Here is a 53,618-nt window from a genome sequence, read left to right as displayed (position 1 = left end):
ATCTTGCCCAAATGATGAACATAATGTCACTACATATAAGTCTAATTATAAAACTATAAATGAAGGTCATGAATTGGTTTTAATTTGTAATATAAAAATCGATTTCCTAATATGTTAATTTCTATTTTATATGCAAATATTTATTCCTTCCAACAAAACGGGGGCATTTTACAAGCATGCATAAATCCTATGATCACTTATCCTTTCATGTATGCATAAATACTATGCAGAAATTTGTAGCGCCTAATTGATATTAATATTACAACCAAGGGTGGATCTAGAAAAAAATATTAGTGAGTTAGTAAATATAGCGTGCGTAATGTGCAAGGTTTTTTTTAACATATTAGCATGCAAAATTTTTCAGTCAAGCATTTTATTGAGCACTTGGTAGGCCTGAGTCATTTATTCACCCATATTGCACGACTGTCGACAAATGCCAACAACTTCCAGGTGAGCATGTCGACATTAATCGGGTGAGTCTAGCGACAGATGCCACTTGCAACACATGCAACGGCATGAAGCTACCAACTGCACTGCCCAGTGCCCATGAAGACAATTTGTTGAGCTGTTGTAGGGCATCTTTCATTTTAGGGCAACGCTCAACTCTTTTATGGAGGATTCTGAGCTTATTTTTTGGTAGGTTACATCTCCTATACCGTGCCTCCAAGTTACATCTATTATGTTATGTAAATTGCACAAATGCTGTTTTCTTTTTGCATGACATAGTAGATGTACCTGAAGGCATGATTCAGTATTGTATATCTTCATTGCTATTGAAATAGAGAATTTTGTATTGGCGTTCAATATATGAAGAGGCTTGTTATATATAAGAGGAGATGAAGCCTGAACATTGAGTTGTACACTTAATTTTTGTTTTTAGATCTATTACGAAATGATCATTTTACCAGCCTTATGTAAACCAGACACTTGGAAGACATGCAATATTGTAGCCACGTTACCAATGTGATTTTTTTTTTTTTTTTTTTTTTTTTTTTTGAACAAACGATATTATCTATACTAAGGGAAAAAAGGTCGACTTAACCTTATAATGGACTAGCAATAATGTGGTAATTGAAAGGGTAATGCAAAGGAAATTAAATTTGAAAGTTAAAATAAAATAAAAAATGCTAGCCACGTTACCAATGTGATTTTTTTTGTTTTTTTTTTTTGTGAACAAACGATATTATCTATACTAAGGGAAAGAAGGTCGACTTAACCTCATAATGGACTATCAATAATGTGGTAATTGAAAGGGTAATGCAAAGAAAATTAAATTTGAAAGTTAAAATAAAATAAAAAATGCTAGGGGACTGGTGGTGCTCTAATAGTGCATGGGGTCGAGTATCCTAGTACGAATTCGGCTCTGGCCCTGTTTCTTGCTCTAATTTGCATTTTAGTTAAAGTAGATAGGCTAATTAATGGGTTCAAAGTTAACTGGAGAAGAGATAATTGCTGGTATTTAGTTGGGTTTTGTGATTTAGCTAATGGCTTTAGCGTAAATGCATTGTTCAATGATAAGTGTGGGTGGGCTGAATGTATTCATGCATGCAATTTACAATCTAAATTGCAGCTTCTTGTCTAATTGGGTTGTCTTTACTATTTCTCCTCTAGATAATTATCAATGGTGGGTCTTGGGGAGTGGAGCTCAGTGGCAAATAATCAGAGCTCCCATGTGTTTCTTACTTCCAATTTAAAACTGGGTTTGTGGGCATGCAACGATTTGGGTGCCGAGGAAGGTAGGATGATTCTTGACCCCCATGTGGCTCTGTTGGTTGAAATTAAGAGGGTGCTATGGTCAATTGGTGATGTATTTGCGGGAATTGGATATTATGATGGGTCTGGAGGTAGGGATAACAGGAGAAAATTAAATATGGGGTAGGTTTTTTTGGTTATTGTGGGACGTCTGCAATTGAAATGAGGCATTTGCATCTGTTCAAATCCAATTCGGGTTGGCTGTGATTCAATTGAATGGTGCCCCACAAAGCCATGGTTTCAGGTTTCTAGAGCTTAATTGCTCAATCCCTCGCAAATATATGTGGTTTATAGCTTATTTGATGTTCAATAAATTTGGGGAACATGAGATAGAAGCCCTATGTGAGAGTTCATGTGCTATGCGGGCTATCTGGTGAACAAGTAAAGATACAGGGCGCTCAAGGAGTGAAGATCTTTGGGAGTGGTGACGAAGTTGGTTTTCATGAAATCCTCCTCACCTCAGCCTGTCAGGTGCAGGACTAGAGAAAGACTGACAAGGTTGTTGACTGTATGCAAGAGATGAGTACTAGGTTTTATAGTTTCTGGTTTGATAAAAAAGTATAGTTGCTTGTTTGCTTTTATTGGGATAATATGCTGATAAATAATCAACTATGGATTGATTTTACGCGTAAGGTGTTAACGGTTTCCTCTTGTGAGAATTATGTGAGCTGGAACTTGGCTTGTCTAAATATGATTGCTGGTAATTGTATGCTTAATCGCCAGGATATAGGGATTCAGGTAGGAAGTAGGAATGTGGGGAAGGGAAATACGCTTGTGGGGGATGGTGTGGCATCCATCAAGGCAGCTGGAGCTGTGATGTCTTCCCTTAGGCTAAGTAACGAAGTGTTAAGTCCAAGTAATAGAGTCCGTGAGGAGATTGCAGAAGCAAGACCGAGCTACAACAGTCTGATTAAAGAAACAGATTAATGAAGTGCATGACGTGGAATTGCATGGGTCTTGGAAGACCTGATTTTAAGAGAGTAATTTTAATTTCTTGTGTGCTAGTTTTAAGGTGGATCTTTTTTGTATTGTTTAGCGAACGATCCTTATTCTAATCAAGATCACTTTTTCACTTTGTGTATGCATTTCCTAAAAAACGGTTATAGTTGGAATTGTGGGAGGATATCCTTAAACTAGATCCAAAAGATAAATCGTGGTGCTTAATGGGTGATTTCAATAATATAGTGGACATAACTGAGAAGTAAGGTGGCTGCCAATCTACGATGTCGTATTTGACCAGGTTCATTAGTTTCTTAAACAGAGGAAACCTTTAATCTCTAAATGCTTCTGGTGTCCCTTTTACTTGGTGCAACAACCAAGCTGATAACAAAAGAATATATGAGAGACTTGATAGGGTTATAGCTAATTCGTATTGGTTAAATGAGAAACCGGATTATAACCTGCATAACTACCTAATTTATGGGTTGGACCATGGACCTATTCTCTTAACTTACAACTTAAAAAATTGTTATAAGAATAATTATCCCTTTAGATTTGAGCTATGTGGCTTCTTCATCCTGATTTTAAGGATTTTGTTAAGAATACCTTGCGATGCAAAGGAGTGTTTGGTCCTATTGACACTTTTAGGGCTTGTGCTGGGACTTTCAAGTACTTGGTTAAAGGTTGGAATAAAACAACTTTTGGTAATTTAAGAGAGTGTAAGGAAAAAATTCTTGGGACCTACAAAAAACCATCATGAAGAATCAAATGTTGATTCAGAGATAGATTTAGAAATAAAGCTTAGTGAGGAACTTAATTCAATTTCTCGACAAGAAAAAATCATGTGGGCAGAAAGCTAAAGTAAATTGGTTGCAATTAGGTGTTAAGAACGCAAGGTATTTCCAAATGGTGGCAACTATTCAAAAAAAGAGAAATGAAATTAAAAAGATTAAGGATAGTTGTGGGTTTGGTGGAATAAGGGTGAGGGCATGGAACAAGTTTTTGTGCAGGATTTTAAACTGCAGCTTTCTTGTGATAGTACCCCAGCTCTTGCGGACATATCTTCTATTGTAGATAATATTAATCTTTATATTTACAATCATCATAATGAACTTTTACTCTCAAGTCTGGTGAGGATATTGAAATATGGGATGTAGTTAAAAACATTGATGAACTGAAAGCACCATGTCCGGATGAAATTGGTGCAAGTTTTTATCATGAATGTTGGGATATAATCAAAGATTTGGTGAGTGCAATGGTTAAGGACTTTTTTTTATTTTTTTTATTTATTTTTTAAATAGTACTAGCTTGAGGCTTATTAATCATACCAACATTGCCCTCATCCCAAAAGTGGAAAATCCTGAGGTAGTTAGTAATTATAGACCAATTAGTCTTTGCAATGTGCACTATAAAATAATCACGAAAATCATCATTAAAAGGTTAAAGCCCCTTCTCGACCACTGCATATCTGGAAATCAAGGTGCCTTTGCTCCAGGACGTTCTATTCATGATAATATTTTGATTGCTTATGAAATGTTTTCCAGTTTCAAAGGTAAGAAAGGTTGAACTGGGGCAATGGGAATCAAGCTGGATTTAGAAACAACATATGATTATCTTAATTCGAAGTATATTAGGTATGCGCTTCTTAGATTTGGTTTTGCAGAAAGATGGGTGAACTTAATAATGGACTGCATTACTTCAACTTCCTTCTCAATTTTGATAAATGACTCTACTCATGGTTACTTTTACCTAAGAAGAGAATTAGGCAAGAGGATCCTTTATCGCCTTATATTTTCATTCTTTGCATGGAATTGTTGGTTAGACACTTTAATGAAATGGCCACTAGCCCTAAATCACATGTTGGTATTCTGTAATCTCGTGGTGGATTTAGAATATCAAATCTAGTGTTTGCAGATGATTGTTTGTTATTTACTAGGGCAGCTACAAAAGGTACTAGGAATGTTCTACAAGTTCTTAATATGCTTGCCAAAGCTTCGGGTTAACAGGTAAATTTCCACAAATCCTATCTTTATTTTTCAAAAAATACTAATGCTCAAACTAGAAATGTTATTGTGAATGTTTTACATATTCAACATAAAACAACCATCGGTAAATATCTGGGTATTCATAATATTGTGTTTTGGAAAGATCTAGTGAATGAATGTGAATGAATCAAAAGATAAAGTAAAAGCCTGCGGGGTGGAAGGCTAATACTCTTTCTAAGGCAGGAAGACTAACCCTCATTAAGTCTAACTTAACAGGTATACCGAACCATATCATGTCTTGCTTTAAATGCCCAACTCGAGTAACAAACAACTTAATTAATGAGTGTAGGGACTTCTTTTGGGGAAGAGATAAGAAGTTAAGACCTATGGCATGGAAAAAAGTGTGTACTTCTAAGAATCAGGGGGGGGGGGCTATGTGTGAGAAGAGTGAATCATTTCAATAATGCCCATCTGGCTAAATTAGGATGGAAAGTTTTAAAGGAGGAAAACAAATGGTGGGTGAAGATTGTTAAAAGAAGGTACTTAAATAATGATGATTTTTTGAGCTGCAAAGTCAAGTAAAATCACTCTTTGGCCTAGAAAAGGATTTTGAATAGTAGACATGTTATTCATAGGGGAATAAGAGATAATGGTGAGGATATCTTTTTTTGGACCCATCATTGGGTTTTTCCTTAATCACTGTTTGAGATAGCTAATTCCTGAAAATCAACGGCAAAGCAACAATTAGGAGGCTAAAGTGAGTGATTTTATTGATAATAAGAGTTGGGATAGCGTTTGTCTCTCCAAAGTGTTGGATGTGGATGTGGTGAAAATTCCCTTCAAAATAAAAGTGATAATTTCGTGTGGGAACAACACTCTTCTACTGGTGAGTTCTCAATAAAGTCAGCAACTTGGATTCAGAGTAATAATAAACAAGAAGTTAAAAGGTAGAAGCTCCTTAAGAAGATATGAAAGTTAATGATACCTCTCAAGATAAAAAATTTCGCTTAGCTTCTTGTTCATGAAAGACTTCATACTAGGATGAGCTTGAGTAAATTCATTCAAAATATTGACAAATTATGTCCTATGTGTGGCAATGAGGATGAGACTCAAAATAACCTTTTTCTTAATTGCGAGCATGTTAAAGAAATATGGAACCTTTCCTTAGTAAGTCCCTAGAAGAATAATTTGACTCAGTTTAATAATGTGTTAGATTGGATGGAATTAATTGACAATGCTGAGTGCAGTGATTTGAGTGATCTTAGTAAAGCTCTTCTGAATTGTTTGCAAATGTGGAATGATAGAAATAATAAAGTTTGTAGAAGTATGAATCCTAGTCCGGCTAGGAGTATCTCCATTGCCGCAACTGTAGGCTTATCTTTTTTAAAGGTTAATTGAAAGAAGATCTATAAGGGTGATGATGCTTGCCACCAAAACCCCATTTGCTGGTGTCCTCCTCCTCATGGTTATGTGAAATTAAAATTAGATGGGTTTGTTAGTTCAGATCGTTCTGCAGCTATTTTTGTTCTTAGAAATGAAGAGGGGCAACCTATTAATGCTGGGGAGTTGAACCTTGATGGGCCCACCATTTCGGTTGCAGAGGTTGTTGCTTTAAACGAAGGGCTATTGTTTGCCAAGTGCAAAGGTTTAAAGAAGCTGATGGTGGAAGGGGAGTTTAAGCTTGTCATCTAGGTGGTGCAAGATATTGGGATGCCCCCTTGACATCTTAAACCTATCATAGAGGATATCAAATGGTCGGCTTATAGGTTTCAGCATATCAGTTGGAAGTATATTTATATGGAGGCAAATTTTGTGGTGGATGCATTAGCTCATATGGGCCTCATTGTTGCCAACCCTCATTTTTAGGATTATTATCGATTTCGGCTATGGAGGCCTTTAATTTTGAAAACGATTGTATTAGAGGTTTTAAACTTTAATAAATCTGTTCCTCATCAAAAAAAAAAAAAAAAGGAAATTAAATTTGTGGATTGAATTTTATAAATTAAATGACATAAAAGTTAATGATTATATTATTACTTAAGTGTAATTAATGTGCTTATTTTTTTATTGGTGAAACATCATTTAGTTTGCAAATTTAGTCTACCTTTGTAATAAAAATATTTGTTTTTTCTTTTTATGAAAACCATGCAAATATGATTGAAACAAGAGACTTTATGCAAATATGTCCACCATAATACAGCTCAGTAGTGTTTTTAGTTTTGAATACAATAATATATTTATACTAAATGGCTAGGAATTTAAGCTAATTTATACAATAGACTAGTTAGAATAATTAGATGTTAAACTCACTTTTCAAGTGATTCGAGTCTAAAAACTTCTTAATGGGGAGATGAATACCACTAATTCTTACTAATAAGTGTGACAACTAGCTCAGTCTTGTGGAGATGAAAACCAAATAATCAGCTTTGCCTACAGGTCTTTGTGTGGACCAGACGATTGGAAGTCATGCAATATGATAGACTTTTTATTATCCAAATAAAACTCATGTTGTATATTTACATATCAACAATGTAACTCAAGTTGTATATTTACTGTAAGTTAACTATAATATGCACATTAAAAGTACTAATCTTGAGAAGCCATCGAATTCAAGCTCAATGATGAACCACGAACACAGCAACAAGCAAAGATCTTCCGCTCCTAGTACACGCTTTATGCACTCCTATATGGGGTAGGGTTTTGTGCGAGAATATGTGTGTACAAAGGTGGTGACCTAAGCCTTATAATTATAGGTGAGTATATTAGGTTTCTTGCCCATAAAGAAATCCCTAATACATATCTTGAGCACCTCTAGAATCCATGACCTAATAGGAAAGATATTCCCAATCATTATAAGTTTACTTGACCACCAAGTAATCCGGGATAACCAAATATTTCTTCCTATCTTATATTCTTAATCAATTAGGACTCCTAAATAGATGTAAGCCCAATAAAAGTCTTACATTTATATATTAACCAAGTATGTTCTTTGGGTGTTTGTCAAAGGGTCTTTGATGTCTATGTCAAAAATGGGTTTAAGAGAAACTAAACTTAAATATTTCTGAGTAATAAGTTGCATTACTGATTTTTCTCGTTAACTTGGCTATTTATAGGAGAGATTTCTCATAAGTTGTATGTCAGTATGAATGGATTGTGCTAGGAAGACTAATGGAATAAACCTCTTGGTGGAATACTTGTCGTTTGGAAGGTGGCATGTGGTAAGAGGGGAAACACTCAAAGGACTCCAAAGTGCGGTTCCCTACCTGCTTAAGTCCAATAGGCATAGAGTTATGAAAGAGACTTCACGAGCCGGAAAAACATCATGATGTCTAGAAAAGCCTGTTGGTGATGGGTAGTTCTGCTAGAACCATCGAGGTGAAGAAGATGATCTGCTCAACATGTCAAGGGTAGATTCTGTTGGAGAAAAATTCAGAAATAAATAAAAATAACAGAAAAACAGAACTTGAAATTCTAACACTTTATTAACCAAAAATACTTGCTTATACAGAAGAAATTGCTTATGCAGAATGAAATATAGAAACAAATATATAAATTAAAATGGTACTAACTTGATTAACTACAGGTAGAGGCTAGCGTAAAAGCTATGTCATTCGAACAGTATTTTCGTCCCACTCTTGTGCTTGTAGTTCTACAACGTCTGCTCGACTAGGATACAACCACCTAATTCTATAACCCGCACTGGATTATGGAATTCTAGCGAATTGTTTTGTGTGTTTATTCTCTGGAAAGTTTCTACGGAAGAGAAGGAGGAAGAAAAGATAATTTCACTTGGAAACTGTGATTGCAAATATATAGGTTGTTTCACACCCTTTCAAATACATGTTCAACGTATTTGAAAGTACACAACTCTTTCTAACAACTGTGTATTTTAATCAAAACGTTTTTAATTAATAAATTAATTAAAAACTTAATCCGAAATTAAAATTAATGAATCTAATTAATTTTAACTTCCAAGGGCCAAAGGCCCTTGTCTTGATTAATTAATATTAATTGTATTTAGACTATATTATACAACCCTAATCCACACAACCATAAGATTCGAGCCTTCGATCCATTTCCAAATGGTTCAAGTTCTAATTACTAGAACAAAGGACTAGACCTATATAAATGGCAATGGGAACTAAAGGTTCCCCGATGTGGGACACCAAAAGTCTCAAAACTCTTACAGATTCGACATCTTGGTCACCTAGTCCACGTGGCATATTCTTATTAGATTTGGTTAATTCATGTCTCCACAACGTGCACATTGTGGGTGGCTTGTCCAACCCCCCTTTTTTTTTTGTTCATGTGGTTCGTAGGTCCTTCTTCTTGGCAGTGGCGGCTGATTTGGTAGAGGTGGTTGTTTCCCTTTTTCATATCTAGTTACTTATTCATTTGTTTTAAGGAGCCCTAGGGTCCTCTTTTTGAGGATCCGTGAGGACAAATATATATTAACTATAAGATTATATTAGTTTAGATCCAAATGTTTAAAGTATTTGACAAACACCTCCTTTCGGCCTTGTTTCATTGAAATTTCTCTTATGTTGGATTGATTTTTATGTGTTTGTTTTGGATTATCTTTCCAATTGCTTTGTCATTACCTTGTATTTGCTTTTCCTTTTAACGAAATCTATTAGAATTGGAAAAAAAAAACACTTGTCTGTTCACGAAAAGTAACTAACAAAGGACGCCTCGATCATTATGAGAGTCCATACAATAAAGAGAATTTTGTGGTGCTTAAGAGTATCAGATACTTCAGACTTTTTTTAGTTGGCTCTTGGTTAAAAAATCATAAACCAAGATCCAATGGTTAAAAATCCTACAATAATCTATACAGCTGAGCACCATAGAAAATTTTGTACAATAAAAGTTGTGTTTCCTTTTATGAAAAACCATGAAATTATGAGGTAAGTATGAGCAAATTATAAAGGTTCTCAAGAAAATAATCAAATAATGTATTATTTTCATCATGTAACAACATAGCTTAACTATTTTAACCAAAAAACAACAAAATCTTGCTCCAATTCCACCCATTTGCCTGGACTCTTGGTCTAAGGCAGTTACTTCCACCAATTTTCTTGAAAAATTCTCAAGCAAATACTATTCATTAATTTTGGAGATTAATTTGTATGGTGGTTTAGTGTGGGGAGTGAAGAAGGTGTTTGAGTATTTATAGCAAAAAATTCTAATTTTTTATTTTAGAATTTTTTTTCTTTTTAATTTTGTTATGTTTTCTCAAACACATTCTAACTGAGTTTTTTTTTTCTTTTTTTTTTACTTGTGAATATCCAATCATAAAATAAAACTTGACTTTCAATGTGCCGATCCTAATAAACTGGTAACACCTCACTTTGCCGAGAAGGCTGATGAGATGACCTCTAGCAACAAGGACTCAGAAATCCTTGTCGATCGAGACTTGGATAATAACCAGTCGGTCTTGAAGTAGTGCTGTTTATCCAAACTGAAGGTGCTCCTTGGTCGGTTGATTCTACGGCTCCAATGCTATTTATTCAAACTGAAGATGTCGCAGGTTGCCTTCACAGTACTGTTTATCCAAACTGAAGATGTGTTGGCAGGAAGACAAGGGGAGAGGAAAAAATTTCAAGGTTGTTGAGAAGCTTTGTGCAGGGCAATTTATGTGTTGATTTGAAGGGACTCTTCGAGTTGCTGATGTTTCTGTATTTATAGAACATATTTACCTCGGCATAGCCTAATAATTTTATAAAGTTCATCTGCAACTCAAACTAGCGAAGCTGATCCGTGCCATAGGCTAAGGCCTATCCCCCTATCTGAAACTTATCACGTCACCATAAATAAACAAGTTTATCTCCATCAAATCACTTCACCAATTGAATCCATCATGTATATTTCCCTTGATGAAGACCACGTGCATGCATGATGATTCTTTCACCAAATTAAACTCTGAAAAGTAATTCTAATTGATGAAATATAATCACCATATCTCAAGATAAAGCCATGTGCTACGACCCCATGCACTCCAACAAGTCCATGAATCCACCCACTTCCATAACAGAGATAGGACTTAGGTTTTCATAATAATTAGCCACGTAGGAGATTGCATGCACCTGGGGCTTGATGAGCCTATTTGAATGTCTTCGTGCAATCCTTTGAGGACGGATCAGATCATCTCTTTTCAAAACAACCAGCTGGATATACCTAATATTAGGTTTAGATATCCTAATATATATTAAGAGATAATATCATGATTAAAATCACAATATTATTTCTTAATAATAATTGAAAATCATTTCAACCACTTTGTCATTCAAAGGTATAAAATTCTGCTCATTCAACGATCATGATTACTTGGGCTAATAATGTAAAATTGGGTCCAAACATTACCCCCCAGTTTTCTTGAGCATCGACCCATAAGCCGAATGGTTAAGGAAATTAAGTTTTTCCGGTCAATCATAAGTAAAGCGGCGCCAAGAAATATATCGAACCAGAATCTCTACCGAATGGGTCAATACCGCCAAGCTCGGCTCATAATGCAACCAAATTCAGAAATGAATTGATACACCGAGCAACAGATGCTGGCTCATCAGCGGAGAATATCGCTCAGTTGACCTCTCAGCTCGACGCTATGCGTTCTCAGTATAGCGAGCACATCTCTTTTTCTTTTGATGCGGATCAGAATAATTCTGGAAGCTTCATCTATGATTAGAGCTTCGAACTGCTGACTGTCATAATGAAACCTTCCTCACTGCCGAGCTTGACTCATAAAAGTCATATGCAGACATTTTCCTCTTCTTGAAAGCTCGGCATATACTTCTTAACTAAAACCTTATAATCCCTTCGACCGTCCACTCCGTGTGGTCGACACTCAAGAAGAAATGAAACCAAGTCAAGAAGCCGAGAAAAAGAGCTGCTTCTCCGTTCTCACTTGATTGATAACTTTTTACTTTTGTCTTTTCTAGGCCAAAGAAAAAAAAAGCTGACAACCCCAAAAATTAATAAGGGAAGACGACTACCACCGAACAAAGAGTAATGTAATTATTTGGTCATGGGAACAAATAGTTGCAGAAAATATCCATATGCATGTTGGCAACCGAAATGGAACTAAAGAACTTGGATTATCACCACTAAAGCAACCTTAATGGGCAAAAAGACTTCGCTGAATATTTGGATGCCAAGATTTTGGCCCAAATAGCATCATGGTTCTCTCGGCCAATACAAATACCAAATGAATTCCATCACTAAATCTGTGCATGCCATGATTTCAGCCGAGATTCCAATCCGGTAGGATTTGTCAAAAAGACTTCGCTGAATCATTGCATGCCAAGATTTTGGCCCAAATAGCACCATGGTTCTCTCGGCCAATACAAGTACCAGATGAATTCCATCACTAAATCTTTGCATGCCATGATTTTGGTCGAGATTCCAATTCGGTGGGATTGGTCCTATTGCAAACGATGCTCTAATTGCATTTCTTTTGCCTACCATCGAATTAACCAGAAACCTCTTGAAAGCCGAGCCTAGGCGATGTGAATAAGATACTTTAAAAGTGAGTGGCCTAAAACTTCATGCCATCCCTTTCTTTTGTCTACCACATTCTGTCCCAAAACACGTGTGATGACAATTGGAGCTCCAATTGGGACTCCAATCCGGAGCAAGCATACTCAAAGAGCATGACGGTTTAAAGCAACCAAATGACGTACGCCACGCATCTCAGTGAAGAGAAAATCTCATCGACTCGGCATGATTCGCTTAATTTTTCACCTGAGCTGAACTTTCAAAATGACTCATTCGACTGCTGCTTCCTTCAGCTTGTTGGTGGAAAAATACAAGACCGAGAAACAAACTATCATCGAGCTCGACCAACAACCCTCGTTTTTTGAGATCATGTCCCTGATATCTATCGAACCATCACGACTTCCTGCTGTCTAAATAAATTTTCTTGAGACTTGGAGACCGAAGCAAAAGAAACACTTGGCAGAATGTTCTATAGCCAACTGAACATCACAAAATGTCCTCCTAACTTGGTGTAATGCAAAATTCCTCAAACCAAGTGTTAGTATGTAGTTACCAGTCTGAAACAAGTCTTCATGTTCACAATTCCACTAAAATGAATGAAATGTGACCTGAACGAAACCAAGAAATAAAATAAAATCTACCGAATGGCAACCCTTGCTGATTGCCAAGATTAGGCACGTGATGGCCTACCACAAATGGGTGGCCTATCACCTAATACCTCATGTTTTTCTTTTCTCCCTCTTTTGGCGTAGCTTAGCATATGGGGGACCACCATCACAAGAATTGACCATAACCTACCAAATGCCATGGCCTAGCTCCTACCGAGTGTTCTCCCTTCTCCTTGCTGCTGTCCTTCACTGAGCAACAGGAGAAAGACTTCTTTTCCTTCAGTACTGCACCGAGCATCAGGCCTCCACTGCTTAAATTTCAGGAGCTTATTGAGAGCAAGCCTATAATGTCTGCCCCCCATTTTCTTTACATTGGCTTGCATAGCTGGATGTTTAAGAAAATAATTTATTCATTATATATATATATTAGCAAACGAAAAGAAAAGTGGCCAAACCATAATCAGGAGGAGGCCAACGATGCTTTATTCCGAGCCAAGATCTTTTTATATCAAAATTCTCAATTTGATTTCGCTTTAGGACGAATAAAGAATCATTTCCAAATATTTTTGACTTGGCGAAATTTTTTTGATTCTCAGCCGCCGAATGTATTGAACAATTATTAAGCCCCCCCCCCCCCAGGCATAATAATTTCGCCAATTTCGGCTTTTAACTCGAACAACTTAGCCGAACAAGATTTCTCCATATCGGCTTTATCGCCAAGAATCATATCGATTGGCGTAGTTTTGACGTCTAAGACCATGTCCCCAATTACCATATCAATTAATGTGGTTTTATGGCCTGCGTATCGGTCTTGTTCGTCATTGGAACACTCGTTTGACGAATCATTTTCTAAGTTGATTTTTGACTTTAAAACTTGAACTTTTTCTTCTAGACCTACCACACTTTCAATCTCTATCAAAAAAAACAGGTGGCCTAGGTTTTTCTTCAGTCGTCTTGACAATTTTCTTAGACTAAATTTTGATTGTGACCGGTGCAGAAAATTGCCCCTTGGCCTTTTGAACCAACCATTCTTCAAAAGGAATTGATTTGAACATAAGACCAAAAGGTGTTTTCTTATCGAGCCACTCATAAAATCGAGCTCTATCTTCATTTAACCATTGATCTTGTAGGATGTGATGAACTTTCACCTTTATCATTTGACAGAAAGATTTTTGCCTTTCTTCACATGCTTTAAGGATTTGTTCCGCATTAAGTTGAACTTGGAATGCATCCAATCGGCTGAACGGAGCTAGATTGACATCTTGATATATCATGTGAACTTCGTAGTTTTAGCACTGGGTCCCACTGGGTGTGCCAAAATGTTGACCCTAAAAACTACCAAGCCTACGTGGAGCGTAGGCCGAGTAACTAATAAACTAACTACGTCATTCGGTTGTGTGCGAGACATACCAACTCGTCAGCCAAGCAATAAAATATGTTGATGTAGCGTCGGGCACGCTGCTGACTTCTTGATCTTGTGACTACGGCTGAGGAAGGAACACGTCTCAGCCTTTGGGTTCTAGAGCCTGAAGACAAGGCTGCTAATCTCTTCGAAGTTCACAAATCGTCGGCGCCAGGTTCAATCTTGGTAATTATATTTGTGAGAGTATAAGTATGCCGAATTGGCACCAAATTGTACGAATACAAATACTTGAAAGAGATAAATGTCTTGATTGTAAAAGTGGTTTGGCCGTCAGAATGCTGAACTCTAAAATCTAATTGTGAATATCCAATCATAAAATAAAACTCGGTTTTCAATGTGCTGAGCCTAATAACCTGGTAACACCTCACTTCGCCAAGAAGGCTGATGAGATGATCTCTACCAACAAGGACACGAAAATCCTTGTCGACTCAGACTTGGATAATAACCAGTCGGTCTCGAAGCATGTGCTGTTTATTCAAACTGAAGGTGCTTCTCAGTCGACTGATTCTACATACGGCTCCAGTGCTGTTTAACCAAACTGAAGATGTCGCCGGTTACCTTCACAGTTCTGTTTATCCAAGCTGAAGATGTGTTGGCGGGAAGAAAAGGGGAGAGGAAAAAATCTCAAAGTTGTTGAGAAGCTTTGCACAGGGCAATTTGTGTGTTGATTTGAAGGGGCTCTTCACGCTGCTGATGTTTCTGTATTTATAGAACATATTTACCTTGGCACGGCCTGATAATTTTATAGAGTTCATCTGCAACTCAAACTAGCAAAGTTGATCCGTGCCATAGGCTAAGGCCTATCCCCCTATTCGAAACTTATCACGATACCATAAATAAACAAGTTTATCTCCATGAAATCACTTCACCAATCAAATCCATCATGTATATTTCCGCTGACGAAGACCACGTGCATGCATGATGATTCCTTCACCAAATTAGACTCTGGAAAGTAATTCTAATTGATGAGATATAATCACCATATCTCAAGATAAAGCCATGTGCTACAACCCCATTCACTCCAACACGTCCATGAATTGCAAGCCAATTTGAATTGCACCACCCACGTCCATATCAGAGATAGGACTTAGGTTTTGATAATAATTAGTCACGTAGGAGATTGCATGCACCTGGGGCCAGGTGCTTGATATGATGAGCCTATTCGAATGTCTTCGTGCAATCCTTTGAAGACGGACCAGATCATCTCTTTTCAAAACAACTAGCTGGATATACCTAATATTAGGTTAAGATGTCCTAGTATATATTAAGAGATAATATCATAATTAAAATCACAATATTATTTCTCAATAATAATTGAAAATCATTTCAACCACTTTGTCATTCAACGGTCTAAAATTCTGCTCATTCAACGGCCTCGATTACTCGGACCAATAGTGTAAAATCGGGTCCAAACAAAAACGTAAACACAGATTTATTCATGATAACATATTCTTATTTTTCTCGAGAGAGATATATGACCTTACTACCAGTCTTATAAAAAGGCATATACACGAAATTGTAAATACAAGGGGCGCAGCCGCGCATGGCTTTCCCATGTTTCCAACAACTTACAAAAGAATGGCTTGAAAAAGTGGTAACGGGAAAAGCTTCGCTTGTACTGACCGAACAAGGATAGATTTTTCCCCCCCACAAAATTCTCATCCTTACAACACTTCTTGTATGTTCAGAAAAAAGTATTGCAGGAACAAATTCTTGTATTAGCCGATTGTCGAAAATGATTTGCCCTGTAATTCACTCCCCCTCGAGTTTATGCACATCTCCAAGCCTTCTCCGGTGTATGGAAGCCTTCCACTACCAATATGTCTGTTCATGTAATGCTGCAATGTTTCCTTCGTACATATAAAGAGAATGGCCTTCCAGAAGAAAATATTGAAACGAAAAAGAAATTAAAAAAGAAATACTAGCATAACCAGTGGCGGAGCCAAGAATTATCAGGGGAGGGGTGAAACCAACTACAGATTAAGAAATTCGGGAATTAAGTATACCATGAAATAGCATTTTACACATGCTCTGTGTTCGAGCCCATCATTTGACAAGAGGATCACTTGAAACTAGAGTTATAATAACATCATTATTCTGTATAAGCTATGGAACAAAAGCCAAACTCTTGTTTCTCACAAATAATTATTCCATGTGTTGCATTATTATGCAGCTTCAAGTGCGAGATTGCCCATCAGTTTAACCAAGGGCACAGGACACTTTGTAACAATATCAAACCTAGATGGGGCGGAGGCTCGGCCAAACAGAGATAAGCTCAACAAAGCGAGCTCTCTTAGAGACAACCTTGACGATAAAAAGCCTTGCCAGTAATAAGGATCCAAGTCAAAGAAAGCGTCAAAGAAGCTTCTACTCCCATTCAGATCAAGCTTCAACAAAGTCTCCATACCAAATGAGTAAAAGTCCCTCGTGCATCTCCTCTCAATTGGCCACAAGCCATTCCACGCTTTATGATAAAGCGGTTGCCCTCGGATCATTCTGGTTGAGCCAAGGCACTCTGCAATGGCTTCAGCCAATACTGGGGCTAAAGCCATGGTCCGAGCCACCATGTACCCAGTCGAAGGGTGAACCACCCCAGAAGTCCCTCCAATTGCCATCACACGTTGGGGGATCCGAGGAAGCGGACCCCCCATTGGGATCAAACACTTCTCCTCTTCAATTACCCTCTTCACTCTAATCCCCAAATGCCTTAGCCTCGCAACCATTCGTTTCTTAATCTCTATATAAGACAAGACCGGCCTACTGACAAGCGAAGTTTCTTCCAAAAACACCAAGTTCGAATCAAACGGCATTGCATACAAAAAAGTTGGAAATCTAGAATTACTAGTGCGCAAATAAGGCTCATTTCCGAGATGGGAATCTCTCCAATCCATTAGAAGCATCTTATCCAAATCAAAGGGGTGTTCTTCCACTTCAGCCAAAATACCATGAGCAATCTGATATCCATGGTTCCTAGGCTTCTCATACTCTATGAAACTGCTTGCAAACCCACTAGCATCAACAATCAAGCTTGCCTTGAGCTCATTCCCATCATCACACAGAATCGAAGACTCGAACTCTTCGTGTTCGATTTTCCAAACCTTGGCCCTATGAAATTGAACCCCATTGGAGAGACACCTCTCCAGCAACAAAGTCTTGAGTTTCTTCCTACTGACTCTGCCATAAGGGCGGTCCAAAAACTTAGTCTTACTATCATTCACATGAACAGAAGCCATAGGCCATATTTTGTCCAAGCAACTTTCAAGATTCAAGCTTTCAAATTCATCAACCCAAACTCCATAGTTATTTGGCCACATAGAGAGAGGAGAAGGATCAACGCAGCATACCTTAATGCCGTAGCGAGAAAGTTGCTCCGCAAGGCGAAGCCCGGCCGGGCCGGTCCCGATGATGATCACATCTAAGCGAGACCGGGTTGACGGGTCGAATTGATGGAGATCGAAGTGCAAAGACTCGGGTTTTGCCTCTGGTTTTAAGTCGAGAAAGTTGCCGAACTTGCTGCTGTGGATTTTGGAGAGAGATTTATTTGGAGATGAGTAATGGGTTTTGGAGAAATGAAGAGGAGGGCTGGAGGAGTGGAAGAATTGGGAAGTTTTGGCGGCGGAAGGTGGCGGTGGAAATGGCCGGAGGAGGGTGGCCATTAGAGCGAGGAATGAAGGTCAAAGGAAAGTGGAAAGTAGTGTTATTAATAGAAGCAGAGCAAGAGAGAGAGAGACAGAAGGAATCTAATGTTTTACAATCAAAACGATACCCTTTTTATTTTTAGGGTAAAGTACAAAAAACTACTTCAATTATGGGTAGAACGATACTTTCATATCTCATCTTTTAAAATTGACAATGTCATACCTCATCTTACGAATTTATAACAATGTCATACTTTTCGTTAGTTTGTCTGTCATCTATTCCGTTAAGTAGTGACGTGGCTTAAAAAAAAAATTATTAAAAACTAGAGTAAAGTACAAAAAACTAGCTCAACTATGGGTCGAACGACACTTTCATACCTCATCTTTTAAAATTGACAATGTCATACCTCATCTTACGAATTTGTGACAATGTCATACCTTCCGTCTGTTTGTTTGTCATCTATTCCGTTAAGTAGTGACGTGGCTTAAAAAAATTAATAAAATATTAAAAAATTAATTAAATATTAAAAACTAAAATTATAAAATCATTTAACAATTTTTTTTACATGGGGACCCACCCATTATCTCCCTCACCTTTCTTCCCTTCTCCCGTCTTCCCTCACCCCAAACCCAGATCCCATCCCCACCCGTTCCCGTCTTCCCCTAACCCACCCCCCAAACTTATCACCCTCACCCTTCTTCCCCATTTCAGTCCCTAATTTTTAATTCACTCAAACAAATCAAATCCCAATTGGAATTTCACAAATTGGGTGTGCTCTGTTGCTACCCCTTTGGCACCTTTGCCTTGTGCATCCATCCTTTTCTTTCTCCCCTGTTCAAATCCCAATTGGAATTTCGCAAACTGGGTGTGCGCCGTGATGGTGTGCTCATGTGTCCATGGATTGCTGCATCGCAATAGAGGAATTAAAGCAGGAAAGGCGCCGGACTCGCAAATCAAGGCGCGATTATCAACCCGATTCTTCGCTAAAAGCCTGAGCTTGGCCGCTGCAGATTGCTTCACGACAAGTGACGGCGATTGGAGGCCGTCGACACAGATCTTGATCGTCGGTTGAAGATCCTCCGACAAAATGCTCTCGATGATCTTGGTTGAGAAGTTCTCCCTCAGCAAAAACCCCTGGCATGGTTCCAGTTCTAGCGCAGCCTCAAATAATTTAGAGGTTAACGCGTTTTCCGGCGACGGCAAGCTTGCAAGCCGTTTTAATTATCCCGATATGTCGTTGCTGCAGGCGGAGAAATCACTGAAGGCTTGGGATAGCTAGAGGTACTCCTCGTCGGAAGACGCAGACTTATTGGCGGAGCTGTGGGTGCGGAGGGCGAGCTTGCCGAGGCGCATGTCGATGACCAAATCGGTCAGGTTCTCGGAGACGAAAAGCTCTCGGCGTGGATGCAGAGGACGAGGTTTGTGAAGTTTAGGGCTTGGAGCTTACAGACAATGGTAGAGTCGACGAGGCTGCTGTTGCAACGTGAAAAGGAGAAAGTGGAGAGAGAGAGAGGGGAGGGATGGTGGTTCTAGGCACGGCGAGGGAGAGCGAAGTGGGGATGGGATCTGGGTTTGGGGTAGGGGAAAACGGGAGGAGGGAAGAAAGGTGAGGGGGATAAGGGGTGGGTCTCCATGTAAAAAAAAATTGTTAAATGATTTTATAATTTTAGTTTTAAATATTTAATTAATTTTTTACTATTTTATTAAATTTTTTAGGCCACGTCACTACTTAACGGAATAGATGATAGACAAATTGACGGAAGGTATGACATTGTCAATTTTAAAAGATGAGGTATGAAAGTGTCGTTCGACCCATAGTTTAGGTAGTTTTTTGTACTTTACCCAAAAAAATTGTTAAATGATTTTATAATTTTAGTTTTTAATATTTAATTAATTTTTTATTAATTTTTTAAAGCCACGTCACTACTTAACGGAATAGATGACAGACAAACTGACGGAAGGTATGACATTGTCACAAAGTCGTAAGATGAGGTATGACATTGTCAATATTAAAAGATGAGGTATGAAAGTGTCGTTCGACCCATAGTTGAGGTAGTTTTTTGTAATTTATCCTTATTTTTATTTTGATTTTTGGTGGAATACCTAACTTCTTATTTGGAAAGAAAAATTGTAGCAACGGTTTCTTAATTTCAATTAAATTAGAGCAATAGTCCGTCAGTTAAAAATTTATTATTATTGATCTCTTAACTCATCAAAACTTGCAGCTATAATCCTTTTCATCAACTCTATTAGAATTCGGTCAAAATAAGTAATGTCGGAAGAGCTATTCTTACAATTGGTTAAGGTTGAGGGACCATTGTTGCAATTTTTCTCATTTGGTTTTTCATATTTGTTCCTTCATTTAGCCTCACGTGCGTGACACGTAACTCATTTTGGAGAAAGTTTAAATGGAGCTGACAAAAAGAATCATAACTGCATGTTTTGATGAGTTAAGGAACCAATGGTCATGGATTTTTTTTTTAATCGAGAGACCATTACTTCAATTAGGTTAAAGTTCACCAACCATTTCTACAATTTCCTCTTTTTATTTTGATGATGAAATAATTTCTTTATATTGCATTATTCTAAAACTCTAACACGAATGAAATTGTTAGCATTGAGTTCGGTATTGTAAGGGGAAATGATAAACACACGTCATTTTTTAATCTTTTACACACATTTGCTTAATTATGTTTGTAATTTTTGTTTGATTCATTCAATCCCTTAATTAAAAATTAAAATGTGTATGAAAAGTTAAAAGGAGTGTGTGAAAAATCACTTCCTATTGTAAAACATGTAGGAAGAATAAACTAATCAGGTACATTGTATATACATGTAGGTATTAGAAGGTATAATCAAGTACTGCATCTTTAGCTCCTTTATGTGAGATAACTTATGTTTGATTTTCGTAAATGATGACTTCGATTTCAAATTATTATAACTAGCATTTTTGCCCAATTCGACATTGAGTGAGGCACTTCTTATTGGAGGATCCAGAAATATGTCAACATTGTAAATTGGGACTTTTTTTTTATATTTTTTTATATTTTTTTTTATTATCACAATTGGTCATTGACATTGGCCTGACTTATCATTTTGGTCTCTTAATTTTAAAATTGACAAATTTATTCCCGGACATTTAATGCTGCACATCAATGTAGTACTTCCAATAATCTGTCAAACTCTTCGTTAAAAACGCACATGACGACCCATGTGGCCTTTTGGAGGAGGGCTTTTCCGTCAAATCCCCACCCACTACTTGGCAATTGGGGATTTTGGCGAGGGAGATTCAATTATGCTTAGATTAGGATTCAAACTATGAAACTCGTGAAGAGTCATTAAACTTTGGTGGACCATGTGTAAATTTTGGTGAATTGTGAGCATGCAAGAGAAATTTTGCAAATCTGAAAAACCTCCAAAATATAGTGAGTTTTATCGTCTTTCCATGATTTGCCCGTACTTTTGATAGCCTGAACCCAAGCACCAAGTTCAGTCACAATCTATACCTAAAATGTTCACGTCACTTGTAAAGAGAGGAATGCCGTGGCAGCCTTGAAGGATTTGGTGAAAATTTGGCAATTTGGCAGCTTGGTTGTGTTTTGCACATCTTCGAAAAGTGGCCAAATATTTACGTTTTTTTGTTTTTGCCTTCGAAACACATGTGATGTTGTTGTTTTTTTTTTTTTTTTTTAATAATATTTTTAACAAGTGGTATTATGATTAAAAGAGAGGGGGTGGACTTGGTTTCACAACGGACTAGTAATAATATGGTTTAAGGTTCGCTTTTTACGAGAATCGAATCTAAAATTTCTTACTTACAAGTGAAGAGAAATACTATTAAACTGTAGTATTAAGTGGCGTTCTTATTTAATGCTTTTGGAATTGCATGGGCATGCAGTTGTGAACGATGGGATATTTCTTTTGTTATGGTAATGCTATTACAATGAGATAGCAAGTTAATACATCAGTTTTCTTTTTTTCTTTTTAATCTATTTGAACATGTGTCATTTTGTCAATTCGGTAGTGGTCAAAGTTATATAATCGGATCTTTTTTTTATTTTTTATTTTTATGATTTCGTGTGTGGATGGGACTATAATTAACCAAACTTATTTTATTATTCAGGTTATTTTTCCAGTAAAATTAGCATTATGCAAAAATCATTTACTAACTTGATTGGATATTTTTTGTAGAGGAAATTGTAGCAGTAGTTCCTTAATTTTAATCCAAATGGAGTAATGATTACTCAACTAAAAATCTATGCCTATAGGTCCCTTAACTCATCAAAATCAGCAACTATGGTCATTTTCATCAAGCTAGCTACAACTTCCATCAAAATGGTCACATGCAAGGCACATGAGGCTGAATCAAGGGGTAAATATGGAAAACCAGATGAGAAAAATTGTAACAATAGTTCTTTAACTTTAATTCAATTGGAAAAATGGTCTCTCAACTTTAATCTAATTGGAGCGATGGTCCCTCAACATTAACCCAATTGTAGCAATGGTCATTCGAAGATGACTTATTTTGACGGAATTATGATGAAGTTGATGAAAATGACTTTAGCTGCACGTTTTGATGAATTAAGGGTAATGATCATGAATTTTTAATTGAGTGAGTATTGCACCAATTAAGTTTTTTTTTAGGAACCATTGTTACAATTTTTTTTTTTTTTTTTTTTTTGTAAGTGGGAAATGGCCTTGCTTTAGCTTTTAGAAGGGAAACAATCACAAATGTTGTTGCCAATTTCAACAAGGGGAAAAAGTGGAGAGAAAAGGTGAAGATAGTGAACTAAGTAGTGGTGGGGTGATTTGACAAAACTTATTTTCCATTAAAAGGTCACTAGGGACACAACGTGCGTTTTTTACGGAAAAAAAAAATGTTCTAGAAGACGCTAGGCGTTAGTCGGGTGGTGGATTGGGGCTTAACGCCTAGACGGTTAGATGGGTGCCTAGGCAGACTAGACGGATTTAAATAAATCTATTAGATTTCATGTAAATAAGTGTCTGTTTATACTTAAAATATATATGATTTCATCATAAACTACAAAATAGAATGACATATACATTATGGAGTTTTGGAATATAATGAAAACATATGGAATAAGCATATAATGTGTGTTCATTTAAGTATTCAACAAATATCTTACAATTTATTAAAAATAAAATAACATAAAATGCAAAATAAAATTTATCTATTTTCTGTTTAAATAAGTCGCAACCTAGACAAGCGCCTTAGCAAGTCTAAGCACATTTTCTTAATTTTCTAACGCCTATGCATTAATCAGGACGATGATCAATCGCCTAGCACTTAGATGGGGCCTAAGCTGCACTAGACAGGAATTTTTAGAACAATGCAAAAAATTAAAAGATTATTAATGGAAGGACCACATTGACATATGACATTGAATGTTAGGGACCAAATTTTTTGATTTTAAAACTGAGGGACCAAAATGATGAGTTAGACAATGTCACGGACTATTTGTGATAAAAACCATATAAATTTGTAAGGACCATCACAAAGGCCTATAGCCTCTGCCGCCAATGCGACATTTTTTCATGTACCTAGAATACAAACCGGTACACCACATTTCATAAAGTAGAGAAAGAAATACATTTTTCAACATTCTTTTATTTGTATTATGAAACTTAGTGTACCAGTGTGATCAAGCTAACTAGAAAATCACTCGCCACATTCGACCAAAGGAGAAAAGAATACGTGGCACCAGTCCTCAGCCTGCTTATAAACAAAGTGCTGCATTGCGCAAGCATTAACAAAAAATGAAAACCGAAAACAGCAAACAGCCCTCAGCTAGGTAGGTTGAAGTTTGTATGGTACAGCCACCAGTCATTTAATCCCTTGTAAATAAAATTTGTGCCAAACCAATGACCAAACAAATATTTAGGTATCTCAATGCAAACAACCTCCTACGCTACTAACGAATCAGATGCTGCATGGATTGGGATTATAATGCGTATTGAGGAAGCTTATCGACAGATATTGGAACTTCGTGCTGGTATATGCATTTTGCTACCATCTACAGCTAGAACTCGTCAAAGACCATAACTAGTAGTAGTTAAGTTTTCACAATCAATGATAATTTACCAACCATAGTGTTTCAAAAAAATACAAAGATGATATGAAGCACTGTAAGAACAACTTGACAGACTTCCCCGAAAAAATCTCAGCAATTCACTATAAGTGCAACAAAAGAACAAATCTACAGGATTATTACTGGTACAATGCAAAGTATGATATATTTCACTTCCATATACACACAAAAAATTTGAACCATCAAGCACTGGAATCCCTTTCCGTATATATTGACTTGAATAATCTCAAAGTAATTGTTCCATACCTCAGCAGAAATTTGAACAAGAAGCGAATTAGTCAAGATCTGCATGAAGGTAGTGTGATGCCTCCACAACAAGCAGCTATTATGATGTACAGAAGCACGACAATCAAGCATGTCAACAGGGCCCTGTAAGGATTAGACAACCTTCAATGCACTGAACTGGGAATTGCGATACCAATCTAACAAAGCATGGAAACATGATATAATATCATCTAGTTTTTTGTATCTTTATAACATGGGAAATACAAAGGCTATACAGTTCAGTAAGGAAAAGCAATTAGTGCTGATCACCCGGGGATCTTGGAGTTGATTATGAAATCAAAATATTAGATCTTGTTAATAAAGTCGATATCTTACTCATTCAAAAACATTTGTAGTAGCACAAAACTTAATGATTCTCGTGTTTATAAAAATCAAAATGTCATTTCAAGAAGGCAGTGGGCATAACAAACTACAGATTTATAATAAACTTAGAGCATGATATTGTCAACTGCGAAATTAAATTCATATGCATTGGGTGACAAGGATGAGCTCCCTAACTTTCAAACCCTAGCACTTGTTAAGCTTTCTTGATCATTAATTTATCAATAATGTGGCTTCAACTATTGTAGGAGTTATCTTGCTCTTCAAGGTTTTTGATTTCGGGCTTGTGATTGCAAATTGATACCACTATTACAGGCATACCTGCAATTAGCTTTCCGCTGTTTTACCCGTGTAAAATTTTGACTTCTGCGTTTTCTTTCTCAATCAAATACTTAGACTTTAATTACTCCTATAAAAATTATTCAGAAAAGAGAAATTTCATGTTTGATTTTCTTTACTTAGTGTTGAATTTAGAGGAAAAAATGAGTACGAGTAGCATATATCCAAGCTATAAAGGATATGTATGACGGAGCAAAGACTGCCGTAAGAACTCATGAAGGACAAACCAAAAGCTTTCCCATAATTGTAGGGTTACATCAAGGCTCATCTTTAAGTCCTTACCTTTTTGCATTGGTAATGGATGAATTAACGGGACATATTTAGGATGATATTCCTTGGTGTATGCTTTTCGCAGATGATATAGTGTTGATAGATGAAACTCAGGAAGGGGTAAATGCGAAGATTAACCTTTGGAGAGAAGTGTTGGAATCTAAAGGTCTTCACCAAAGTCGATCAAAAATAGAATATATGGAGTGCAAGTTCAGTGCAAATAGAGGCTCAAATGAGTTATGGGTGAGGATCGGAGACCAGGAAGTACCAAAGAGCGACCACTTTCGCTACCTAGGATCTATCTTGCAAAAGAACAGAGAAGTAGATGGAGACCTCAACCATAGAATACAAGCTGGATGGATGAAGTGGAAGAGTGCATCTGGCGTGTTGTGTGACCGTCATATGCAACTAAAGCTCAAGGGAAAATTTTATAGGACGGCTAAAGGCCGACGATGCTGTATGGCACGGAATGTTGGGCGGTGAAGCATCAACACGTACATAAAATGGGTTAGCGGAAATGAGGATGCTTCGTTGAATGTGTGGGCACATGAGAAATGATAAGATTAGGAATGAAGACATCCGAGGTAAAGTATGAGTAGCCGAAATTGAAGGAAAGATGAGAGAAAATCGGTTACGGTGGTTTGGACATGTGCAACGAAGGCCTACTGACGCTCCGATTAGAAGATGTGACTATAGGACAAAGGTCTAAGGCTGAAGGGGTAGAGGAAGATGACACAGAACCGAGCGCAATGGCGTTCTAGGATTCATATAACTGACTCCACTTAGTGGGAAAAGGCTTTATTGTTGTTGTTGTCGTGTTGAATTCAGAGCTTTTCAAATGATCCTTTTGTTACCTCCTTCTTTTCTTATGGGTGTATGGGCTTTTATGTTTTCAATGAAATTCTTTCCAAAATATAAGTCTACAAGTCCCCATCATGTCATATATGCATATCAAAATAACTTACAAGAGCTTGGCATTTTTCATCCACAGAGCTCGACGAAGGCGTTTAGACTGCTTCTTGAAGTGAAATGCACCATCTTGCATAGTTGCAGTTTTGTCAACAAGAAGATCAATACGGTCACCCCTATCCAATATCTTTTCTATGTTGTCCACCATTACAGTTCGTATCTAGATACCAGAAAGTGACCGTTAGAACAAAATAAGCATAAACTAGAATGGCATTGAAGAATGAAACATCAACCTAGCAATGAACAGAGTTTCGTTTAACTTTGAATTCTATAAATCAAACGCTTTGGTATAATATTTTGTGCAATGAGACAGCAAACTATCTGTGAATGTCTCGATAATTATACGGTTGCAACACCAACTGACTTGCTTTCAAATAACAGATGTGTTCTCTTGAAACACTCATTTTTCCCGAACCAATGTAACGGGCAAATTGCGAAACAACTGAAGTTAAAATAACCAAATGATCAAAATTCCAGAGAAGCACAACAAAATTACCTCACCAACTTCGCCTCTCACACGGTTGAGAGTATCGGCGCTAGGATTACTGGAGAAAAACTCCATTTGTTGATGCAACACCCTCGAAAATTCGTCGTTCATCGCATAAGCCGGAGCATAAGGGGCAACTCTGCCATAATTTTTCATGAACCTCATATGAATATCCTCCAAGTACGAAAAGGGTATTCTCCCTGGATCAACAGCAATTCACCAACACATTCACAACCCATAAATCCCACACACAAAAAAATGGAATTCCGATAGCGAAATTGAAGAATACAATTGAAGGAAATACGTTACGCACTGCCGAAGGTGTCGTTGGCCATACAGAGGAAAGTGAGGCCATCGGCTCTGAGTATGTGGAAGATGTATCGATCTTGAGAGAAGCAAACCCTAGCATCGGCCTCCGACGGAAGCTTTTCGCAGATCCGCCGAGCCACGGCCCCTGTGTTCCCTGTAGCCGCGCTGAACTCGGCCAACACCACCGTGCCTCGAGCCACCACGGCGTAGAGTATCGCCATCGATGGTTCCGATCGTCGGGAGTTAGGGTTTGGGGCTCTGCAAGCTCTCTACTTCGATCGCGATCGAAGTCTCATGGAGCTGTTTGAATTCTGATTTACTAATTATTTTGTACCTTTTTTTTTATATTTTATTTTTCTGTATCGTGAGGAAAGGGGAAGGTGACGATGTTCGTTGTCACCGGTGAGTCCAACTAGACATTGGGGTGTGTGATAAAATAACAAGGACTCATGCAAAATAATAGACCTCGATAAAAATTTGTTGGAAATCTCATCCTGATCGAAAAGAAGAAGGGCGTTCCACACGCTTAATTACAAAGATAAACAAGTTCCTTTATAAATGAATATCATAGTTTGAACTTCAAAAAAAAAAAATACAAGGAATCGTACAAAAACTTGATCCTACGAGTGTTTCGAATTCTTTTCAAGTCCCTAGCAGTGTGTGTTTATATTAGACTTGTAAATCGATTGAATTCAGATCAAATTACTCTCAATTTATATTGGGATCCGTTTAGAATCGAATTATTTTATTTGAATTGTAGCTTGGATCACCAGATTCGACTTATCGATTCATATTCGATAAGCATAAGGTCGGATTATTATCGCATTTATGTTTTTTTTTTAATTTTTTTATGGTAAATCTCAATTTACTATCGCGATTTTTTCTTGCTTTTCAACATTTCATACATAAAATATTTTTCGTCCCAGTCTGGTATCTAAACTCATAATTTTGAGACACTTTCATACATCCGTTAAATTTTCTGTCAGAACCTCCGTTAATTGATAACATGAAGTCATGTGAACAATGACTGGGCACCATGTGTCAATATGGGCCCACATGAATATTAAAAAATTTTAAAAATTTTAAAATAAAAAAAAAATTGAAAATTAAAAAAAAAACTTTTCTTTTCCCCATCCTTCTTCGACTCCTCGATCCCTCTCACTCCTCACTCTTCACCTTCATGATCCACTTCCTCCATCTCCTCCACCCTCTTCACCTCCCCGACCCACCTTCTTACTTTTACCCTCTCCCTTATCCCATTCGTTCGTACCATCACAAGCCTTCTGTACCTCTTGTGCATAGTTTTCACAGCCGCTCATCCACTGATGCTGACGTGTCCACCCCCCAGAATCCCCACAGCCTGCGTGGTGGTATTGTTGGTCGCCATTACCCAAGACACGAGTGAGAAAAAAAAAAGAGGATGAAGTTGGTGGCGAGTTCCCGAGGCCGCCAATCTCCTTGTTCGCGCTTTTGAGTTCGCGAGGCCACCAATCTCCTCGTTGATGGTGAACTTAGCAGCACCGTCCAGGCCATCGATCTTCTTGTCGGGGACGAGGGACACATGGATAGTGCGGATATAGGTGATGAATATGAGGGGCTTGGATTTGGATAAGGTGAAATTAAGGGTTTGGATTTGGAGGTTTAGGGTTTGGGTGATGGCGGTGAGGAAGGCAACAAAGGTGGCGTAGTTTGGATTGGGGTAGGTGCAGGTTGATTTGGGGAGAGAGAATAGAAAAGAGGTAAAGATGGAGGAGTACCTCTCCATACCTCCAAGATTCCTTTCACAAAACTCAAAGAGTACCTCTCCAAACCTTCGCTGTTGTCCTAACCTATCGACGGAGAAGACCTATACCTATACTTGGCTGTATTAGACTGTGCGGTAAGTGCAACCTTCACCCAAGAAGACTCGAGGGAGCAGAAGCCAGTATATTACATATGAAAAACTATTCTTGAACTTGAGACAAGATATCAGAAAATGGAAAAACTTATCTTAGCGTTAGTAATGGCAACTAGGAAGCTTCGTCCATATTTCCAGTCATTCAGAGCAGTCTATAAGATGGAATACCCGCTGACGCCCATCTTACACAACCTTGATGCTTCATCCAGAGTCACAAAGTGGGCTATCGAACTAGGGCAACACAAAATAATCTACCGTCACATGACATCGATCAAAGCCCAAGCCTTAGCTGACTTCGTGGCAAAATTCACTCTTGTAGCGCAAAGCACCAAGGAGGAAACAAGTTCCCAAATCCCCCCAAAAAACTCTCGCCTCTGGAAGCTTTATGTGGATGAGTTATCCAACATCCATGGAGCCGGCGTGAGAATGGTGATGCAAACATTGGAAGGGTCTATAATCAAACAAGCTCTGAAACTAGGATTCAAAGCAATCAACAATGAAGTGGACTATAAGGCCCTCATAGCCAGACTCAAAGTCATGAAGGAACTCAACGTAAATGATTTGGTAATTCATTGTGACTTAATGCTCATAGTTAATCAGGTCACAGGAGACTATACTGCTTATCACCCCTATCATGAGACTTTACCTAAACAAGGCTAAGACATTCCTCGAGAAGTTTGAAAAGTATGAGATCACATAAAGACCAAGATGAGAGAATAGTCATACTGACACACTTGCTAAATTAGCTTCAAATGTGGATAACTCCATTCGGCAAATAATTCCCTTCGAATACCTAGAAATCCTTAGTGTTCACGAAGTGGAACTTGAAGTAGTCGTTATCATCGATGCTCAAGAAAATTGGATGGATGAAATCATTGATTACATATGAGATGACAAATTCCCGGATGATTGCAACCTGGCTAGGAAATTAATTCAGAAGGCATCAAGGTACATGGTAATCCGCATAAAACTTTACCATTGCTCATATTCCGGACCTCATAGCTTATGTGTCATGCCAGAAGTTGACTTGCAAATTCTAAGCCACATCTACTTCAGGTTTTGTGAAAATCATGATGGAAGAAGATCTTTAACCCAGAAAGTGATAAATGCAGGCTACTATTAGCCTACCATGCAACAAGATGAAATCAGCTGTGTCCAAAGCTGCGAAAAGTGCCAAAGGAACACTCTTATGAGACATTAACACGCAAAATAACTCAATACTCTAAAAGGTTCATGATCCTTCATGTAATGGGGCATCGACTTGGTTTGACCCTTTAAGAAAGCCACAGGGAATAGGCAATACTTGATAGTGGCAACATACTACTTCTCCAAGTAGATATAATCGGATTCTCTAACAAAAGTCACTGTCGCGGGTATGAAATTCATTGTCTGGAAAAACATTATATGTCGATTTGGGATTCCCCATAAGATATCGATAGACAACGGACTATAGTTTACTAGCTCTAAAGTCACGGATACCAATTCACCACCTCACTTCCATGCCCAGATATCCATAAGGAAACAAACAAACAAAAGCTTCAAACAAAACCATTTTGCAATGCTTAAAGAGTAGACTCGATGAAAAGAAAAGTAAATGGCCAGAAGAGCTATCGGAGTCCTGTGGGCTTATTGTACAACAGTCTGGAAAGCCACCAAGGAAACATTATTCTTTATGGCTTATGAAACCGAGGTTGTCATCCCAATTCAGGTCACAACTATGCCAAAATTGCATACTGAAGAACGGATAACCCTAGAGAATGCGGGGATCCTAAAGACAGATCTCAGCGCTCGAGTCCGACTAGCAACTTACCAGCAACAAATTCGATTATAGTACAACGAAGACGTTAAGCCCATGAGTCTACAAGCAGGAGACTTAGTCCTAAGAAAAGTCTTTGAAAACATTAAAGTCTTAGGAGAAGGTAAACTTGGGGCAAACTGGGAAAGTCCATACAAGGTCGCAAGAGTAGGAGGCAACAGAATCTACCACTTAGAGCACATGGATGAAACCCTAATCACTATGAAGTGGAACATTGCCAAGTTGAGGAAATACTATCCATAGATGCACTACACGAACTACACGTAATTTGATTCCCTCTTTAGGGTATGTAAGGGTCCACTCCGGATTCAATAGCAACGTAGTTGTCTGCCCGAATACAAGTCTATGGAAAACTCATCTCCCAACGCCCCACCATAGGCTTATTGTCAAAAGTGATCCTTGGTGTAATTTTTTACATCATATCATCTTTTCCTTAGAACAACACCAATGATTTGATTCTCCATCCCGAAGATATGTAAGCAATCATTTTCAGATTAAATCACGCCCCATTGTCAATCAATTTTACTTTGATCATGAATAAAGAAAATCTACACTGTTCTTTCTTTATTTTTCTGATGATGCAATGAGTATCCTCCTCGTTCAAAAACAGGGCCCAAACTTTGAAAATTTCGCACGAATGCAAGTCTAAAAAAGTTCAAAGTTACACTGTCAGAGGAGTCTCTTTTAGCCCAATCCGTCTGGAACTTAGTAGCTTAGGAGACTTGAACCATAATAAACGCAGTAACAATTGGCAGGCAACAAGTGCAAGCACATGGCACCATGACCCGAAAGTCCAATGCACTATCCGGCCTCCGAAAAGTTTATATAACCAACAATATTGTGGGTTATTATATTCAAACCCGGGCTCTACGCCATTCGAGTGAATAGTCGAAAGGGTAATCCAAAACTCATTTGAGGGTGGCTCTGAAATTAGACCCTGAGTACGACTACTTCTATCCTGAAACAGCATGCAAGTTAAGTATGTTCTGCGACATCTAATGTTTACAAGTTCAAATGCGGTATTTGGACTAGGCAATCCCCATGAGGAATTTTATTCCAATGGAGTTGACTCCGATATGTGCAAACATTAAGACTCTTAACCCATAAACAGACAAAGCATTGAACATTTTTGCTAATTTATTCCCTGCATAATACTTCAGGAACGATGCAATCATCTCAAGTTCTATAAATGTTCGAATAAGCTTGGAACGAAGGGTTCCTCTGTTGGAAATGTGCCCTAAAACCAATCATATGATGATACTTTATGGACATTTCACATGTTAAACTAATCTAGTTTAATGTAAAGGGCAAACATTATTGTTTGAGCCGTCTCATATAAATGTTATATGCTTAAACGATAAGTCCTAGGAATATGTGATTGAAAGAATGCAATCTAAAGAAGTTAGATTCATGAGACCATTCTTTTGTTGACACATCCTAAACGTTCCTGATCATAGGATTGTCAATTGGGCATTGACAGTCCGTTAAGATCAGTACGTGCTATGTCTTCTCTCAGGGAGAGTGACTAGTCTCGAGTCATTGGTGTGTGTGACATCAAGACAAGTACGTAGGTGCTCAATAGAGAATGAGTTCACTGAACACGATCAACGAGGAGTTCTCATATTCATGTCACATGAGAACTCATGGTTGGGATAATGCAAATTAGTCTTTTGACCTGAGGCATCACAGTTGTCTTGTGGTTAGGTCCTTAATCTTTGATTATGTCAAAGTCACTCCATCAGGAGGGTGTCCATGGCATCGTTGGGGTTAAGCCACTTAGCCATGGAGGCAAGTGAATGCGCAACAAGGGATCTCTAACCTTCAAACTGTTTGAGGGAGAATACTCTATGATATGATTGAGAATCTTTGGCCAAAGTATGAATGAGATTTAGGAATGTGTTCCAAATCACATTCAAGGTAATCATATAAGCACAAGACTCACATTGGATAGTAGACATGAATAAACTATCAAACCAAACAATGTGGTCAAGAGTATTGTATTAGAGAAAGACCGTATTGCATTTGTAATCCTAAAACTGAATAGGTTCTCCACCTCTTCTGATTAGCTTGGGTAACCATGACATGCTGCTAGGCGTTAACCATGGTTTGTGGAAGCCCTAAAAGTGTATTATCACTAACGGGAGAATTGAAAGTAAGTTTCAATTCACAATCGATTAGAAAGAGTTTTAATCGCCCACTGCCTCGCTAAAAGGAACCTAATGGATCGTTCACCGAGTAAGGTAGAGTTTGAAGAAACAACGGAGATGAGTAAGAATAATTAAATGGTTTAATTATTTATCTAAGGCTAGGATTAATTAATATGTTAATTAATCAAACGAATAAGTTCGTTAAAGACCTCGGGTTAGTTTTGGGCCGCAAAGCCCAATGGGATTTGAATGTCAAGCCCATTAACTCAAGTTGTATGACAACTTGAATAAACAAAGGGCTTGAAAGCCCAATAAACCTATAGGCCGGCCATGTGTAAAAGAATAGGGCTTTTGGTCCATTAGGTCACTTATTTGAAGGGACTATATAAATGACTTTATAGCCTAAAATTTACTAAGGGTAATTTTTGGGGAAAGGATGAGAACACAAGCTCTCCTTTCTCTCTAAAATTTCGGCCACCTTGGAGGGATCATCTAGCAATCAAACTCCTCCAAGGTCACTCATTTCTTCTTCATTATGCCTTGGTGATGAATCATTAGAGGTTCTCAATTTTGGGAACTTGGAGAAACCTTTTCATCCATCCAAATCCATGGATCTAAGATGCAAGGAATGAAGGCCCTCTCTTTGGGTGATTAGCCTTTGCTTATGCAAAGAGGAATCTACAAAGGTATTGATTTCTCAACTCACTTTGTTTTGAGTTGAGTCTTGGTTCACCTATCTCCTAGGCTTTGAATTTCATGGGTAAATGTTTTGTTTTTAAGTGCATACAAGCATGATTCCGCCTTTAATTGTTAATTGCATGCTATTGATGTTGCTTAAATGAACATGTTTTTAACAAATCTTCCTTCATCCTCATGGGTTTAAATCCTTGCATTCCTGGTATTGGAGTAAGGTGGTACTCCGACTATCGCGATGAGAATCCTTTACAGATGCAAAGTTTGAGAGGTAATGTTTCTCCAAATCAATATTACCAAGGGTTTTTTTTTTCTTAATTTAAACTTTGTTCCGGGTCCACAAACTTATTCGCATTCTGCTCTGCGACTTATTATGTTCTTTAAACTTCGTTTACTTTAGAAACATTTATTAGATTGAGAAGTTTTCATGAAGAAGATGTATAAGATCGGAAAGTCTTTACACAAACACATGTTTCTTATCAAAGTTACAAAGAAGATCAAACTAGTACAATAGTTTGAGGGAGACAAACCCTGACCCCTAGCGAAAGGGAAAATCCAGAGTCAAAATTAAATGTTGAACTGGAATCGTTGATTTAAGAGAGAATACCACCGTCAAGATAGTGGTAAGCTACACCTATATTGCTGCATACCACGCACAACACTACGTTGAGGACGAGTACTCAGATGGAGATCCGTCACCGCCTCCGTCCATAAGTAGAGGAAATGGAAAGAAATGGAGATGAATTCACAAGAACATCCCATTATCCTGAAGAAGCTGGACACCAGTACATATTCTACACAAGGTGTTTGGTGAGAAGAAGGTTGGTGATTGGGAATTTTCATGAATGTCGCATGGGTGAGTGTTTGAACAAAGGCCATCACCATCACCGTCAACAAGCATCAGATGACGAAGAAAACGGTGTTGAAAGACCATTTAGGGGGATCTTCACGCTTTTTGCATATCCTACCCTTCTATAAAGCACACATAGTGAGCTTTATGAAGGAATGAATATTATAGGATAAGTTGCAAGAAACGTGGAAAAGTATAGAGCAAGTTGCAGGAAGTATGGAGACATTTTTTAGAATGTATAGGGATTTACAGTAGGCAACACAATTTTTTAGGATCGAAGTTTTCTTTAGCGAAGGACTCAGAAGAAAATTAGGATTAAGCAAAGGAAAAACAAGCATCATGGCGAAACTAAGGAAGGATTGAAAAAAAAATTGTGATTTGAGAAAGCCATTGAAAGGCAAATCACCAAAAGATCTCACTGTTAAAGATGAAGAGTCGTGCACCTTAGGATCGACACGTACAAAGATCGAAGTTAATTAATAAAACGCGTGGAAGAAGCTAGTGCACAAAACATAGATGTTCGTCATCATTGCAATTGATTTTTTCATGATTCTGAAGATTATGTGATGGAAATCGAAGCGACTTGACTTCCCCACTTTAATGACAACTTACTCGCTTGCAAAGCATTTGAAGATTAAACGGTACGTAATCCAGCTTACTTCGAATGACATGGGCTTTAGGTGACAATCTATCAAGGGGAACAGGTTGCTTCTCAAACGGTTAGTTAGGGGCAATTGTGGGACCATGATTTTCTAGAATCAGAGTAAGGCTAATCTAAATGCTCCTACCTTAGAAGTCTAGTCATGGACTCACCAAATCCGGGTAGAGCTGTATTAAACGGAGTAGGGTGCCACCATCACTCTACTTTGGAGCACTATGTGGAGTCCTAATTCCATAAGACACACGATCTGATTCTGATATGGACATAATCAGATCGTATAAGTCTGAAAATCCCTAAAATCTAGGAATAGTTGTGTGCCGCAAGTAATCACAACTACTAAGAGGATGCAATATCTACTTACTAGATATCCTCTCGGGTTCTCTCTGCTCAGGATAAGGATTTTATCCTAAAAAGGTCCTTATCCCCATGGTATAAATACACCCACCTAGGTTTCATCTATGGTAACGCAATCTATACACTTCAAATCTCTTGCCCGCTGCTTGAGTCTAAAATCATTCACTAACTTATTCGTTGGAGAGCCTTTGGTAGGACAACCCCCCTCCCCCATTCCTAGGCTTACTCACAGTTGTTTATTGTTTTGCAGGTTGCTCAAGTTTGTACTCAACCACCGCTCATGGAGGTATGCTAATTTTGTTCCAACAATGAAGTAGGAAATCTACTTCCCAATAACATGTTCATAATATATCCATAATATTTTGAACAATGCTTATTATTAGCTACGCCCATTGAACTCGATTTTAATCTCACTTTGCCTTGTAACTCAAAAGTCGCCACTTTATTCCATGTGCCTAGAAAATTGCTCCACTTTGCCCCTGAAACTCAATTTTGATCCTATTTTCTCCTTGAAATTCAAAAGTCTGCACTTTACTCTATAAAGCTTAAAATTCACTCAATATTAACTTAATTATGTTCAAAAGCCATGAAATATGCTGACGTGAATTAAAAATGCATATGTGAACAAAAGAGGAATGTGTATTATGGTAAAATGGTGAACCAAAACCCAAAAGAAGGAGAATGACTTCCTGGCGTCTATCCTACCACTACCTACCCTATCTCGCCTGCACGAACTCCCTCACCTCTTCCTCACTATCAACCTAACCTCTCCCCTTCTTTCTTTCTCGAAGATTGATTTACTATCTGTGGAATTTGAGCAAACTCCATTAGGTGGGTTTGATTTGGGTGTATCAGGCTAATTAATTTCTTTTCTACATATGTTTCATGGGCAACTTTTGAGTTTCAGAGAGGAGAGAGAGAGAGAGAGTCCACAAGTCAAAGTGAAGCAAATATTGAATTTTAGGGAGTAAGGTTATGACTTTTGAGCTTTAGGAGGTAAAGTGAGATCAAAATTGAGTTCCAAGAGACATAGCTAAAAATAAGCATATGATAGTCCAATTTTACCAATCTACATTAGCAATTTTAATAGATATTTGATAGAAGACACGGAAAATGGTAAAGTGGAAGAATTTTGAGTTTCAGAAAATAAATAGGTGACTTTTGTGTTACAGAAGCCAAAATGGAATCAAGATTGAGATCTAAAGAGTGTGGCTAAAAATAGACCATCGAACAATGAGAAGTTGAAAAATGCTAATGTTTTGATCGCTGTAATAGACTGTTAATTTAGCCTTCTTTAACAATATGTGTAAACAGCATTGAAATAGTCATCTCTCCATAAATTTGTTATATATGTAAATAGTATCATCTTAATCGATTTTAAAATTTGAGCACGGCCAAAATTTACTAGTATAATCTAATGTTAATATCGAAATGTGTTGGAGCGGTGCCACGCAACTCTGTTTGAATTGTTTATTGACATTGTTTTCATTTTCTTTCGATTTCAAAGACTTTCTTTTTCTTGGTCAACTGATAATTCATTCATAAAAAAATGAGATTACAATAGAAAAAAGCTTCTTAATTCAATATAACCCAATTTTCAATAAGAACAAAATACAGGTGGTCTTCTCCAAAATCAAATATCAGCCTTCAAAAATTAATTCAACACTCAGCACTCAGCTTGTAATTATATTATCCATTTTACACCCAATATCGCCTCAAATGTAACTTTATTTTACATGAATTTGAATGGTTTACTTTCTTCTAATTTTTCACACTCCTCTCTCTCTTATACTTGACAATGGAGTAGTAAAAGAAAGCTTACATTCTACTGCATCTAAATTAAGTTATACTATGCCTTGCTTCCTCTAATAGCTTAGCTTGATGCCTAATCCATGTTTAAAAATTGACTGTGGGCTGCTTCTTAGAGGAAATTTAGTTGTTCCCATTCCCATAGAGGTTCTTCAAAACCTTCATTAATCTCCCAATTACTACTATTAATCCCTGCTGACGTCTCCAGGAGATCACCAAGCTCTCCGGAATGTGAATAAGTTTCGTCTGATGAGCTTGCTTTGTCCACCATTGTAGTCTTCAAAGAAGAAGTACTTGCTTCTGTAGAGTTACTAAATTTTTGTTGTGCCACTACTGGCTCCAATGGCCGTCTGTCAAATGCTCGAGCACTCCCAGATACAACGTACACTCGACACAAACTGAATTCATCCCTCAACTACAGTGAAAAAAGATAAATTTATTAAGCGTAATGGCTTCTGATGATAATTTTGAACCGGAACCTCGAGTGCAGAAGTGAATGCTTATAACCAACTGAACTATAGCGGGTTGTCAATACAATTATTATATATACATACCTTGGGTGTACTAGTGCTAGCACTAGCACTAGTGTTAGTTAAGTTGTCTACTTCAATGGCTCTATACACATTCATCTTCCATTTGGTTTTTCTTCCAGTTGGAGCTTTGTCTTTATAGAAAACCATGGTTTTCTTCACTCCAATCACCTTGTTATCTGAGGAGTAAACATAGCCAGGTGACCCGGTGGCCTTCCAGTACCCAGAGGCAGTAGTCCTGTTGGGCCTCCCTCCTTGAGCTTCTCGTTGTTGCCTCGGTGTAAAGAAAAACCATTGCTCTCTGTCTCCATTGCACAACTCCCCCGAAAACTCTGCAACATGTATAGAACAAACTTATTTGCACAAGCAGAAGTACATGGTGTAACTGAACAAGCTAACATTATAAGTACGTCATATTGGATTGGATTTCGTATGTTAGAATCTACAGATTAAATGGAAGAGAATGTACTTGGAAGGTCCCATGGCTCTTTGCTGTAAACGTCTATAACCGGGATTACGCGACGAGTATCTACTTGCTTCCCTTCGAGCTTGTTGTGCAGGTAGAAGGAGATCAGTTCTTCTTCTGTTGGGTAGAAGCGATAACCTGGTGGTAGCTCCTCCATGTTTTTTGTGTTGTTTCTGTACGTGTATATTTGAGTTTGGTGTCTCTGTGTTTGGTAAGGAAGCCATTTATATAGATGGAGAGGTACAAATAGAAAATGATGAGGAGAAAGAGATTCCGAGTTAAATTGGAAAAATGGGAAGATTTGGGTTTTGGTTGAAACTTCCACGCGTTTTTTTTTTTTTTTTTTTGTTTTAAATGTTTATTCCTTTTTATATAATGCAGACATGATCACTCGTCTAATTAAACCTCCTTTTGAACAAGTCAGCTAAGCTATTCACTTTCTTGCCACATCAAGCTCTATCTCTAACGTGAAAAGAAAACACTCGTACAGGTCCAATTCTCTTGTGGGTTTGTGGTCCATATGACGTAACGTTTCCAGCATGATGATCACCAATTTTATATCAATTGCAATTTGTAGAATGGAAGTTAATCTTGACATCCGTGGTTTTATGGAAACCAACAGGTGACCTGAGTTTTAGTGGAGTTATTCAAAATTTTCTTTAATATTATGTATCACTGCATGATATGTAGCATTGAACGCATTCCTGAATTAATCATCAAATAATATAATCATGGTTCTATTATTTAAGTTTAGATTTACTCTCGACTTCTATCCTGAAGAAAAAGAGAAAATCTAACCTCTAATTGAGACAAGGAGGTAGACAAAATTGAAAATTATTATCGAAATAATTAATTATTAAAAAGTCATTTACAATATTTCTCTCCACTTATTAGTAGACGGTCGTAGGTTCAATTTCTGTAAATGTCGAGGTTGATATTAAATTATTATGACTAACTAATCCTATAATTCAGCTCAAATCCCTAATTTTTAATGTATTTATATCGTTATATTAATATAATATATTGAACTTAAATTTAAAATTGTCTTAACTTATTTGCATACAAATAAGAAAACATTAAACTTGTAATTGATGAGATTGTCTCTCTCTCTCTCTCTCTCTATAAGTTTGATTTTCTCCTGCGACTTTCTCTGTTGTCTCTCTCTGTCTCTCTACTCTTTTTATTTATTCTTAACAAGTTATAGGCACGATGAAACTTTTGATTTCAACATAATAATAAACCGACAAAACAATGATATGAATACTGCAACAAAATTTACATGTTATACAAGAGCATGATTGTATATGCTTGAACTACAACAACATTCTTTTAAGTTTCTCAAACAGGCTTATCGGATGGGCACTCTTTTTATTTTATTCTTAACAATAAAGAGTTAATCAATATGTTCTTGAAGTGTTTTTTTTTTTTTTTTTTAAATAATTTTTTTTTATCTAAAATATGTAGTTGTAATAGTATTTTTCCTAATTCAAAGAAGCAACAAAAAGGAAAAAAGAACAAAGGGGCATAGTTCAGGTAAAGAGTTAAGAATTTTCTTTATTGAAGCAACATATCTTGAGGAAGAACTACATATGGAACAACTGAAATGTGTCATTTCTAAAGGTGATGAGCATATGCAAACTTCAACCTTCCATTTATGGCCTCAAACTAGCATCCCAAAGTTGGAATATGAGATTTTTGACAAAGTCATATGGGAATATGATTTCGAACAGACTTCAGACGAACTATGCGTTTACAAGAAACAAATTGCGGACTCATTCACTTTCCTGGTGTTATATTTTGGCAACATATTTTGATAGAAAGAATAAATCTATTCTTATAGAAGTAAAAGCTTGTCAAAATATGTTCTCCTTGATGAACATGGGAAAGGCCTTGTATATTCTTGGTATGTACAAGTTCAATTACATAGATAAGATGCTAAAACTGTTTAGCATGCAAGATTCGAAAATGTGCTTCCTTCCTCTTCGATATAGCATTTTTCTCACCAAGGACATCGGTCCTAAGCCACCATGTGCGAAACTACTTGAGATGAGAAAATTATCACAAGCAGGTTGTGTGATGTCTTATGTATCACTACTACAAAAAACACTTTGTGCGACGAAATATGTTTTGTTGTGCAGAGTAAGATTTCATCACTCAAAACCTTGTGCTACGAAATTTTTGTCACGCATGGTTCGTCGAGCAAAGTTTTTTATTTTTGATTTTTTGATTTAATATCTTGCGCAACGAAATTTTTGGTAGCGCAAGATTTTGCACGGAAAAAGTTTTTGGTTTTTATTTTTTTATTAATTAAGTTGACTTTTGTTTTATTATTTCTATTATTTAATTTAATTATAGTAGTTATTTGCACGACAAAATGTTTGGTAGGGCAAGATTTTTTGAATTTTTACTTTTTGAATTTAATTTAATTGTATGGCTGTATTTTTTTTAATTACTTTAATTTAAATTGACATATTCAAAATAAAATTACATATGAAAAATAGTGATCAAATTATCCATAATATACATTTTATTAAAAATGTACATATAAATTAAATAATAAAATCCTAATACAAGTCTATTGTGGTGGTGGTGGTGGGGGAAATGGTTCGATAGCATTATAATCCTCAACTCCTCAACTTTCACTGTCAAAGTCCCGACGATTCCCTACACCTAAAAAAAAAAAAAAAAAAACATGGTCAAATTGTTACATCCCACATCGCCAAGGGGAGTGGACCTTGTAAGCCTTATATGTATATTCCTATCTCTACCTAGCACGAGGCATTTTGGGAGCTCACTGGCTTCGGGTTCCGTAAGAACTCCAAAGTTAAGCGAGTTTGCACGAGAGCAATCCTAGGATGGGTACCCCACTGGGAAGTTTTCGTGTGAGTTCCCAGAAACAAAACCGTGAGGGCGTGGTCGGGGCCCAAAGCGGACAATATCGTGCTACGGTGGAGTCGAGCCTGGTATGTGGTGGGGGCCCGGGCTGGGATGTGATAATTTAGTATTAAAACCACTCTGCCATGTGGTGTAGGTGTGCCGACGAGGATGTCGGGCCCCTAAGAGAGGTGGATTGTTACATCTCACATCGCCAAAGGGAGTGGATCCTGTAAGCCTTATATCTATGTATATTCCCATCTCTACCTAGCACAAGGCCTTTTGGGAGCTCATTGGATTCGGGTTCCGTAGGAACTCCGAAGTTAAGCGAGTTCATGCGAGAGCAATCCTAGGATGGGTGACCCACTGGGAAGTTCTCGTGTGAGTTCCCAGAAACAAAACCGTGAGGGCGTGGTCGGGGCCCAAAGCGGACAATATTGTGCTACAGTGGAGTCGAGCCCGGGATGTGGTGGGGGCCCGAGCCGTGATGTGACACAAATAACCAAAAAAAAACAGCATAAAATAATACCAAAAAATGGGCATAACCTCCCCTACAATCGGCATACCCCAAACTCCACCCCTTACCTTATATCTGACCCCAAACCCAAAATTAACTCCAAAAACATATGTTAATGAAAAATAAATTCAAATTTAGAGAGAAAATACCTTTGGGAAGATTGAGAGTGAGTGAGAGATAGGGAGAGAGAGGAGAGAGTGTGAGAGAGTGAGTGAGAGTGAGAGATAAAGAGAGATGGGAGATTGAATGTGAGAGAGGGGGTCGGATTTGGAGACAAGGAAAGAGAGGAGAGGTAACAAAACTAGAGAGATACATTGATAAAATTGTGGAGGAGTTATTTTGGTTTTAAAAAGCGTATCACTTTGCACGACGAAGGATACGATTTTGCGTGACGAAAGATTGGTCGTGCAAAGTCTTAAAAAAAAATTCCCGCACCCCATTTTTGGTGCCCACCCAATTTTTTAGGGTTTTGAGCAACGAAACAATTGTTCATCGCGCAAAACTTTGTGTGACAAAATATTTGTCGTGCAAAACTTTGTGTGACGAAAGATTGATCGTGCAAAGTTTTAAAAAAAAATAAAAATTAAATTTCCCACGTCCCATTTTCGACACCCGCCCAAATTTAACAATTTTGCGTGACGAAATATTGGTTCGTCGTGCAAAATTTATAAAAATAAATTTTATTAGACAATTTAAATATAAAATAAAATAAATAGGGTTTATGCGACGAAATTTTAGTATTCATTGTACAAAGTTTTTAAAAAGTAATAAAAAAGAAAATAATTTTATTTTAAAATTTAAAATATTAATAAAATAAAATAAAATAAAATAAATAGGGTTTAGGCGATGAAATGTTGATTTGTCTCACAAATAAAATAATTTAGGTTAACAATATAAAATATAAAATTAAATAAAAATAAAATAAATAGGGTTTAGGCGACGAAATGTTGATTCGTCACACAAAGAAAATAATTTAGGTTAACAATATAAAATATAAAATTAAATAAATATGGTTTAGGCGACGAAATATTAATTTTTATCATGGAAAAGTTAAAAATAAAAAAATAAAAACTATGATAATAATTTATTTTACAATTTAAACTATAAAATTAAATAAAAAAAGAAAATAAATTGGGTTTAGGTGACGAAATATTTGGATTTCATTTTTAAAAAATAATTTTTATTTTTTTAATCATATTGCGTGACGAAGTTTAAAATTTTGTCGCACAATGGGATTTTTTTACTAGTGTCTGCCATGCTATGTATAAAACCTGATATTTGCTTTGCCATCGGGATAATGATTAGGCAGTCCTTAAGTATTTAAGAAGTACTAAGGATATGATGTTTATGAAAAAAGCGTTGAAGGGGTGGTGTTTGTGAAAGACAACACTAAGTCCAATTACATGAAATCTACAAAGTGCAGGTCAATATAAGGGTGTGTCTTCATTTTGGATGAAGAAGATGTGAGTTGGAGAAGCAATATGAAGAAGTGCATAATGCTCTCGAACTTGAGAAATAGAATATAATTCTACTTTAAATGATAATCAAGAGGTTGTTTTAGGTAAAAAAGCAACTTGAGGAATAGAATATAATTCTACTTTAAATGCTAATCAAGAGGTTGTTTTAGATATAAAAAAGTTCATCATTGAACTTGTAGATGTTCCTACCATTGAATCATAAATACCATTATTAGGTGATTATAATGGGGTATTTGCTCAAGCAAAGGAACTATGGTTTCATGAGTCATCCAAACAAAATCGAAAAGCGCTGTCACAAGATTAGAGAATCTGTGAAGAAGAAGAATGAGGTTCAAGTTTAAAGGGTACGCTGCAGAAAAACGTAGCGAACCCAATCACTAGCGCGATGACACATAAGCAACTTGTTTGACATCTAAATAGCTTTGGTGTGCACCATTATGATAATTGGCTTTAGTGCAAATGAGAGAGTACTGAAGTTGTGCTCTAAAAGCCAATTTCGTTATATTGGATATTATATAGCGACTTCATTTTAATTGAATAATAATTTAGTATGAGTTTGACTTGATATTATAGAGATAATATACTATGAATGAGTCCATAAGAATTAAGATATGGAAGCAATGTCCTAAACCATGTTAGGGCAGGCAGACTTGTATTCCATCATAATCTAGTCCTTAATCTAAGTTTTGTAGCCATTTGGAAAGTCAACTGGACATTGACTATCTAGAAAGGCAAGTGTATAATGCATTAAGGTTAGCATGGTCTCGTGCTATGCGTTTTGGACACATGGGGGATATATAAGTGCTTGTCTATTGAACAAGTTCACTGAACATTGACTTACCAAGAAGCTTAAACATATGGATGCTTACTACATGTTAATCATTACAAAGCTTTGGTCGTAGTATGCAAATATTTCTTAGGCCTGAGGCATCTCTGATATCTTGTGCTTATATATATGAACTTTAACTTCACCTCAAAGTCCTCACTAACTTGTAGGACCCGAGGTATAGTGTGTTGCTTGAGTTTATATGTATGAGTATGAAGATATATGAATGCGCAATAATGAATATATAATGTTCTGAAAATTTTTCAATATAAGGTTCTAAGAGCTTACACACTTATGTTAGTACTAAAGACGTTACGAGGATGATGACAAGATATAATTAATTATTAATTAATCGAATTAATCGTTGGGCCTATTAAACATGTTTTAATTAAAATAATGTTTGAGCTTTATTCAAGTAAAAGGGGACCCGCATGCCCAAAGGGGACCAAGTCACAAGCCTTAGTGGGCAAGTGAAAAGGGGTAGAGGCATGGGATAAAACCCATGGCGTCAAAGGCTTATAGAGGTGCGGCAAGGGGGGTGTATATATACACTATCTGTTTTCTCATAAGTCCTTAATGCGAATGCAATCAGTTTTTGTTCCTCGGAGAAAAGAGAAAAAATCCTAGCTGAAAATTCTCTACAGTGTGTCGCCCAATGTTATTGTTCCAAGTGGATGATCTTGCTAGCACAATTGAATTCCTCACTCCATCATCCGTTGTTGGTGTATCAATGTGAATATTCTTAAAGATTCAACACTTGCGAAGCTTTTTGGTGATCAATCATGAAGAGAAAGACATATATTTCATTTGCTAACTTTCTTCATGTAATAGTTCCTATGTTACTTTTTAACTAGTTTAGAAATAAGATCCGTTGAGGATTCTCTATGTAAATTTCTATCATCATTCAAAAACAAATAAAATTGATAATTTCTGGTATCAAAATCGAGATCCCTCCCTTGAAGTTTGATTGTACATTGTAATTGTAAACACATGCACACATACTATCAACCCCATCATAAGAGTAATTCCTTTGGATGAATAGTACAAGGGGCTTGTTAGATCTCTATGTAAGACTCATTTTTAAGAAACAACAAAATTTAAAATCTCTTAATTATTTGACCATCACCATGAGCATTTCATTGTTTTATAGAAACACATCATGTTTGTTTATTATGGTGTTATATATAGTTAGATAATAAGTCTTGATTTATCTAATCATGTTTGAAGTTAGATCGGATCAGATGCAAAAAAAAAAAAATAATAAAATAAAACCTCATTTCGATTTAAGAATTTAAAAAGACAACTATCAATTTACAAGTAAGAATTGGAAGGCCCTAACTGTCAGGGTAATCAACCACTTACAATCTCTTTAAACTATTGACTACACAGTAAGTATACGAAAAACATTTTTTTTCTTCAAAAGATAAGTAAGCACGATGAAAAGAAAAAGACAAGTACCACAGAACATCAACATCTTCTATGTAGGATTAAACCGAAAGCGACATGCATAAAACTGACAAACTTAGTATCAACTTTTCAAGCCTCATTAGCGGCCATAGACTCATTCTTTTCCAATATCTCATGTGATTATAATGAGTAAACAAACTGTCAGGTATCCAAGACTTAGTCTTGTAGGCCACTGAAGGGGACATAAATCTAAAACGGGAACTTAACAGTGGTATCTTGTATTCCATTAAATCTAATCTTTGCACGCGTTCGTGACTTGGGAAACAAATTCTTTCGTTTACCTCTTCATACCCGCGTTCAAGTTTTGTTGTACCGGCGTTCAAGTTTTGTTGTACCCGCGTTCAAGTTTTGTGGTCGCCCAACTTGCATGCATGGGGTCTTCTGGTCTTGTCCAATATATATTCGTCCTTTGATGTGTCACAAAAGTTAAAATGGATGACGGACAAATCAAAAATAGTGAGGGCCTCAAAGACTGCCTTTGACACTGCAACGTCATGGTGGGGGTGACTATGAAGACAAACATAATTGTGTTTTGGATATTCTGCGTTCTATATGGAATTTTAAAATCAACTACGAAGTTTTTGACATCAACATAGACCTTACATTAAGATCATCTCTAATGGTTGGGCTAAAAGTCAAATATTTTAACCCGAAAAATTTAGCTTTTAGCCCAGAAACAGCTTTTCTGCTCCAACCGTTCTAGCCTAAAATTTTAGCCCGGGATTATTAAAGAATGAACTTAGGCTATTTTTTTTTGGTAAATTAATTTAAAAAAAAAAAATAAATATGTAAACTATCGTAAATTAATTTTTTGAACATTTTAATCCAAAAAAATTTAAATTCCGATAAGTATTGGGTGGAGTCCACTCCAATTTCTGGGCTAAATTTTGGGGGGAATTTGGCCTTGGTTTAGCATTTAGCCCAAATTTTCCTCTTGGTTTGGAGTGGGTTTGAGGGGAAATTTTGGGGGGTAATTTGGCTTTTAGCCCACCATTCGAGTTGGTCTAAGAAAATTATTTGGTCATATTATTGTTAAGGTGGGGAAGAAAAATAATAAAAAATAAGAAATGGTACAACCAGAGCTATTATGGGTGTGCGTAAATACCATCTAAACTAAAACTATTTTAAATTTATCTCCTAAACTCATGTTTTAGATTAAACTAGAAAATGTGCCCACGCTTTGCTGCGGGCGTTAAGGCCTCGTTTGACAACTCGAACTGTACTGACTATTTTAGTCGGATAGTATAATCTGCCACCGGATAGTAATGACTAATTTAATCGGACGTTTGATGTAGTATCGAATTAAAAACTAACTGTTTTGTCCTGTGTTGCTACTATACCGGATAAGAAGTCTTCCAAATTGTTGTTATTATATTATTTTGTTGAATGATTACAAAATTGGGGATGTAGAAAAGCCCTCACAACCACCAATTTTTTTCCAGATAGGCATGCCGACTCCAACATTTGGGAGGAAACTGATTAGAAATTACAATCCAACAAGCAGCAAGCCAATCCAACAACCACCAATTTGTTCTTTTCTTTTTTCCAAATTCAAAGTTTCATTTCACACAAATTTATCCTAATGCGAGAAATCATAAAACCCAGACAGCAACAAAAACAAAAGCTGCTGATTATAGAGGAGAAATCACAACAAAACTAGACTCCACAGTCCAAAGGCTAATTGAGAAAATCGCGGCAAATGGTAAACCTAATTTAAATTCAAACTTAAATTATACAATCAATTAACAAAATCTGAGAAAGCATAATACTGTTAACTAGATTGGAGACACAAAACAAGGAAGAAAAGATTCTAATCTGCCAAAAAAAATGATAGATTGAGGCTGGAGAACGAGAGAGAGGGAGGGAGAAAGAAAGAGAAGATAATAGAGCTTAGGTTGGAGAAGAAGATGATGAACCGACATTCCGGTTCGTCAAGGAGCAAATGCGCGAAGAGGGACGAGAACATAAGCGTCCTTTTGGTTTAGCTCCCCCGGACTAATTATACGTAGCTTTTGGGGGGATTAAGATGCGGGTGTCAACCGCACTATTTTGGGCTGACCGGATAGTTAAGCGGGCGACTATTTAAGACGTGAGTGCACCATTCCGTATTATTAGTCTTATCCAATACTTAATGCGGTGTGCCAAACGAGGACTGAATGTATTATCCACGACATGCGTGACTAATTTCCACACAAAGTAACTAAAAAATATGGTGTAATGCCTAAGAACCAATGAAGTGAAACTTGGCTTTTTATGCATGGATATGCACGCAATAAGAAACCATTCATTTGTAGATCATAATCAATATTATACTCTTTGTTTCAAGTAATCAGCCTACTACATGAGGGAACACAGAAAAGGGAAAGTAGAAAAATAGAAGACATAATACTTGAGCATATGGCAGGAAAAGTAAGTTTTTGAAAAAATTGCTAAACTGTCTTACAAATTCAATCGTTAAACGTTATACTATGATCCAAGATCTGATAAAGTAAATAGTCCATCTACATATCAAAACGAAGTGCTATGAAAGGAAAATGATTAAGACATTGAAAATACAAAATTGGATTGGGCAACCATATCTTTCATTGGTGACCAAACGAATAATTTAGAATGGTACAAACCCAATTCCAGCTCATCTGGCTCCTCCCTCATCCACAACTCTATATTTGGAAGACTAAGTAGTCAAGTTTGGAGAAGTCGTCAAATAATCACCATCTGAAGATTGAGAATAACCCCTCCATTCACTTTGCACACAATTCTATAGAAAAGAGGACAAATTAAAATATTTAAAATAAGTATTACGAAGCAAACATTTTTAAGATAGATTAAGCAAAAACAAAAAGAAACGATTCCAACAACAATACAAAAGGAAAAACAATTAAAGAAAAGTTACACTTATATTTCAAATTAGTGAATAATTAACCAGTCAGTCAGTCTCAATGATATAGCAATACCAGGGACATCATACAAAAATTCAAGTAAACCCTGTAAACTCTCAACTCCTCAACTCCGCTCTCCCACCATTGTTTCTAATTCACCTCTCCTTCGAGCTTTTATATTACGAATTTATATACAGCAAATTGAACTGTCCATTTCAAATCATACATACATAGGTAGAAAAGCAAAAACTAAAGTCCCACCGCATAAAATAATCAGTAACCAAACAAAGAAAATTTCTTGGAGACCAGAACAAACCTAACTGAATTTTCATGCGAGTGATTGTGATTGAAAAAAAAAAAAAACATATATTTAAGTGCCCAAAATTTAATCTTTACATTCATAAAGGAATAGAATTGACGGAGGTCAACAATGTAATCCATTGATAACTCATATAGTCCATTTATAACTTCATATTTTCTTGAGTCAATTCTTACATACAATTAACAATATAGGTTGTATATTTATATGCATAAGCCATCAAACTACTTATCAGCACCCCCCAAAAGAAACCCTTATAATGCCATTAAGAAGCTTAAACCTGAATCAAATGTCACTGTTTGACAAAAATAAACTCAATATTTACTAATTGAATGTAGACATTGTATTGCATAATATGCCTACTTCATATAATTGCTAATAAATTGTTGGATAGGGTTGGGATAAGATGACCTACCGACACTTATCCAGGGATTACAAAGTCGAGCAAAAGGTTTTCATCTTAGAGGTGAAAGATAAGTCTTTTGGTGAAAGGATTCTTTTAACAGAGAGAACTAGATACAGAGGGTACCAGATTTCTTTCGATTTGGTTGCGCTGCTTGGCTCATTGATCAGTTAAAGGAGGCGGTGGTTACAAGCGGTCAGAATTTCTTCAGAAAATATAGTGGTCATAATTATCAGTTTTGGGTTGAAAGATACCACAACAAAAACAGGGATTTTCTTGTTCTGTCTAAAACAGAAAAGGATGGTTTTGTCAGGAATATCTTCGTTCCTAAAGGAAGTAACTTTTTCGACTGGAGAAGTTTGGAGGACCTACTGTCTGAAATTTTCCGAGGGGGAAAGAGAGTCGGGGCTTCTCAGAGGAATGTGAAGAGGGATGGAATTGAGCCTTTGAGCAGTCACTTGGGGTTTGGCCCTCAGGTTTCGTATAGAGACGCGGTTCTTGGAGGCAAGATGTTGACAAATGGGGCATCCCTTCGAAAAGTCAGAGAGGAAAGATGGATCAAGAAAAACTGGAATATGAGAGATACTTCCACGGAATCCTATAGTTGGGGGAGTGTAATCGTTTGTGAGAGACTTGTGGTGCATCAGCCTTGGAGAGTTGTGGAGGCCTTACTTCAAAATCTGCTGGGAAAGAAAATTTGGCTTTCACCGTTCTAATGCAACAAGGCCTTGTTTGTTAGTCAGAACGAAGAGGAAGCAACAAAAATTGCACAACTTGGAGTTCTAGCCATGAATAAGTTACCAGATGTGGTGCTGTCTGGATGGTGGGACAGTATCAAATCAAACGACAGAAAGGTGGTTAGTTATGGTGGATGGGTTGCTTTGGAAGGTTTACCGCCACACCTTTGGACCAATGATTTTTTCCAAAAGATTGGCGATGCATGCGGTGGCCTGGTAGAAGTTGATCGTAGAACAACTAACTTTGGTTTTTTGATTGAAGCAAAGTTAAAAATCAAACCCAACAACACTGGCTTTATTCCAGAGTTCGTAAATGTGGTAGATGGAGAATCAGTATTCAGGGTAAAAATCCGTCAACTTTCGCCAGCAAAGGGACCTAATCTCTCGGTAGCAGATTGTGGAGTAACCACAATAACAAATGGCTCTTTGAAGACTGAATCGAAGTTACAAAAGATCACCGGAATTATCCCTCCGGCGAAGGCAGCTTTTCAACAGACTGCCCCTATATCAGGGGCACGTGTCTGTTTTCAGATTGGAGATTTTGAATGCCCTGTCACTGTTGGATCTGAAAGAAAGCAAGGTGAAAGCATGCACGTGACAGAGAGTGTGCAGGTTAAGAAGCCTGTAATTAATGACTCTAGTTTTTCTGTAAGAAAGCAAGGTGAACAACAGCGAGTAGGAAAACTGACAGAAGAGGTGGAAATGACAGAAGCGGTGGATTTCACAGAAGGAGCAGAAAAGGCAGTTGCAGGGGTTTATTTTAATAATTCAATAGAGAAAGGAAGTCAGAAAGAAGTGGTCTATTCGGATAAAGGCAAGGGCTTGGAGGTATGTGGGACAGCTGGTGGCGGTGGTATTCCCACCGAAGGAGCACAAAAATCAACGAAGGGGTTTTATTTTAATAGGACAAGAAGGAAGGTTAATCTCAAAAATGGTCTCTTTTGGAATAAAGAAATGGTAATGGAGGCATGTGGGCCTTCCATTAATAAGGAGAATTCTTTATTTCACTATGCAAGGATGGTGGGTCTTAACCCACAGAATCTTTTTGCTGGGTCATGTCTAGGCCCAATTAATCTAAAATTCAATGGGCCGAGATTTCAACTACAAGAAGGAATGGTTTTGTCAACCATGGATAATACGCAGACATCCTTGCTGGTGGAATCAAAGCACTCAAATTGGTTGACAATAGGAAGCAGCACTTCAAAGTATTCAACAGTGAACAATTCTCACTGTCTTTCGGCTATGAAAGCTCATCACAAGGGTGTTTCAAGTAAAACCCCAATTTGTTTCAATTTGAATTTCCTTGGGAGATTTGGCGATTTTGATAATTGTGGAAAAAGACTGAAGCTTGTTCTTCCAGATGAGTTCGGATCTTATCAGACTCTTTTCGAGAGGCCTAAACTAAAGGAAATTCAATCTCCCAATCTCACTTTCTTAAATACTGTTTGTGAACAGATGGATGAAAAGGAGAGTGATGTCGATGAAGTTCCAATTAGGCCATCGGGCAGGTTGATTGAAGAGGAATCATCTGAACAAAGGATGAGGTTGACAGAGGATCTTGGTCTGGATTATTCTCAATTATCAGATTTTGGTGAAGACGAATACATGTCACAATCATCAGATTCAGAGGAGGAGCTTGGTGATTCTTCACAAGACGAAAAAGAAACCTTCGATGTTTTTGATCGCTTTAACGATGTGCTTCACAATCTCTTCACTGATACAACAATGGAAACAAGGACGACGTTGGATGAGGTACCTTCTCAGTCGCATCATATAGCAAATTTAGACACTGTGGAACAAGTTGAATACAAGGATACTGGAAAAAGCAAGAAACTGTTAAAGTACAGCAGAAGGAAAATGTCGACTAGCGTATCAGTCAAACGTGAAGCATAAACTCGAACTACCAAATTCATGTCAAATATGAAAGTTTCTTTGGTGCCACTGAAAAGGTCTTTATTTCTTGAGAGGAATACTGGGAAAGTCATTGCTAGCAAGCTTGTGGGTGGAAACAAGGCAGAAAAGAAAATTCAAGGGGGCATTGTCAGATTTAATGAAGATAATTAGCTGGAATGTTAGAGGATTGGGAAGTAGGCAGAAGAGGTTGATTTTGAAACAGCAATTCAGGCGATTAAAGCCCGATATCATTATCTTACAAGAAACAAAGAAAGAATCAATTAACAGATCGCTTGTGGCTAGTGTTTGGGAAAGCAGATTTAAAGAGTGGATTTACGCCCCTGCTCAAGGAAGATCTGAGGGTATAGTTGTGATTTGGAACACCAAACACATCTCAGTTATTGAATCTTTGGTTGGAGGTTTCTCTGTCTCCATAAAAATTAAAGCCCTCAATGGGTTGGACTGGTGGTTATCTGGTGTCTATGGTCCCTGCAAAAATAGAGAGCGAAAGGAGTTTTGGGAAGAAATGGCTGGCCTTTACGGTCTTTGCGGACCAAGATCGTGTGTAGGAGGAGATTTTAACGTGGTGAGATTTGTAAATGAGAAATCAAATGGGGGAAGAATGACTGCAAGCATGAGGAATTTTAATGATTTCATCCAAGATACAAAACTCAAGGATTTGGAGTTGCTCAATGCTCAATTTACCTGGTCAAACTTCAGAGAAGAACCTGTGTGTCGGAGGTTAGACAGATTTTTGTTCTCGGTAGGTTGTGAAGAGATTTTTCCAGAGGTAAGACAAATGGCTTTGGCAAGGGTCACTTCTGACCATTGTCCAATTCAACTAGATACTAACAAGGTGAAATGGGGGCCAAGTCCTTTCAGATTTGAAAACATGTGGCTACAGCACCCAGATTTCAGGAACAAGTTCAAACAATGGTGGCAATCTGAGCAGGTGGAGGGTTGGGAAGGTTATAAGTTTTTGTACAAGTTAAAAGCTATCAAAAGAAAGTTGCAAAGATGGAGTATGGAAAGTTTTGGTGATGTCGAGAAACAAATTAAGGATGCTGAGGCTAGAATAGAGGATTTAGATAGGAGAGAAGGGTTGGAAGGGCTAGATGTTGCTGCTAAAAGAAAGAAGGAAGAGTTACTTTTCCTTGTGGAAGATCTGGCTTATAAGGAAGAAGTGAAGTGGAGACAGAGAGGTAAAGTGGAATGGGCTAAAGAAGGGGACGGTAATACTAAATTTTTCCATAGAATAGCAAGTGGAAGAAGGAAGAGAAACTATATAGAAAGGTTGGAAGTGGATGATAGGGGAGTGGTAGAGGATGCAGAAGAGATAGAAAAACATATCGTTAACTTCTTCAAGTCCCTGTTTAGTAGCAACGAAGAGGTATGTTGGGGCTTGGAAGGCATCAATTGGGCCTCAATAAGTGAATCTGAGGCAGCTTGGCTTGAGAGGCCTTTTGAGGAATCGGAATTACAAAGAGCAGTCTTTGATTGTGGAAGGGATAAATCGCCAGGACCAGATGGTTATTCCTTGCAAATGTTTCAACACTGTTGGGAATTCTTGAAAGTGGATATTTTGAAGGTCATGGAGGATTTCTTTGAGACCAGAATAATAAATGCGGTGACAAATAAAACATTTATTTGTCTAATTCTGAAAAAGTCAGATTCTTTGAAAGTGACGGACTACAGGCCTATAAGCCTAGTTACTGGTTTATACAAAATTGTGGCGAAAACCCTAGCTTCAAGATTAAGGGAGGTTATGGGCAACACAATCTCTCCACATCAAGGAGCTTTTGTTAAAGGCCGACAAATTTTGGATGCTGTCCTTATTGCAAATGAGGTGGTAGAAGAGGTGAGGCAGAAGAAAGAGGAGGGATTGGTGTTTAAAATCGATTTTGAAAAGGCTTATGATCATGTCGAGTGGAGATTTTTAGACGAAGTTTTACAAAGAAAAGGCTTTGGCATTAGATGGAGGAAATGGGTGCAGGGATGTCTAAATTTTGCAAATTTCTTCGTTTTGATCAATGGGAGGCCTAGGGGAAAATTTCATGCTTCAAGAGGTTTGA

The 53,618-nt window shown here is 37.3% G+C and overlaps 3 protein-coding genes across 3 annotated transcripts; all 3 read right to left on the bottom strand.

Moving 5' to 3' along the window:
- Positions 1-16,181: 16,181 nt before the first annotated feature.
- Positions 16,182-17,935, bottom strand: LOC137715467 (capsanthin/capsorubin synthase, chromoplastic-like). The gene has a single exon (XM_068454808.1). The coding sequence runs from the start codon at positions 17,855-17,857 to the stop codon at positions 16,367-16,369; it is 1,491 nt and encodes a 496-aa protein (XP_068310909.1). The 5' UTR covers positions 17,858-17,935; the 3' UTR covers positions 16,182-16,366.
- A 5,979-nt stretch (positions 17,936-23,914) lies between these two features.
- On the bottom strand, positions 23,915-27,408 carry LOC137715767 (vesicle-associated membrane protein 714). Its single transcript, XM_068455112.1, has 4 exons — positions 26,935-27,408; positions 26,631-26,821; positions 26,131-26,294; positions 23,915-24,319 (listed from the first exon to the last, which is right to left on the bottom strand). Exons 1-4 carry the CDS (start codon positions 27,149-27,151, stop codon positions 24,229-24,231), a joined length of 663 nt encoding a protein of 220 aa, XP_068311213.1. The 5' UTR covers positions 27,152-27,408; the 3' UTR covers positions 23,915-24,228.
- Positions 27,409-36,746: 9,338 nt separating this feature from the next.
- LOC137716401 (NAC domain-containing protein 90-like) lies at positions 36,747-38,384 on the bottom strand. The gene is made up of 3 exons (XM_068455849.1): positions 38,157-38,384; positions 37,712-38,019; positions 36,747-37,572 (listed from the first exon to the last, which is right to left on the bottom strand). Exons 1-3 carry the CDS (start codon positions 38,308-38,310, stop codon positions 37,270-37,272), a joined length of 765 nt encoding a protein of 254 aa, XP_068311950.1. The 5' UTR covers positions 38,311-38,384; the 3' UTR covers positions 36,747-37,269.
- Between the last annotated feature and the right edge of the window lie 15,234 nt (positions 38,385-53,618).

The sequence above is a fragment of the Pyrus communis genome, chromosome 14, assembly GCF_963583255.1.
Source record: "Pyrus communis chromosome 14, drPyrComm1.1, whole genome shotgun sequence".
Classification (NCBI taxonomy): domain Eukaryota; kingdom Viridiplantae; phylum Streptophyta; class Magnoliopsida; order Rosales; family Rosaceae; genus Pyrus; species Pyrus communis.
The sequence above is the reverse complement of the archived record's forward strand: the minus strand, read 5'-3'. Positions and strand labels throughout refer to the sequence as shown.

Bases quoted from the DNA above. Each gene is read 5' to 3' on its own strand.
- LOC137715467 (XM_068454808.1), bottom strand. From the start codon at position 17,857: ATGGCCACCCTCCTCCGGCCATTTCCACCGCCACCTTCCGCCGCCAAA.
- LOC137715767 (XM_068455112.1), bottom strand. From the start codon at position 27,151: ATGGCGATACTCTACGCCGTGGTGGCTCGAGGCACGGTGGTGTTGGCC. The intron at 26,295-26,630 runs GTAATTTTGTTG...TCTGGTATCTAG, and splicing joins TGAGAGGCGAAGTTGGTGAG to ATACGAACTGTAATGGTGGA. The intron at 24,320-26,130 runs GTAAGTTATTTT...TAATCCTTACAG, and splicing joins ATGAAAAATGCCAAGCTCTT to GGCCCTGTTGACATGCTTGA.
- LOC137716401 (XM_068455849.1), bottom strand. From the start codon at position 38,310: ATGGAGGAGCTACCACCAGGTTATCGCTTCTACCCAACAGAAGAAGAA. The intron at 38,020-38,156 runs GTACATTCTCTT...TACATGTTGCAG, and splicing joins AGAGCCATGGGACCTTCCAA to AGTTTTCGGGGGAGTTGTGC. The intron at 37,573-37,711 runs GTATGTATATAT...TTTTCACTGTAG, and splicing joins CTAGCACTAGTACACCCAAG to TTGAGGGATGAATTCAGTTT.